The 69,732-nt window shown below is 45.0% G+C and overlaps 1 pseudogene; it reads left to right on the top strand.

Annotated features, from left to right (window-relative positions):
- Positions 1 to 15,438: 15,438 nt before the first annotated feature.
- Positions 15,439 to 22,010, top strand: LOC124672918 (annotated as a pseudogene).
- The last annotated feature ends 47,722 nt before the right edge of the window (positions 22,011 to 69,732 follow it).

The raw sequence follows: 69,732 nt of genomic DNA, 5'->3' as shown, positions 1-69,732 counted from the left end.
AACAACTTCCAAGACACAAAATAAAAACAAAGTACTGTAGGTAAAAACATGGGTTGTCTCCCATAAGCGCTTTTCTTAACGCCTTTCAGCTAGGCGCGTAAAGTGTGTATCAAGTAACATCGAGAGATGAAGCATCAACATCATAATTTGTTCTAATGATGGAATCATAAGGTACCTTCATTCTCTTTCTAGGGAAGTGTTCCATACCTTTCTTGAGAGGAAATTGATATTTTATATTACCTTCCCTCATATCAATAATAGCACCAACGAGTTCAAGAAAAGGTCTTCCCAATATAATTGGACAAGATGCATTGCATTCAATATCCAAGACAACAAAATCAACGGGAACAAGATTATTGTTAACGGTAATGCGAACATTATCAACTTTACCCAAAGGTTTCTTTGTAGAATGATCAGCAAGATTAACATCCAAATAACAATTTTTCAGTGGTGGCAAGTCAAGCATATTATAAATTTTCTTAGGCATAACAGAAATACTTGCGCCAAGATCACATAAAGCATTACAATCAAAATCTTTAACCTTCATCTTAATGATGGGCTCCCAACCATCCTCTAGCTTTTTAGGAATAGAAGCTTCACGCTCTAGTTTCTCTTCTCTAGCTTTTATGAGAGCATTTGTAATATGATGCGTGAAAGCCAAATTTATAGCACTAGCATTAGGACTTTTAGCAAGTTTTTGCAAGAACTTTATAACTTCAGAGATGTGGCAATCATCAAAATTCAAACCATTATAATCTAAAGCAATGGGATCATCATCCCCAATGTTGGAAAAAATTTCAGCAGCCTTTATCACAAGCAGCTTCAGCAGCTTTAGCAAGCTTCGTGCAGTTTTTCGCGCTTTGCATTAGAAGTGGGAACATTGCTAACACCAATTCTTTTATTAGTATGAGTAGGAGGTGCAGCAACATGTGTAGCATTAGCATTACTAGTGGTGGTAATAGTCCAAACTTTAGCTATATTCTTCTCTTTAGCTAGTTTTTCATTTTCTTCTCTATCCCACCTAGCACGCAGCTTCAGCCATTAATCTTATATTCTCATTAATTCTAACTTGAATGGCATTTGCTGTAGTAACAATTTTATTTTCAATGTCCCTATTGGGCATAACCTTCGATTTCAAAAGATCAACATCGGAGGCAAGACTATCAACTCTAGAAACAAGAATATCAATTTTATTGAGCTTTTCCTCAACAGCATTTGTTAAAGGCAGCTTTGTGTACTAATAAATTCTTTAAGCATGGCTTCAAGTCCAGGGGGTGAATTCCTATTATTGTTGTAAGAATTCCCATAAGAATTAGCATAACCATTACCATTATTATAAGGATATGGCCTATAGTTATTACTAGAATTGTTCCGATAAGCATTGTTGTTGAAATTATTATTTTTAATGAAGTTTACATCAACATGTTCTTCTTGTGCAACCAATGAAGCTAATGGAACATTATTAGGATCAACATTAGTCCTATCATTCGCAAGCATAGACATAATAGCATCAATTTTATCACTCAAGGAGGAGGATTCTTCGACAGAATTTACCTTCTTACCTTGTGGGGCTCTTTCCGTGTGCCATTCAGAGTAATTTATCATCATATCATCAAGAAGTTTTGTAGCCGCCCTCAATGTGATGGACATAAAGGTACCTCCAGCAGCTGAATCCAATAAATTCCGCGAAGAAAAATTTAGTCCTGCATAGAAGGTTTGGATGATCATCCAAGTAGTCGATCCATGGGTTGGGCAATTTTTAACCGTAGATTTCATTCTTTCCCAAGCTTGAGCAACATGTTCAGTATCTAATTGTTTAAAATTCATTATGCTACTCCTCAAAGATATAATTTTAGCAGGGGGATAATATCTACCAATAAAAGCATCCTTGCATTTAGTCCATGAATCAATACTATTCTTAGGCAGAGATAGCAACCAATCTTTAGCTCTTCCTCTTAATGAGAAAGGGAACAATTTTAGTTTTATAATGTCACCATCTACATCTTTATATTTTTGCATTTCACATAGTTCAACAAAATTATTAAGATGGGCAGCAGCATCATCGTAACTAACACCGTAAAATTGATCTTTCATGACAAGATTTAGTAAAGCAGGTTTAATTTCAAAGAATTCTGCACGTAGTAGCAGGTGGAGCAATAGGTGTGCATAAGAAATCATTATTATTTGTGGTTGTGAAGTCACACAACTTAGTATTTTCAGCGTTGGCCATTTTAGCAACAGTAAATAAAGCAAACTAGATAAAGTAAATGCAAGTAAACTAATTTTTTTTTGTGTTTTTGATATAGAATGCAAGACAGCAAATAAAGTAAAACTAGCAACTAATTTTTTTGTGTTTTGATTTAGTGCAGCAAACAAAGTAGTAAATAAAATAAAGCAAGACAAAAACAAAGTAAAGAGATTGAGAAGTGGAGACTCCCCTTGCAGCCGTGTCTTGATCTCCCCGACAACGGCGCCGTAAAATATGCTTGATGGCGTGTATTTCACACGTTCGTTGGGCAACCCCAAGAGGAAGGTATGATGAGCACAAGCAGCAAGTTTTCCCTCGTAAAGAAACCAAGGTTTATCGAACCAGGAGGAGCCAAGAAGCACGTTGAAGGTTGATGGCGGCGGGATGTAGTGCGGCGCAACACCGGAGATTCCGGCGCCAACGTGGAACCCGCACAACACAACCAAGCTACTTTGCCCCAACGAAACAGTGAGGTTGTCAATCTCACCGGCTTGCCGTAACAAAGGATTAACCGTATTGTGTGGAAGATGATTGTTTGCGAGAAAACAGTAAAAACAAGTATTGCAGTAGATTGTATTTCAAGAAAGAGAATTGGACCGGGGTCCACAGCTCACTAGAGGTGTCTCTCCCATAAGACGAACAAGCATGTTGGGTGAACAAATTACAGCTTGGGCAATTGACAAATAAAGAGAGCATGACCATGCACATACATATCATGATGAGTATAGTGAGATTTAATTGGGCATTACGACAAAGTACATAGACCGCCATCCAACCGCATCTATGCCTAAAAAGTCCACCTTCGAGTTATCATCCGAACCCCTCCGACATTAAGTTGCAAACAACGGACAATTGCATTAAGTATGGTGCGTAATGTAATCAACAACTACATCCTTAGACATAGCATCAATGTTTTATCCCTAGTGGCAACAAAGACAACACAACCTTAGAACTTTCTCATCACTCGTCCTGTGTGTCAATGCGGCATGAACCCACTATCGAGCATAAGTACTCCCTCTTGGAGTTAAAAGCATCTACTTGGCCAGAGCATCTACTAATAACGGAGAGCATGCAAGATCATAAACAACACATAAGCATAACTTTGATAATCAACATAACAAGTATTCTCTATTCATCGGATCCCAACAAACGCAACATATAGAATTACATATAGATGATCTTGATCATGATAGGCAGCTCACAAGATCCGACAATGATAGCACAATGGGGAGAAGACAACCATCTAGCTACTGCTATGGACCCATAGTCCAGGGGTAGACTACTCACACATCACACCGGAGGCGACCATGGCGGCGTAGAGTCCTCCGGGAGATGATTCCCCTCTCCGGCAGGTGCCGGAGGCGATCTCCAGGATCCCCCGAGATGGGATCGGCGGCGACGGCGTCTCGCAATGTTTTCCGTATCGTGGCTCTCGGTACCGGGGGTTTCGTCACGGAGGCTATTTGTAGGCGGAAGGGCAAGTCAAGAGGCGGCACGGGGGCCCAAACCACGGGCCGGCGCGGCCGGGGGTGGGCCGCGCCGCCCTAGGGTTTGGCCACCCCGTGGCCCCTCTTCGTCTCTCCTTCGGACTTCCGGAAGCTTCGTGAGAAAATAGGCCTCCGGGCTTTTATTTCGTCCAATTCCGAGAATATTTCTTTACTAGGATTTCTGAAACCAAAAACAGCAGTAAAACGAAGAATCGGCACTTCGGCATCTTGTTAATAGGTTAGTTCCGTAAAATGCACGAATATGATATAAAGTGTGCATAAAACATGTAGATAACATCAATAATGTGGCATGGAACACAAGAAATTATCGATACGTTGGAGACGTATCGGTTAGCTACCCATGTGGCTTCGTAGATATCTCTCACGATAAAACCAGCTTCCTCTAGTCGATTTATTTCGAAAGCATGGCTCGCGGTTTGGTTCCGAAAAACGCCGCAAAGGTTGTCCGATTGGTTTCGCTGTTGGATCCAAATTTAGGTGGTGCTCGGCAAGTTCCCCGGGTACTCCCGGCATGTCAGCTGGACACCATGCGAAGATTTTCCAGTTCTCACGGAGGAACTCGACGAGCGCGCTTTCCTATGCGATATCCATGTTGTTTGCAATGGATGTCGTCTTTTTGGATCCGTCGGGTGAATCTGCACCTCCTTAGAATTTTTCTCTCGTGTTGAAAGTTGATTCTTTGTTTGGCCTTCCAACGTCCGGCGCACGTCGTAGTCGGTCATGCTTTTCGACGCCAAGTATTCTCGCTTGCATCCCGAAGGTTTCGATAACCGATGGAAATCCTTGTCGCACTTATCGCCTAAGGCAAAACTCCCTTTGACCGTGATTGGTCCCTTGGGTCCGGGCAATCTCCATAACAGGTATGTATAGTGTGGTACTGCCATAAATCTAGCATATGCTGGTCGTCCCAACAAAGCGTGGTACTCGCGATGGAAAATCCACGACTTCAAACTCCAGTTTCTCGATTCTATAATTTTCTCGGGTTCCAAACTGAACGTCGAGGTTGATCTTCCCCAATGGGTAACTTGGTTTTTCTGGTGTGATGCCGTGGAACCTTGTGTCCGTTGGCTTCAGGTTTGCTAAGGATATGTTCATCTTCCTCAATGTATCCGCATACATAAGGTTTAAGCTGCTGCCACCATCTATGAATACTCGAGAAACGTCAAATCCTGCGATAACTGCCGGCAGAATAAGTGCTGACTGCCCCGGTCGAGGAACTTGCTCGCGGATGATCCGCTATTGTGAAGCCGATATCTTGTCCTCGACCAATTAAGGTACTCAACTGTTGGTGGAGGCATTTTTTCTGCCATAAACACCTGTCGTGAGATTACTTTTTGAGCTCTATTGGATGGCCTTCCCTTCTGAATCATCGACACCGCTCCGTTGGAGTTAGGATCAACATAGGGTGGTGGTGCAGGTGCTGCCGCTATTCTGAGCCGGTGTCGATTGTCCTCTGTAATCGCGGGAGGTGGCGGTAGATGAACTTCGCTCCTAGGCTCCCGAGGGTTTCTCTCGTGCTGCTCGAGCGTGAGCATTTTCTCGCGTATCCGAACATTGCCCGAAAATTTCGACAATCTTTCTGCAGGTGCCCTGACTGTCTTTTCCGTTGCTGTCGAGGAAGAAGTGCATCTGGCACGGTCCGTTCAGCATTTCTTCGGGGGACACAAAAGGTCTTGGAAACCTCGGCCCACTATTTTGCCTGTTGCGGGAGTCGTCCCTATTATCGTTTCGCTGCTCATTGCTTCTCTGATAATCATCTCTGTTGTTTCCTCCTGCGCTGGCTCGGAATCCAGCCGAAATTTGCCCTGGAGCGTCGTAGTTCTGGTACTGTCGAGGAAATCGTCGCCTCGACTGATAATTTCGACCACGGTCCTCCTCCGGCGACCTGTGTCGTTTATTGTGGACAGCGTCTTCTCCGTCTGCCCATCTATTTGCTATCTCCATCAACGCGGATACTGTTTTTGGATTGGTCCTTCCCAAGTCCTCGACAAAATCTCCACGCCTAATTCCTGCGACAAACGCATCTATTGCTCTTTCGTCAGATATATTTTCTGCCGAGTTTTTTATGATGTTCCACCTTTGGATATATTTTCTCATTGACTCATCTGGCTTTTGTCGACATGCCCTCAGCTCTTCTAACGACGCAGGTTTTTTGCACGTGGACCTGAAGTTCTTGACGAATACGTCCTCGAAATTTTCCCAGCTGTCGATGGATCCTGGCGGAAGTTTTTTGATCAAGGATCGTGCGGCTCCACTTAAGTGCACCTGAATACTTTGCATGGCTGTTTCTCTAGTTCCTCCAGTTAGCTTCACCGTCTCGAGGTAATCAATTAGCCGGTCCTCCGGATCTTGCAGGCCGTCGAACTTTTTGAAGTGATCGGGTAACTTGAATCCTGAGGGGACTCGAGTTTTTCGGACTCTTCTCGTGAAGCACGGTAGACCGCACATATCCTCGTCATTAAGCTCCGGGGACTACCGATGATCTCTTCTGCTTTGCCTCGCTCTATCGACCCTTGCTTGTGCTCCTGTATCTCTTGCTCCACTTGGTCCTTCCAGAGCTGCCGCCGTTGCTGCCGCAGGTCGTGGACTATTTTGCCTTGCCGCTCCTTCGGGAGGCGTTGCTACGAACGCTGTCCCCATAGCTCCAACCCCTGCCAACGCCATGTTATATAATGTTTCCCTTGGATCACCTGGGGGTGGCCTGGATGCAAGGATGTAAGCTTGTGTCGCCATATACCCAGCTTCTGGTGTCTTAGGGATAATATTTCCTCTTGTATCTATCGACATAAAAGACATGTCGAGGTTTTGAACCAAGTGCTCTCTTTCTGCCTTCGGGTATGTGTTGTAACCTTGATCTTCCTCCGTTCCGAGCCTCCCTGTGGCTATCTCCCGAAACTCTAGATTGTCCACTTAGATCTGCCCTTCTCCCGCCGGATGCGTAAGCTGCCTCCTTTCTCCTGTTCAACTCAGCCGTATGTTTTTCTATTTCTCGGGCAGTTCGTGCGAGCCTATATTGATAAGCTTGCAGTTCTTGAGCTGTGGCTGTCGTCGTCATTGGCTCCGAACCATCTAGGGCTTTTGCCGCTCTATCCCAAGCTGCCTCGTGGAAGTTGAACTCTGACGCGTGGTGTGGGCCCGACATATTTAGTGCCCATACCTCTCCTTAGATCTGAGGGATCGACAAAAGGATTTCCCAACTCGTCGAAAGCCTCCGATGTTTCCTCTTGATTTTCGATAGCATAAATCTGATGATATTTGGCACTCAGATCTATGTTGGGTTTGGTGACATCATTGTTGAGATTGATGAAGACCTTGCCCAATGTGATGGATTTGTCGATGAAGTCGTAACTGTCGACATCACTTGAGCCATCGCTTATATATGAGTCCGCAGATGACTCAAACGATGTGTCACTGAAGATCTTGGCGAGTTTCTCTTTTGTTCTGATGCTGACGTAACGTGTTGCCGAAGTTTCTTCTTCTGACTCAGTTGACGATGCATAGCTTGAAAAATCAGAATCGACCGCCGACGATCCCGACGAAATCGAAATTTCGACACGATACGATCCTTCCTTCTCGACGCGAAAGTGGAACCTTCCGAACGTCATCTCCAAGGGCTCCGCCAGATACGCATATGCATCCAAACGGGAGGGTGGGTGAGGAACAAAATCAACAAGACCAGCAGCGATCTGTTTACCTCGATCCATAGTGTTGCTCCCGGTTGACGATGTCGAAGATCTTGAACGTGCCATCGAGATCAGATCCTTACGCCTCTAATCCCCACGGACGGCGCCAATTGACAAGGGATTAACTTATCAATGCCTATGGATTGTAGGCTAGGGTTTAGTTAGAAGTAGAGGGCAAGTAGATCTCGAAGGTTTCAGCCGAAAAGTACTCGACGAATATGAAAACTAGGGTTTGCGGACAATGATTCGATGATCTCCTCGTCCCTCGACTCCCCTTTATATAAGAGGTGGAGCCGAGGGTTTCGTTTTGTACAAGTTACGTAGTCCGGGACGGTTTCTAACTCATCCCGCCAGATTTACAAACAACACTTCCTATTACAATTCTACTTTCCTTAAGTATATCTTGGGCTCTCGAACCTTCTTATTCTTCGGGTAGTGGGCCTTCGATAAACCCCGGGTACTATCTTTGGCAGGCCCATTTGGGATGCCTATGTCACTCCGTGCACGTATTCGCTGCGAAGAAACAACACTCTTCATCAGTCGTCCTCCTCGTCGGTGCTGTCGCCGTGGTAGTCCTGGCGGTAGCGCGTCTCGTCGAAGACCTTGACGCTCATGTCCCTGTCGCCAAAGTAGGAGAATAGGAGGACGAAGCCGGCTTCGAGGCTGTGGTGGCACGCGAACTTCTCCCAGCCGATGTGGAGGTACATCTTGCCGCGCGCATCGTAGATCACGTCGACGATCCACCGGTAGTAGCCGCAAGAAGCCTCCCGCAGATGCATCCTGCCCGGGCGGTCGTCGCCGGTGACGTAGGCGGCGAAGGAGTACGGCAGCCTCTGGATGCCGCGTTGGTCGCCCTTGAGGACGAGGACGAACTCGAACAGCACGCCCGCCTCCACGTCCATCTCCGACGATGAAGACGACAGCGTGGCAGGCGACGGCGAGCGTGCCACTCAGCCGCGGCCACGACCACAACCACGACCGCGAGCTCAGCCTCTGCATCTCCCAGCCATGGCGTCGACTCTTGTTGAGATGGTGGCGGCTAGGGTTGGGGAGAGAGGCGCTAGGGTTTGTGTGTGAGAGGGACGATGAGAGGCGGCCCTTTTTATAGGCCAGAGGGAGGCGGGGGAGCGGTGGAGCTCATTAACATCGGCACGCAGAGCTAGGCGCGACGAGACGCGTCGCTGCGCCTCTGCGGGAACTGCACCATCGCTGCGCCTCTGCGGGAACTGCACCGTCGCTGCGAGCCAATAACTTCCGTCACGAGGTAGGCGACGGTTAGGTTAAAATTTATTGTGCCGCTGACGGGTCGGGCCCGCGTCGCTTCGCCTCGCTTTTCGGTGTGTCCGGCGTCCTCGGTGCGTCCCCTATGGGATGGGGACGGGCTCGGGGCGCCGGACACTGTATCGGGGTACGCCGGACAAAATACGGGTGGGGGACGTGGCTGGAAGCGTTTTTTTGTCCGGCGCGCCCCAAATAGCTTTAGGGGACGCTTTGGGGACGCGACTGGAGATGCTCTAACATCTTATATTGAAATAAACAATATAGTAAGACATATTATCATACCTTCTGGAAGAACTCTACAAGCTTTTATATAGTGCAATGATCATGCACTTTGTCACTTAACTAGTTTTCATCACACATTTTTTGAGGTATAAGAAGTGAGGTCTAAACAAATAAGAAAGTGATGATTTAATTGTTCTAGTTGGTCACACAAAATCACTGCTCTCGAAGATGATTCTTTCACATTTTAGATATTGATGTTCAGATAACTCACCGGATTAAAATTTTAAGCTTTTCTCATCTAACAAACTGGATTATGACCCACATATTTACTTCAGCTAGCTAGGTTCGCTTGATGTTGTTATACACACTACGATTATTTTCATATATTTATACATTTCATAATATTATGGAGAGGAGCCTTGACGAATAAAATAACACCATCTTTAATTTTACCAACCTAAAATTCTTTATACACCGCGAAAAGGTGAATTGCGCACATTTTTGGATGTCGTCTAGTTCCATTTAACCAAGAAAATGCTAGTTGCACAACTAATCACACTTTTACGTTGCTGCCACTAACTATCATTCGATTTACTTCGCTACTATGTCAAATTTCATACTTCCGGCCAAAAAAAAAATATCATACATCGCCCAAAATATATGTAGCCAAATAGAGAGAAACTCTTGGTATAATTCTTCTTCCCACGGGTGCTGGGCGACGGGCCTAAAAAATCAGGGATCCGGTATAGTGCCCCAGCTCAATCGCCATGAAAAGCGCTTCCTCCCACATCGAGAGTCCCTCCTACCAATTTTGTCGTGGTCTCCCCCCAACATCGGGTAGAATCTTCTCAAGTGCTTGCTGCTCCAGCAGAATAATTCACCTTGGGCTTCTTCCTCCCCGGGAAAGTTTTGCGACCCTTTTGGTTCGGTTCTCACTGGAATATTCAGTTCTCACAGAAAAATTCAGTTTGTGGACTATGAGGCTATTACTGATTTCACATTCTGGCCACTGAAATGCAGGAACGTGGTACAAAGTAGAGAGACAAGTTTATCAGACAAATGTGTGGATTATTCAAATAAGTATCAGTACAGTATCCTCAATGTAATCTCATACATCCATTCCATGTGCATGCACATTCTCAATGATCAAGACTGAACTGAACGTTTATATACAGTAACGTTATATTTTGTGGTAACGCCCGACGCATGATTCTTATTCTTCCTCTTTCTTGTTCTTTCTCCTGAGCCGTACGGTAGCAACATAGAGAATCACGACGGCATTCGGAGATGTTCTCAATTCACAACCTATGAAAAGCTTACAACCGATCGATCTGTCTCACTTGTTCCAGGCAAAACGTCACTGGCAGGTCCCAAACGACGGCATTGCAAGTCCATCCTAATTTGTAGCCACTTGTGGAACCAGTAATACTGGTACGGGCACGGGGCACATGAGAGCGCCGGTCGTCTGCACCACTCCCGCCACCGGGGTCGGCATCTACTCGATCCTGGATGGCTTTATGACTTGAGTGACCTAGGCCGTAGGCCACCAATCGTGGCATGGCTTGCACCGGCGAGCCGCTAGGGAAACGGCTCACTGTGTTTTTTTGAACAGGAGAGACCCCGAAGGGTCAGGAAGTTTCAGTTAGTCAAAGCGGTCGGTACATTTTTCAAGCAGGCCCTCTAAGAAAAAGAACATGAAAAGCAGGCCTTGAATATTACAACCGGGACCCTGAAAGAAAATACAGAAACGTGATCGAGTCCTCAGTCGCCGCCACCGGTCAGAGACCTCCACCTTCAGGCACCATCGTCGCCGCCGGGGACTTTGCCACTTGGGGCGTCGATGGCGCTGCTTCCTGGAGCAGGGTCGAAGGAAATCCTCACTCAGAGGATAGATAGCCGACGAAGAAGCCGGCTTGGAGTGGCTCAGATCACCGAAGATAGCGTCGGCAAGCCATGCCTGACGCTGGTGAACTCCAACTCGAAGATCTGGAGCAAGAACTCCAGAAGCGCGGAGCGGCCCCCTCGGCCAAAAATAGCGGCGCCGCAGCTCGCCGACGCTTGGTAGCTTCCGCTGCAGAAGCTTCACATCTCCCAGCTGCCCCCAAGCTTTCCAAACTGATGCATCACCCCCACGCCCTCTCCCCTCTCCACCATGGCCGGCCGGAGAAGTGGGAGATGTTGCACAGATCAGAAACAAGATGCAGCCCAGGGCTTTATTGACTCTTGTGGAGGGAAGAGCAGCACCAGCTCGCCATCAGCTCCTTCCTCTGGAGCTTGACGAACTGGGCCAGAATCTCCTCCGGCCGCCATGAGCTGCCCACAAGCCATGGCTACCGAGTCTCCACCGGCACAACACCAAACCGGGACAAAGCCCAAACACTACTACTAGACCTAGATCTACTATATACAAGCCGGCCTCCTCCCTCCCGCCGCCTCCAGCCGGCGGAGCCGCCGGAGAAGAGGGAGGGAGGAGCCGGGAGGTGGCAGAAGACTCTCAAGGTGGGACGGGCGGAGAGAGAGGGGAGAGGGGGGAAATGGCCTTTTACGGCTCACTGTGTCGTGGCGTGCATGGATTCAACAAATGCCTCCTGAGCCGTGGGCTATGGTTGAGTTCTTTGGCTACCTCCAATGTCTCAAGTCCTAGAATAGTGAGGCGTTCTATCATACTTCATTTTTCCTCAAAGAACTACACAAGCTATAAATAGTGTCACAGTCATACACTTTGTCACTTAATTTGGTTTTCATCACACATTTTTTACGGTACTATAGAAGTGAGAGGTAAAAGAAATAAGAAAGTGATGATTTTATTGTTCTAGTCGGGTCACATTAAATAAGTGTTCTCCAAGTATGCCCTTCACTCATATTTACCAGTTGATGCACAGTAATTAACAATTTACTACTTTTTATCTAACAAACTTAAGTGTGACCCTTATATTTCCATTGATGTTGTTAAAACTACCATTATTATTATATATAATCCTTTTATAAACTATAAATTTTATAGTGTTATTTTTTTGAAAGAAATACAATAGGGAAAGCTCCTATAGCGATTTTTTAATTTTAAATAATAAAAATCCAAAGTATGCGTCATTGGAGACTTGAACCTTTGTGGCTGGGTTATACATCCACTCCTCTAGCTCACTTCTTATTTTTGTAGTGTCATTGAGGTGAAACCATGACAAACAAACAACACCATGACGAACATTGATTCAGCTGGGAATGGTAATCGACGCTGCTTTGCCAACATGCAACCATCACATATTTAATCCACCTGCTCCACTAGTGGCATCCCCTTGAACAAGCCTTGGGCTGCTAGTGAATGGAGTGAACGAAAATTTACATGATCATACCGCCTCATATGCCACAGCTAAGAGGTCTCCTTTGCATGCGTAGTAGGCACTGGTTCAACATGGCTTATGTGGAATGTACATCCTATTTCTTGTTTCGTTCACTTTAACTAGCAACTTCCGATGCTGATCCAACGCAATCATGACTCCATCTTCTGCCGAGTATTTGCAACCAATTTCATCCAGTTCGCCAAAACTAATGATGTTACTCTTAATTAGCCTCGGAACGAAATGAACATCCGACAGTAGCACCGAGCCACGTCCACAAATCTCTACTGCTGATCCATCTCCGAAAGTGACTCTGACCTTGATGGCTCGATCAATATCATGTATCCAAGTACCACGATGTCTCACGGTCAGTTGTAAGATTTGGCACCACTTTCTCTACATTGAGAAAAATTGCCCTTCTGGTACTGCATCTTGACAGTGTTAACTCACAAGTTTCCATCGGAAAAAGGGCTGGATCTCCCTCTTCCTTTTCGACAAGATTTATCTTCTCTCGCTTTGGATCCGGGCAATCAGACTGAAAATGACACTTTTCATTATAGTACGTGAAATTTTTCTCCATGGATATATAGAAAAACCCATGTTGCTTATTTGGTCACAGAAATAGTGTTCTCAGATTGGAGAAATGCAGTAGAGGTACACATTGTTTGTATTCTGTCTTCATCTTCCCCTTTTAGAAATCAATGCATGATTTATCATATTCTTTATTGCATATGTTCAGCCCATTCTTTCTAAATCTACTAAAGCTAATGTGTCGCAAGAGAAGAAAGTGCAAGCCATTGGCCAAGAGTTGGCCAAACCTCAGGCTCGCACATTTTTGCAGCAATTCTTACACACAAGAAACTAGTACATGACGATTCACTTCAAAATGTATCTCATATATCCATGTGCATGCACATTCTCAATGATCAAAGACATGAACATTTTTTTTGATAAAGGAGATATATTAATATCGAGAGATACCAATGACATCCATCCTCAGCAACAACGCAATACCCTAATAGTAGTACAAATGCACACAACTAAAAAATAAAAAAATAAAACTAAGAAACAAAAAGCCCCACTACGGTATTCCATCCTAGTAGCAACAATACATCCATTACCAAGACATCACCTGAACTCCATGCTCTTCAAAAGCGACACCTCCACTTGCCCGATCCGAAGATCTTAGGTATCACCCTGAAAATAGTCTCCGCTCTTAAAACAATGGTTTCAACAAGGTCATTGCCAGACACGACCTATTAAGGCCAGACCACCATGAAAGGTAAAGCTTTAAACTTCACATGTGATGCCGTCCCCACGTGCATATTGCTGCTACTAAACCTAGAACACCAAGCAAGTCATTGACTTTTAGTATGGAAACAACGGATACCGATCATGACGGCAGCATCTCAAGAAGCAAGATGAGATTATACAATCACACAACCGGTACCTCGTCAAGACTGGGGGGCGCTCCCGGCGAGTGAATTCAGAACGTTGTAGGCACTTTTGTAGCGCCGGTATATAAACCATTATCCATGCAACCCATCGAAGCTTCATGGCTGATCTATTCGTAGGTCATTTGTTCCATCCCAAACGTCGATGGCACCTCTTGCAGTGAACCATCTGCACCAAGCTTGTGCTCGACCTCTTCGTCTTCGCGTTAGTAGCCACTTACGAAGGAACCATGAAGGATGTTACATGCACATAGCGAGTGCTGCGTGGATGCGTCGACCGTGTCTGCAGCATGTAGTGAGTACATCAACAGACACCGACACACGCACAGATCATCGCCCTATTTTCCACTGTTGAGTGACATAGGGCACCAACTATGGCACTGTCTCGCACCAAAAAACCGCTAGGGAAGCGGTTGACTATGCCATGGCGTGCATGGAGGCCGACGCCTCATGATTCGCAGGCTGTGATTGAAGTGTTTGGCTCTCTCCAATGTCTCAAGTATTAACACCTTAGATTTAACACAATGAGGCATACTATCACACCTCCTAGAAGAACTCTACAAGCTCTTATATGGTGGCGAAGATCATGCACTTTGTCACTTAGTTAGTTATTCATCACACATTTTTGAGGCACTATAAGAAGCGAGATCCAAACAAATAAGAAAGTGATGATTTTATTGTTCTAGTTGGTCACACCAAATCAGTTTTCACAAGTATGATTCTGTCACTACAGATGGCGGTTGGGAACTAGATCTGTGTTGCATTCTTTCATTGACCGGAAGTAAAATATATGTACAAATTATTTGTATGTTCTACAATGACCTCTTGTCGTTATGCGAAGGCTTTTATGGTCGAATGGTGGCCACTCCGAGCTCTCACTTATGTGGCTGATCTTTTGATTCTTGGCTAGCGTCATCCCATCTTCAACCTCTCAACCGGCATTCCAGCGGAATGCTCTTCAAATCCAGCATGTAGCTCTCTGGCGGTTTCGAAGTTGTGTGATCCCCGTCGACAGAGTTGGCAGCCACGACCAGAAGATTCGACGCGAGATCGGTGGCGAAGGACATGATGATTGTATTTCTAATCTTTGTTTTAGGATCATGCGTGTAAAATGAGAGGATTTGGTAGTATCCACACCTCCCTCAGTTAATGCAACATGTCGGACCTTTGCGGCACTTTCCTTGTTAAAAAAGAAAATACACCAGTGATCTTAAATACAGTGTGTTTATATTGTGGAACACATGTCTAGAATTGAAAGACGTGGCGGTAGGACAATTGAAATACGGTAATCGGGGTTTTTAGGAGAAAATGGATTGTGCCCACAACCCATTAGAAAATTGTTTAACTGTGCACTGACAGTGAACTATTCCGATCCGACCGAGATGCATGTATTCAACGATTTATATACATGTCACATGGGATCACGATCGAGATGTCAGATCGATACCGATCGGCTTCAAATTAAGTACTCCTACTTAAACTTCCTGCGAAAAATAATACAGTGCTGTTAATTAGCCACGGAGGCTCAAATTTTAGTCGTCGGGCTCTACGTAGTACTCTAATTAACTACACGAGTTGCACCACTAGCAATGTTCACAGAGCATGCAGATTGAGCTCGGCGTCCTCGTGGGGGACCATGGCGCTAGCAATGCTCGCCATCTCGAGCTTCTTCTTGTTCTCTGCCTATGCTTCCTCTGATGACTTCCTCCTGTGCCTCTCTAGGGCCATACCCGAGCAGCTCATCTTCATCCGGAGCTCGCCGTCGTTCGCATCGGTCCTGGCGTCATCTGTCCGAAACCCGAGGTTCCTCACGCCGGCCATGGTGAGGCCGCTCTGCATCGTCACGGCGATGAACGCATCCCACGTCCAGGCCGCCGTCGTCTGCGGCCGCCGCCACGGCGTGCGCCCAGGCCCGTCGATGGCCATGATCGAAGTGATCGATCGAACCAGGCCCCCGATTTACAGGGGCCCCCAAATTCTTGGAGCCCCGTACTTGTTTCCTATGTTATTTGCTCGTCCGGCCCAAGTCTAGCATGCCACGACCAATTCCCCAAAAGTTCCCGATCGACTCATGTCCCGATTCTTCCGTCCACGATCTTGTTCCGTTCCGCCCAGCCTGGTTCCCGTCGCGCACTCGCGACGACGTGTCCGATCCTTGCCGGTGTGCCCCCTCTCCCCTTTGTCGTTGAAGCCTGCCTTATGTCGATCGGATCGGTCAGATTCATCACACACACCAAGTCCTGAATACCCGTGAGAGGTTCACTCTTTTTTTTTTTGCGAATCTGAGAGGTTCACTCGTCATGGTCTCAAATCCCAAGGAATCACGAGCATTCATCGGTACAAGCCTACTGCCTGCAACTCGTGGACCTACCTAGCAAAGTAGTGTTCATGTTAAATTATTTTGTTAATTTATTAATTTGTGAAACATGTTAAATCATGAGAAAAAAAGTGTATATCTAGACTACGAGGGCCTTTCGTACAGGTCGGCGCGCGCGGAGGAGCCGTTCGCGGTGGTCGATCTCGCAGGCCTCCGCTCCGTTCGTGTCAAGCGGCGAACGGCCACCGCGTGGGTGGACTCCGGCGCAACACTCGGGGAGCTTTATTATGCCATCGCAAAGGTGAGCGGTCGTCTCGTATTCCCGGCGGGCCTGTGCCCGACGGTGGGCGTCGGCGGCCACCTCAGCGGTGGCGGCTTTGGCATGCTCCTGCGCAAGCACGGCCTTGCCACCGACCACGTCATGGACGCCACGCTGGTCGACGCTGTTGGCCCAGACCCGGCAGTATTTTCGCCGATCTAATACCAAACACAGCCCCTGCCGTCGAGTACTTTCCGACGACTGACGACGAAGTGATTTCCGACGAGACGTCACGCACGTACGATAGCCAGTACTTCCCGCCGTGAGGTACGACCCAGCTAGCCAAGCTCCTGCTTGATCGATCTTGTGATCTGCTAGCTAGTACTACTCACGCGCACAACACAAAAGCGATTAGCCACAGGTGCATATCGCACCTTGGTGTTTTTTCTTGTATTGATTCAACTCACGGTGTTGGTTACAGAGTACAAGGTAGGCCTCAGCTTTTATACACGCAGGTAATCAGCTAGTCCTACTTCATGTAGACTTCTAATCCTAACCGGAGACATACGTCCGAACCTACTCGTATATGAATTCTAGTCCTATACGGAGGTTACGTCCACGACTCCGTGCCGGTGTTGATCGTGCTTAATGCTAACAATCACCCCCCTAAGCACGACATGTATTTCACCTTGACCTGGATCCCACATTCGCCAGCTACTTCTCGCAGGCGTCATCTTTGGCATTGATTCTGCCGCTCCTCGTGGAACCCATGTCACCCACTTTACCTTTGTCGGCTTCTCCATGTCTTGACGCCGATCTTCCTTGTCCGCATCTTCCGTCTTCACCGGTTCCTTGATGAACAAACATTGCTTTATGTGCTTCATCTTCACCGGATTATTTACCGTCCGAAGTTCCTTCTTCGGATAGTAGTCTAACACGCGTCGCATGCGTGCTCTCATCGGTCGTAGTCGTCTCGTCTTCAGTGCAGTCGAAGATAGCACGACATACTCTTCTGCGCCCGACGTCGCACTTGTTTCTTCACTTGCGGATCCTCCAAGTCCTAGCTGAGGTTCCACGTGGCTCCCTTGCGACTCACAAATGTGATCTCCCCGAAGTACTTTCTCGTCGAGATTCACACGGACGTACATGCTGCAACTCATAGCAACACTAGCTAGATACTTGCCTGATGGACGATGCAAATCCGGCTGATTCTTTTGTCCATCATGCATCCACGTACGTGGAAACTCACCTGTAGCTAGATCGATTAGTTGTAGACATGCATAATGTGGCTGCTTATTTCTCGCTGGGATGTCAACTTCCATCCCTTCTGGTGCAACCTGAGCTGGGATTGCTCTCTCTTCTGGCCCGGTTAGAGCAGCAACATGGCTGTTCCAATCGTGCCTTTTTTCTGAGCTGGTGAGCCCTCCTTCTTCTGGACCTTCTGATGAAGCTCCTCCTAAGCTACGTACTGGTTTTTCAGGCAACACTTGTGCCCAATCTCCATACGAAGCTTCTTCTTCGCCTTCAGGTAAAGCTCCCGTCACTCCATGCGGCTCTCCTATTGACATGCCACTTCTTTCTGGTCCGTCACCAAGCGCCCCTCCTGGATCTTGGTCTCGTGGTATAGCTCCAGCCCGAGCTGGGATACTGCTCCCTTCAGGTCCGAAAGCCTCGAGGCCGCGCCTAGCACTTGCCCGAGCTGTGCTCCAGTGCAACTCTGCTGCTGGCCATCGGGACGATGTCCTGCTCCCTGGGCTCCCGCGCGGGATGTCTCTCGGCCGCGCCCCTGTCAAGCTCCCAGGCTGAGAGGTGCCAGCTCCTTCTGGCCGAGATGGCCTCCTACTGCTGCCGCTTCCTGGCCAAGCGTTGGACGCGCTCCCGTCCGCGCGTGGACTGGCCGCTGGCCACCAGGCGCCTGAACTTGGCGCGGTCGTAGGAGTCGACGAAGCTTCTGAACCTGTAACGTTTCCTTCCATACAAGTTCCTGTACCTCGATCATCTGCATGCTCAGAATTACTGTTATAGACAACAGTAAAAATCCCTTCTAGCTCCGTGGAGTCCCAGATCCATGACAAGTCTTCCTCGAAGACTACATCACACCCGACAATCACCTTGTTGGTCGAGGGATTGCACAGACGATACGCTTTCGAACCTTCTTCATAACCAGTCATGATCATTGGCGTACTCCGATCCGCCAAGTTTCTTTTATGGCCGGACACCGTCTTGACATGCGCCACACACCCGAAAGTGCGAAGATGATCAACCGAGGGCTTTCGTCCGTACCATGCTTCGTACGGACTCCACCAACCATACTCCTAGTTGGCGTCCTGTTCAGCAAGTAGACAGCCATGTTGACTGCCTCACCCCAGAACTTTCCTGGCAAGCCTTTGCTTTCCATCATGCTCCGTGCCATGGCCACCACTTTATGCTTCAATTCACCACCCCGATCTGTGCGTAGGGACTTTCTCTTCGCCCTTGCTTCGACTCCTCCAGCTTTCTTGATCTTCTCGAATGCTTTTAGACCTTGATCTTTACTCTTCAGCAACACAATCCACATGTATTGGCTGAGATCATCCACCACAAGCATGAAGTACTCATTGCCGGACGGGGTTGCGGGTGAAATTGGACTGCATATATCGCCATTAACGAGCTCCAAAGCTTCACTTGCCTCATCCGTGGTTTCACGTGAAAACGGGGCACTCCGTTGCTTCTCGACGACACCTTCATCGCATAGCTTTTCCACGTGATCCACATACGGTAGACCGTGATCCATCACAATCTCCGTAGCCGTTGATGAAGGAGGTAGCTCCTCCTCGTCCTTCTGCTCGCATACTTCGAGCATCAGCATCATCGGTCCATCATCTCCTTCCTGGGCGATGAGAGCCCTTTCCTTCGGCTTTGGTGGTTTCCGGCAATCAACCTTGAAGTGACCGAGCTTGCCGCAGTTATGACATCTTACTTCTTGATGTCAAACTTCCTCCTCGGTGAAGCATCGTCCTCGTCCTCCCCTACGATGTACTTTTTCGTTGGGCGAGAAGCTTCTTTATCACTTCTGCTGTCATATGCCTTATCGCCTTTCTCTTTGGCGGCCACCGCCTGCCACTGGGCACGGGTAAGCATAACGTGCTCATCCGGTACCACATCACCATAGGTGATCTTCATCCGCTCATCATGAGCCTTGAACCGTCCAACTAGATCATCCATCGTGAGAGTCTTGAGATCAACGCACTGCTCAATCGCCGAAACAACGGACAAGTAACGCGGCGACGCCGCGCGAAGGAAACGCCTTACAATCGAGATCTCCTCGAGTTTCTCGTCGAGCGCGCGAATCCCATTGACCAATGTAGCGACCCTCGAAGCGAAGGCGTCCACCGTCTCATCTTCTCCCATCTCCAGATTCTCATACTTCTTCTGCAAGGTTTGTAGGGCCGCCTCGCGGACGCGCTCGTGACCAAGATTTAGCGTCTTGATCGTCTCCCACGCCTCCTTTGCAGATTTCTTCGAGATCAGGTGCTGCTTCACGTCCATCGGCATCACCGAGCAGATGGCCGTGAGTGCCTGTCGGTCCTTGCGCTACTTCGGCGCGCCCTTCATGAACTCGTCGCCGCCTGGATCGACAGCCTCCCAGATTTCGTTGGACTCGAGCGCCCACATCATCGTGGTCGCCCACACCGTGTAGTTGTCACGGATGTACTGCGGATACTGCGTCGACACCGGCGCCGCGACGCCGGAATACTCGCCCACCTCTTTCGTCATGACCTCCCGTTACTAGGAGATCCTCCACGAGGCTTTGATACCAATTGTTGGCCCAGACCCGGCAGTATTTTCGCCGATCTAATACCAAACACAGCCCCTGCCGTCGAGTACTTTCCGACGACTAACGACGAAGTGATTTCCGATGAGACGTCACGCACGTACGATAGCCAGTACTTCCCGCCGTGAGGTACGACCCAGCTAGCCAAGCTCCTGCTTGATCGATCTTGTGATCTGCTAGCTAGTACTACTCACGCGCACAACACAAAAGCGATTAGCCACAGGTGCATATCGCACCTTGGTATTTTTTCTTGTATTGATTCAACTCACGGTGTTGGTTACAGAGTACAAGGTAGGCCTCAGCTTTTATACACGCAGGTAATCAGCTAGTTCTACTCCATGTACACTTCTAATCCTAACCTGGGCTCCCGCGCGGGATGTCTCTCGGCCGCGCCCCTGTCAAGCTCCCAGGCTGAGAGGTGCCAGCTCCTTCTGGCCGAGATGGCCTCCTACTGCTGCCGCTTCCTGGCCAAGCGTTGGACGCGCTCCCGTCCGCGCGTGGACTGGCCGCTGGCCACCAGGCGCCTGAACTTGGCGCGGTCGTAGGAGTCGACGAAGCTTCTGAACCTGTAACGTTTCCTTCCATACAAGTTCCTGTACCTCGATCATCTGCATGCTCAGAATTACTGTTATAGACAACAGTAAAAATCCCTTCTAGCTCCGTGGAGTCCCAGATCCGTGTTGATCGTGCTTAATGCTAACAGACGCCAAGGGGCGCGCGGATCCTGGACAGGAACGCCATGGGGCGGGACGTCTCTTCTGGGCCATCCGCGGCGGGGGCGTTGGCGGGAGCTTCGGGATCGTGCTGTCGTGGCAGGTGAAGCTCGTGGCCGTGCCGCCCACAGTGACGGTGTTCACAGTTGAAAGGTCCGTCCAGCAGGGCGCCGTCGATATCCTGGCCAAGTGGCAAGAGGTCTCCTCGGCTCTTCCCGACGACCTCACTAGTAGGAAAACCCTTATAGGTGAAGCTTAGTTCTGTGGCGCACCGTTTTGAATGCGCCACAGAAACTTATTTTGTGGCGCACCAGGCACGGTGCGCCACAGAAATAGCTTAATTTTGTGGCGCACGGTTGGGTAGTGCGCCACAGAAACTGTGTGGGGCCCACATCCTACCACCACCATTTATTACTGTAGGTATTTCGTGGCGCACATGTCGTGCTGCGCCACGAAATAACTCTTTCGTGGCGCACCGGGCTTGGTGCGCCACAGAAGTAGTTGATTCTGTGGCGCACCTTCTCCGGTGCGCCACAGAATTAAGGGACTTATATCATCTCGCCCGTGCCTCTCCCCCTCCTGTTCACCTCTCTCCCCTCCCGAGCCCCTCCCCTCTCCCCTCTCCTCCGTGGTCGCCTGGATCCGCCGCCGCCGCCTTCCTCCGTGGTCGCCTGGAGGATTACCCCCCTCTCCCCTCTCCCCTCTCCTCCGTGGTCGCCTGGATCCGCCGCCGCCGCCTTCCTCCGCGTGGTCGCCTGGATCCTCCATGGTCGTCGTCGCCGCCGTCGCCGCCGCCTTCCTCCGCGAGGGGCGCATGCCGCCGCGGTCCTCCCATCCCCGCCACCTGCAGCACAAGCTGCCCCTACGGCGAGGAGGGGCCGCCGCGAGGAGGGGACGCCGTCGCGGCAAGGTGGAGGATCCGCCGCCTCCTCCTCCTCCTCCTCCACCCCAGCTGCCGTCATCTTCAAGCTCGTCCTCCACCCCTGGCATCGGTGCTCTCTCTCCCCTCCCCTCCCATCCCTCTTAATTCCTCTCCCGCGTGAGCACAAGGTGCTCGACGAAATGCTGTTGTTGTGCTGTTGCTGTGCTCGACGAAATGATGTTGCTGTGCTGTTGCTGTGCTTGTAACCCTTGCAGCATGAAGCTCCAGCTGATGTTGTGCTGTTGCTGCTGTGATGTGCTTGTTGTTGGCTCATTGTGCTGATGTTGCTGTTGCTTATGATGTGTTATTGAAGCTTGGATGGAAGCCAACTAGAGTTGGGTACCCTAGCTTTGTTTTGAACTCAACTCAGTAGTGGTTCACTGGTGTGATTGCTTGTGCTGTGCTGTGACCTCATTAGCTCTTGCTACTGCCACTCGGTTGCATCTCATAGTTGGATAATTGGTGAAAATAGAGATATTCACATTAGGGAATCATGTAAATGAATGCCACCGTGGTATCCGATGTCTACGGGAGCTTCTATTCTTGTAGACGGTGTTGGGCCTCCAAGAGCGAGAGGTTTGTAGAACAGCAGCAAGTTTCCCTTAAGTGGATTACCCAAGGTTTATCGATCTCAGGGAGGAAGAGGTCAAAGATATCCCTCTCATGCAACCCTGCAACCACAAAGCAAGAAGTCTCTTGTGTCCCCAACACACCTAAGAGGTGCACTAGTTCGGCGAAGAGATAGTGAAATACAGGTGGTATGAATAAGTAGTAGCAACTGCACCAGAAAAGTGCTTTGCCCAGGACAGTAAACAAGCAGTAGTAACACAACAGTAGTAACGCAGCAGTAGTAACGCAGTAAAACAGTAAACAAGCAGCGATAGCAGTATTTAGGAACAAGGCCTAGGGAATAGACTTTCACTAGTGGACACTCTCAACATTGATCACATAACATAATAGATAAATGCATACTCTACACTCTTTTGTTGGATGATGAACACATTGCGTAGGATTACACGAACTCTCAATGCCGGAGTTAACAAGCTCCACAATAATGCTCATATTTTAGTAACCTTTAGTGTAAGATAGATCAAAAGACTAAACCAAGTACTAGCATAGCATGCACACTGTCACCTTCATGCATATGTAGGAGGAATAGATCACATCAATATTATCATAGCAATAGTTAACTTCGCAATCTACAAGAGATCATGATCATAGCATAAACCAAGTACTAACACGGTGCACACACTCGTCACCTTTGCACACGTGCAGGAGGAATAAAACTACTTTAATAACATTGCTAGAGTAGCACATAGATAAATTGTGATACAAACACATTGCAATCATAAAGAGATATAAATAAGCATCTCACTATGCCATTCAACAGGTGAATAAGTATTCTGTGAAATATGGCCTAAGAGACCCACACGGTGCACACACTCGTCACCTTTACACACGTGGGACAAGGAGTCTCCGGAGATCACATAAGTAAAACTCACTTGACTAGCATAATGACATCTAGATTACAAGCATCATCATATGAATCTCAATCATGTAAGGCAGCTCATGAGATTATTGTATTGAAGCACATAGGAGAGAGATGAACCACATAGTTACCGGTACAGCCCCGAGCCTCGATGGAGAACTACTCCCTCCTCATGGGAGCAGCAGCGGTGATGAAGATGGCGGTGGAGATGGCAGCGGTGTCGATGGAGAAGCCTTCCGGGGCACTTCCCCGCTCCGGCAGGGTGCCGGAACGGAGACTCCTGTCCCCCGGATCTTGGCTTCGCGATGGCGGCGGCTCTGGAAGGTTTCTGTGGTTTTCGTCGAACGCGCCGAGGTTTTTAGGTCAGGGGCTTTATATAGGCGGAGAGGCGGCGCAGGAGGGCTTCTGGGGGGCCCACACCCTAGGCCCCCCCCTTGGCCGCGCCGGGGTGTGGTGTGGTGGCCCTGCCCCCCTTCTCTGGCGGTTCTCGTGTGTTCTGGATGCTTCCGGGTAAAATAGGAACCTGGGCGTTGATTTCGTCCGATTCCGAGAATATTTCGTTACTAGGATTTCGAAACCAAAAACAGCAGAAAACAGGAACGGGCACTTAGGCATCTTGTTAATAGGTTAGTTCCAGAAAATGCACGAATATGACATAAAGTGTGCATATAACATGTAGATAACATCAATAATGTGGCATGGAACACAAGAAATTATCGATACGTTGGAGACGTATCAGCATCCCCAAGCTTAGTTCTGCTCGTCCCGAGCAGGTAAAACGATAACAAAGATAATTTCTGGAGTGACATGCCATCATAATCTTGATCATACTATTTGTAAAGCATATGTAGTGAATGCAGCGATCAAAATAATATGTATGACATGAGTAAACAAGTGAATCATAAAGCAAAGACTTTTCATGAATAGCACTTCAAGACAAGCATCAATAAGTCTTGCATAAGAGTTAACTCATAAAGCAATAATTCAAAGTAAAGGTATTGAAGCAACACAAAAGAAGATTAAGTTTCAGCGGTTGCTTTCAACTTGTAACATGTATATCTCATGGATATTGTCAACATAGAGTAATATAATAAGTGCAATAAGCAAGTATGTAGGAATCAATGCACAGTTCACACAAGTGTTTGCTTCTTGAGGTGGATAGAAATAGGTGAACTGACTCAACATTGAAAGTAAAAGAATGGTCCTCATAGAGGAAAAGCATCGATTGCTATATTTGTGCTAGAGCTTTGATTTTGAAAACATGAAACAATTTTGTCAACGGTAGTAATAAAGCATATGCATCATGTAAATTATATCTTATAAGTTGCAAGCCTCATGCATAGTGTACCAATAGTGCCCGCACCTTGTCCTAATTAGCTTGGACTACCTGGATTATCACCGCAATACATATGCTTTAACCAAGTTTCACAAAGGGGTACCTCTATGCCACCTGTACAAAGGTCTAAGGAGAAAGCTCGCATTTGGATTTCTCGCTTTTGATTATTCTCAACTTAGACATCCATACCGGGACAACATAGACAACGGATAATGGACTCCTCTTTTAATGCTTTAAGCATTTGACAACAATTAATTCTTTTCTCATTAGAGACTTGAGGATATTTGTCCAAAACTGAAACTTCCACCATGAATCATGGCTTTAGTTAGCGGCCCAATGTTCTTCTCTCACAATATGCATGCTCAAACCATTCAACTCGAGTGTAGATCGCCCTTACTTCGGACAAGACGAACATGCATAGCAACTCACATGAAATTCAACAATGAGTTGATGGCGTTCCCCGATAAACATGGTTATCGCACAACAAGCAACTTAATAAGAGATAAAGTGCATAATTACATATTCAATACCACAATAGTTTTTAAGCTATTTGTCCCATGAGCTATATATTGCAAAGGTGAATGATGGAATTTTAAAGGTAGCACTCAAGCAATTTACTTTGGAATGGCGGGAAAATACCATGTAGTATAGGTAGATATGGTGGACACAAATGGCATAGTGATTGGCTCAAGTATTTTGGATGCATGAGAAGTATTCCCTCTCGATACAAGGTTTAGGCTAGCAAGGCTTATTTGAAACAAACACAAGGATGAACCGGTGCAGCAAAACTCACATAAAAGACATATTGAAAACATTATAAGACTCTACACTGTCTTCCTTGTTGTTCAAAACTCAATACTAGAAATTATCTAGACTTTAGAGAGACCAATTATGCAAACCAAATTTTAGCATGCTCTATGTATTCTTCACTAATAGGTGCAAAGTATATGATGCAAGAGCTTAAACATGAGCACAACAATTGCCAAGTATCACATTACCCAAGACATTATAGCAATTACTACATGTATCATTTTCCAATTCCAACCATATAACAATTTAACGAAGAGGAAACTTCGCCATGAATATTATGAGCTAAGAACACATGTGTTCATATGAACCAGCGGAGCGTGTCTCTCTCCCACACAAGCATGATGTAATCCAATTTATTAAAACAAAAACAAAAAACAAAAGCACACAGACGCTCCAAGTAAAGCACATAAGATGTGATGGAATAAAAATATAGTTTCAAGAGAAGGAACCTGATAATTTATCGATGAAGAAGGGGATGCCCAAGGCATCCCCAAGCTTAGACGCTTGAGTCTTCTTGATATATGCAGGGATGAACCATCGGGGCATCCCCAAGCTTAGACTTTTCACTCTTCTTGATCGTAGTATATCATCCTCCTCTCTTGACCCTTGAAAACTTCCTCCACACCAAACTCGAAACAACTCATTAGAGGGTTAGTGGACAATAAAAATTAACATGTTCAGAGGTGACACAATCATTCTTAACACTTCTGGACATTGCATAAAGCTACTGGACATTAATGGATCAAAGAAATTCATCCAACATAGCAAAAGAGGCAATGCGAAATAAAAGGCAGAATCTGTCAAAACAGAACAGTCCGTAAAGATGGATTTTATTAGGCCACCAGACTTGCTCAAATGAAAATGCTCAAATTGAATGAAAGTTGCGTACATATCTGAAGATCACTCACGTAAATTGGCATAATTTTCTGAGTTACCTACAGAGAATTAGACCCAGATTCGTGACAGCAAAGAAATCTGGAACTGCGCAGTAATCCAAATCTAGTACTTACTTTACTATCAAAGACTTTAATTGGCACAACAAAACACAAAACTAAGATAAGGAGAGGTTTCTACAGTAGTAAACAACTTCCAAGACACAAATATAAAACAAAGTACTGTAGCAAAATAACACATGGGTTATCTCCCAAGAAGTTCTTTCTTTTTAGCCATTAAGATGGGCTCAGCAGTTTTAATGATGCACTCGCAAGAAATAGTATTTGAAGCAAAAGAGAGCATCAAGAGGCAAATTCAAAACACATTTAAGTCTAACATGCTTCCTATGCATAGGAATCTTGTAAATAAACAAGTTCATGAAGAGCAAAGTAACAAGCATAGGAAGATAAAACAAGTGTAGCTTCAAAAATTTCAGCACATAGAGAGGCATTTTAGTAACATGAAAATTTCTACAACCATATTTTCCTCTTTCATAATAACTTTCAGTAGCAACATGAGCAAACTCAACAATATAACTATCACATAAAGCATTCTTATCATGAGTCTCATGCATAAAATTATTACTCTCCACATAAGCATAATCAATTTTATTAGTTGTAGTGGGAGCAAATTCAACAAAGTAGCTATCATTATTATTCTCATCAAGTGTAGGAGGCATAGTATAATCACAACAAAATTTACTCTCCATAGTAGGTGGCGCCAAAAGACCACTATTATAATCATCACAAATAGGAGGCAAAGTATCATCAAAGAAAATTTTCTCCTCAATTCTTGGGGGACTAAAAATATCATGAAAACCAGACTTCGCCAAGCTTAGAACTTTCTATATCATTATCAACAATGGTGTTCAAAGCGTTCATACTAATATTACTACCAAGCATGCAAATAAGATTTCATAGGTTTTTTAATTTTCGCATCAAACAATCCATGTTTTAAATCAGGAAATAGAATAAGAAGCTCATTGTTGTCCATTATGCCAAACTAGTGTAAACAAGAAACAAAAAGATGCAATTGCAGGATCTAAAGGAAATAGCTTCGAGCACACACACGACGGCGCCGGAAAAATACTTTACCCGGGACCGTAGTATGAGAGCCTTTTACCTTTCCTCCCCGGCAACGGCGCCGGAAAAGTGCTTGATGTCTACGGGAGCTTCTATTCTTGTAGACAGTGTTGGGCCTCCAAGAGCAGAGGTTTGTAGAACAGCGAGCAAGTTTCCCTTAAGTGGATTACCCAAGGTTTATCGATCTCGGGGAGGAAGAGGTCAAAGATATCCCTCTCATGCAACCCCGCAACCACAAAGCAAGAAGTCTCTTGTGTCCCCAACACACCTAAGAGGTGCACTAGTTCGGCGAAGAGATAGTGAAATACAGGTGGTATGAATAAGTAGTAGCAACTCGCACCGGAAAAGTGCTTTGCCCAGGACGAGTAAACAAGCGGTAGTAACACAACGAGTAGTAACGCAAGAGTAGTAACGCGATAGAAACGAGTAAACAAGCAGCGATAGCGATATTTAGGAACAAGGCCTAGGGAATAGACTTTCACTAGTGGACACTCTCAACATTGATCACATAACAGAATAGATAAATGCATACTCTACACTCTTTTGTTGGATGATGAACACATTGCGTAGGATTACACGAACCCTCAATGCCGGAGTTAACAAGCTCCACAATAATGCTCATATTTTAGTAACCTTTAGTGTAAGATAGATCAAAAGACTAAACCAAGTACTAGCATAGCATGCACACTCGTCACCTTCATGCATATGTAGGAGGAATAGATCACATCAATATTATCATAGCAATAGTTAACTTCGCAATCTACAAGAGATCATGATCATAGCATAAACCAAGTACTAACACGGTGCACACACTGTCACCTTTGCACACGTGCAGGAGGAATAAAACTACTTTAATAACATTGCTAGAGTAGCACATAGATAAATTGTGATACAAACACATTGCAATCATAAAGAGATATAAATAAGCACCTCACTATGCCATTCAACAGTGAATAAGTATTCTCGTGAAATATGGCCTAAGAGACCCACACGGTGCACACACTTCGTCACCTTTACACACGTGGGACAAGGAGTCTCCGGAGATCACATAAGTAAAACTCACTTGACTAGCATAATGACATCTAGATTACAAGCATCATCATATGAATCTCAATCATGTAAGGCAGCTCATGAGATTATTGTATTGAAGCACATAGGAGAGAGATGAACCACATAGCTACCGGTACAGCCCCGAGCCTCGATGGAGAACTACTCCCTCCTCATGGGAGCAGCAGCGGTGATGAAGATGGCGGTGGAGATGGCAGCGGTGTCGATGGAGAAGCCTTCCGGGGGCACTTCCCCGCTCCGGCAGGGTGCCGGAACGAGACTCCTGTCCCCGGATCTTGGCTTCGCGATGGCGGCGGCTCCGGAAGGTTTCGTGGTTTTCGTCGAACGCGCCGAGGTTTTTAGGTCGGGGGCTTTATATAGGTGGAGAGGCGGCGCAGGAGGGCTTCCGGGGGCCCACACCCTAGGGGGCGCCCCCCCTTGGCCGCGCCGGGTGTGGTGTGGTGGCCCCGCCCCCTTCTCCGGCGGTTCTCGTGTGTTCCGGATGCTTCCGGGTAAAATAGGAACCCGGGCGTTGATTTCGTCCGATTCCGAGAATATTTCGTTACTAGGATTTCGAAACCAAAAACAGCAGTAAAACGGAACCGGCACTTCGGCATCTTGTTAATAGGTTAGTTCCAGAAAATGCACGAATATGACATAAAGTGTGCATATAACATGTAGATAACATCAATAATGTGGCATGGAACACAAGAAATTATCGATACGTTGGAGACGTATCAGTATCCTTTGAAGAAAATGGGATCTTTCTGATGGTTTAAAATACTAGGTGATGCTAGGTTATTAAGTTGGCTGTCAAGGTTGGTTTTATCTGGTTAACTTGGATAGGCTATGTGTTCTTGCTTACTTATGCATATCCATCTCTACTGGATTGACTAGCTCAGGCTTGGCCTCTCTCTTGCCAGCATCACTTGGTTACTACCAAGTGATGAATAATCCCTTATGGTACCCCAACTTTGTTTTGAACTCAACTGAGTAATGATATATTTCTTTTTCTTGTTGGCTTTGATGAAAATAGAGATATACACAGTAGGGGATCATGTAAATGAATGCCACTGTGTTATCCTTTGAAGAAAATGGGAAGTTTCGATGGTTTAAAAGACTAGGTGATGCTAGGTTATTAAGTTGGTCTGTCAAGGTTGGTTTTATCTCGGTTAACTTGGATAGGCTATGTGTTCTTGCTTACTTATGCATATCCATCTTTACTCGGATTGACTAGCTCAGTGCTTGGCCTCTCTCTTGCTAGCATCACTTGGTTACTACCAAGTGATGAGTAATACCTTATGGTACCCCGAGCTTTGTTTTGAACTCAACTGAGTAATGATAAATTTTTATTTCTTGTTGGCTTTGATGAAATTAGAGATATCCACTGTAGGGGATCATGTAAATGAATGCCACTGTGGTATCCTTTGAAGAAAAAGGACTGTTTCTGATGGTTTTAAAATGCTAGGTGGTGCTAGGTGATTCAGTTAGTCGTCAAGGTTGGTTTTATCTGGTTAACTTGGATAGGCTATGTGTTCTTGCTTACTTATGCATATCCATCTTTACTGGATTGACTAGCTCAGGCTTGGCCTCTCTCTTGCTAGCATCACTTGGTTACTACCAAGTGATGAGTAATACCTTATGGTACCCCAGCTTTGTTTTGAACTCAACTGAGTAATGATAAATTTTTATTTCTTGTTGGCTTTGATGAAATTAGAGATATCCACTGTAGGGGATCATGTAAATGAATGCCACTGTGGTATCCTTTGAAGAAAAAGGACTGTTTCTGATGGTTTTAAAATGCTAGGTGGTGCTAGGTGATTCAGTTGGTTGTCAAGGTTGGTTTTATCTCGGTTAACTTGGATAGGCTATGTGTTCTTGCTTACTTATGCATATCCATCTCTACTGGATTGACTAGCTCAGGCTTGGCCTCTCTCTTGCCAACATCACTTGGTTACTACCAAGTGATGAATAATCCCTTTGGAGCATCTGCTCCATGCATGCTATGTGTGTTTGAGCATCTTGACTTATGTCACCATGGTTGCTGGTTTGGTGGTGTTTTTGTACTTGTCGATGATTAGATGGTTGGTTGATCACTCGTACACTCCGGGGTGTCGCTAGTGAGCCTGGTGTGACGGCACAAATATCAATCTCTTGTGCATCCTACCTGGCCTCACTAACGTCATCCCGGGATGTTCATATTTGTTTCGACCAACAAAGTATGAGGCATTCCATTTAGTTCATACTAGCTACTTCTTAATTGCATTGGCCTTTCTTCCATTTTAGTGCCGATGATTAGAATGTTTGGTCACCTATACGCCGCAATATACTTTGTAGACGAGGCCCCCTTTCCCCGGCCGCCGTTCCGTGAACGAGTCCTTGATGAGACAACAACGCCGACATGCCTCTCCGGCGCAGCACCACTTTTCTTCTCTCGCCGTCCAGTACGTGAACGAGTCCTTAATGCCAAGACGGTGCCAGCCTCCCTAGCATCATGCCGACCCCTGTTGTCGCGCTTCAGGCCGTGTCGATCACGCGCCCTGCACTCTTCGCCTTCTTGCCCGATGAACGAATAGACTAATCGTTGGAATAAGGAAGCCGATGACGGCCGATCGCAATTTAATCTTGCGACCGGCTGTCATCGGTTTCCTTATTCTAACGATCAGCCTATTGGTTCACCGGGCAAGAAGGCGAACAAGGCAGGCGCGGGACACACGGCTTGAAGCGCGGCAACACGGCCCGAGCATAATGCTGGGCAGGCCGGCACGGTCTTTGCATCAAGGACTCGTTCACCTGGACAGCGAGGGACCGGCGTGGTTCTGCGCCGGAGATGCAGATCGGCGTTGTTGTGTCGTCAAGCACCCGTTGACGGAACGCCGACCGGGGAAAGGGGGCCCTTCGCAAAGTATTTGTGTTGACCAACAATGTATGAGGCACATATTCTATTTTGTCATTCCATTTGCTTTGAGATTTTCAAAATGCCGATGATTAAAATGTTTGGTCACCGTACACTCGGGGGTGGCGTAAGTGAGCCTGGTAAGATAGCACAAATATCAATCTCTTGTGCATCTTACCTGGCCTCGCTTACACCATCCCTAAATGTTAATATTTGTGTTGACCAACAATGTATGAGGCACTTATTCCATTTTGTCATTCCATTTGCTTTGAGATTTTCAAAATGCCGATGATTAAAATGCTTGGTCACCGTACACTCGGGGCGGTGTTAGTGAGCCTCGTGTGATTGCACAAATATCAATCTCTTGTGCATCCTACCTGGCTCGCTAACTCCGTCCCGGAATGTTAATATTTGTTTCGACCAACAAAGTATGAGGCCCTTGTCATTCCATTTGCTTTGGTATTTTCAAAATGCCGATGATTAAAATGTTGGTCACCGTACACTTGGGGGTGGCGTAAGTGAGCCCGGTAAGATAGCACAAATATCAATCTCTTGTGCATCGGACTTGGTCTCACTTACGCCATCCCCGAATGTTAATATTTGTGTTGACCAACAATGTATGAGGCACTTATTCCATTTTGTCATTCCATTTGCTTTGACATTTTCAAAATGCCGATGATTAAAATGTTTGGTCACCGTACACTCGGGGGGGGGGGGGGGGCGTAAGTGATCCTGGTAAGATAGCACAAATATCAATCTCTTGTGCATCGGACTTGGTCTCACTTACACCGTCCCTGAATGTTAATATTTGTGTTGACCAACAATGTATGAGGCATTTATTCCATTTCTCTTGTGCATCGGACTTGTTGGTCTCACTTTCTTCCATTTTCATCATAGTAGGAACTGGATGAAGGACCCCGATGCAAGCGAGCCTGGTGGGTAGAGATGACGGAGCAAATGAGGAACCGGATGAAGACTACTTTGTATCTCAAAATTGTGAATTTTGTATGAATTAAGAGTTGTATGCAAAACATTTGACACTTGCCACTATATATGTATCTCGATCGGGCTCTAAGTAATGTGATGATGATGTCTATGTTATATCTCGTGCAATGTACATGATATTTATATTATATCTGAATGTTGCTGTATATAACCCGTGTATCCGTGTATCCGTATTGCTGTCTATAAACCGCATGTGTATAGCGAGCAGCACAAAATCGTGTATAATACAAGCAAATTCTGTGGCGCACTAAAAACCAATTCCGTGGCGCACGCTTTTCCGTGGCGCACCTAAGAACAAGTGCGCCACGGAAACCTTAATTCTGTGGCGCATGGGCAGGTGCGCCACAGAAACCTTATTTTTGTGGCGACGTTTCTGTGGCGCACCTCCCATGCGCCACAGAATCCATTTTTCGTACGCCACTGATGAGGCTTTTCCTACTAGTGCCTGCTTGTGAGGGCGGTCGTTCATGGACAGGTAGTCAGCTTCCAGTCCCTCTACCTGGGCACCTGTGACGCGCTCCTGCCGGTGATGCGCAGCCGCTTCCGGGTGCTCGGCGTGAACCGGACGCACTGCAACGAGATGACGTGGCTACAATCTGTAGCGGTGTAGCCTACATCTACCTCGGCGCTCACGCCACCGTGGAAGACATCCTGAACCGGACCGCTGCCGAGGACGCGGTCTTCACCAATGCCACCTCCGACTACGTCTGACAAGCCATCGCAAGGGAAGTGTGGGCGGAAATCTTCACCGGCTGGCTGGCGAAGCCAGACGCGGGGCTTATGACGGTGCAGTTTCCGTAGCGACGCAACGACGGTGCAGTTCCCGCAGCGACGCACATGCTCCAGAAGCTGTCACCGTTACACAAACAACAACTTGTATTACCAGATGGTTAAAGGTCACAATATAGAGTACATCTGACTTGAGATACAAGGATAATAAATCTTGACAAATACAAACTCCTAGAGACTAGACCAATAATAATACTTGTTAACACTGCCTCCTCAAATGCAAAGTGTATGCAATAGCATTGTATTTAAAGAAAGACGAAACTAAAAAATAATAATTTAGAATCCGCACCTTAAGAGTGTCCTCGATGCATGGAGAGTCTTTAAAACCCGTTTAGTCAAGCCACAATCAATCAAATAAGAGCTAAATAGAAACCAAGAGACAGTCAAAAGATCATAGCACAATAAGCCAACAACAATAGAAGCTCAACGGCAAAAGAAAGTCAATAGATCAATAAAAATGCAACAAATGGCGCATCACAGAAGTACAAACATCGCATAAAAGAGGAGATGAGTTGTCAAAATATGGCACATCAAGAGAATCAAGCATTGTGCAAAAAATCATAACTAAAGGAAAATCGTTGGTAAAACAAGAAAATTTAACGACAACAAGAGTTGCAACATGTAGAAAGACCTAACCGGGCTCTCATATCATGTTAGAAAACCATCAACTTGTGTTACCAGGTGGCCAAGGGACATATTCTATAGTACATCTGACTTTAGGTACAAAGATAGTAAATCATACAAACTCCTAGAGACCTAGACCAATAGACCTTAAGTGTCAAGTCATGTTCAGGGCAGAGATCTGCATAGTCCTCACTAGCCTTATCATCGACTTGCCACGGTGCTAGACAATGCCCCACCCTATGCGAGTCCACCATGTCAAGCCTGTTACCGAGACCCGCTGGCCACGTGGCCGTCACCTGCCGTCATTTACACGGTAGATGCAGTACCGCTCCACTCTAGTCTCCTCCATCCAGCAACTACTCCAATAAAAAGATACCACAATGAATGAGAGGTTTGATCCAGGAGACCTAGATCTAGTGTTTCTCTGGAGCAACACGAGAGGTTAGACAATGGCTACAATGACAGTGCCTTTAGCAGGGTACAACATAAAGACGCCTCCGTCATTCGTCGAAGCTCGGTTTTCACCGGAAGTGATACATGCATTTTGTATCATCATAGTAGCAGCATATAGGACTAGTTTATATTGCTATTTGCATTGATCTTTCATTATTTTAACTTATTTAGATGATTAATGGGACTTTCCTACAAAGTCCCTTGTTTTCATATTCAATATTTGGGAGGCAGAAAACCTGCTTTTTCGTATTTTGATACTTTAGGGACATTTAGGACCTCAATTAGTTCGGGAGAAAATACCACGGAAGTTTTTCATCAAAACTAAGACTCTGAGCACTTTGGACCTACGAGGGGGGCCACGAGGCCGAGATAGACCATGTGGCACGGCCTGATACCACATAGGACCATTTGGCCCTCGTGCCACATAGGACCATTTGGCCCTCGTGCTAGCTTCCCTCCACCTCTCTCTTTATATGGGAAGCTCAGTATCACGAGAAAATCTACGCCATATTTTTCTGATAATTTTCTGAGGTGGTGGCAGAGGCAAAAGTCTTCTTCCACCCCGAGAGAGGGCAGATCATGCAGCCCCGCAACCGCCGCCAAGGGGAAATCACCGCCATCATCGTTACCAACTCCTCCTGTTGGCATAGGGGGCAGTGTCTACAATACCATCTTCACCAACACCACCATCAACACCATCTCCATTTGGAGATCATCTTTACCCTCCTCATAGTTTGTGGTAGATTGAACTCTGAAATATTGTTTAAGTGTTGTGTGCATGCTTGTGCTTGGTGAATTGTCATTATTTTATAGTGAAGTTATACTTTTAGATTATGTTTTCATTCATATGGCATTGATCCATGATATGTTTCACCATTGTGAGCAGTTTCCCATGTTCCTGAGAGCATAGGATGAATTGGCTATGATTTTTGTATAGTATGCAAGAGTATTTGATCAAGTTTTAATCTATTTTGGTGGTTCTATGATGATAATATGCAAACATCGGCTGCATGTTACTTGAACTATATGGGATCATAGGGCTGCACCTTAGAGTAATGAAGACAGTAGGGAGGAACGGAACGACAGAAACCGCGTCCTGAGACTTTGAGTTGCATTACAGGGTTTTTGATCGGGAACATTAGAACTTTAAGCAATGGTTGGACTTTTATGTCTTAATGAATCCTTTGTTTGCACATATAAATGGCCTTAGGATCTATCATTAGGGATGTTTTTTTTGAAGATGTACTAAACCGGTTTTGACTGTCATATGACAACACATTGTTTGTATTATGTCTTCCTCTTCTCCGTTTGGAAATTAATGCATGATTATGAGATTGTTTATTGCATACGTTTAATCCATTCTTTCTAAATATACCAAGCTAATGTGTCGCACGTGTGAAAAAAGTGCAGTTCGTTGTCCAAAAGTTGTCGAGCGGGTTGTCACATTTTTGCAGCAATTCTTACATACAAGACACAAGTACACAGCGGTTCACTTAAAATGTATCTCATACATCCATGTGCATGCACATTCTCAGTGATCAACAGTTCAAGACTGTAGCGAGTACTTATACATATTGTCGTTTAATTTTGTAGTATAGCCCGGCCTATGTCGAAAATGCGCGCTTATGAATTGCGGCGCGGCCGAAATCCCAGCCGTTCACACCCATAGGGATACTCATTTGTGGGGTTCGCCAGCTCACCCACTCATTGCAAAAGATTCTCTTCTTGAAATACACTACTAATTCTAAAATGAGTATAACTTTCACTTAGTAAATGTAAATGAGATTTTGTTTGCATATTTGACTTCCTCCCGACGAACTCTTCAATATGAGTCTAATATTTAAACTTTTAAAGTGGATTTCGTGAACTGTATCTATAGAGTCCTCTATTGTTTGCGCATGTAGTCGGTATGCAATGTTCGTCTAGTCCTGTGAAAAGTACTACTGGATTTATAAAGTCCTTTTCAATTTTTCATATGGTACATGCAGTAATGTCAAAAGTACTATTGTTTTTACACACATGACAGCTGTAGATTCCTTTTTCACGTGGGGTCATGTTGGACCGAATCTCGAGGAACACAACTATAAACAACGGCTATGATATCAACCGCGCCCATTTCATAAGCATAATCTGCGGGTAGGGCCTATGCTGCCTATTCTTCCTCCTTGTTCTTATCATCCAGAGTAATATGGAAGGAACGGAGGCCGGCCACGATGCCGTAGCACCTTGTTCTTATACAATCACACAACTGGTACCTCCCAAATCTCAATTGTCAGTCAGCTCTTTCGCATGGGCACGCGCTTCCGGGGCTCAAATTCAGGACCCTACAGTCACTTTCGTAGAGATGGCAAGAATTAAAGGTTCACGGCTGATCAATTTGTATGTCACGTGTTTCGATCCAAGAATCGATGGCAGCTCCTGTAGTGAACGGCGTTGGTAGTGTCACTGTCACCGTCTGCTCCAAGCTTCGGCTCGTCCTCCTTGTCATCGCCGCCGTAGCCCCTTCCGAAGGAACTATGAAGGATGGTACACACAAGTAGCGAGTGCCGCGAGCATGCGTCGACTGTGTCTGCAGCACGTAGCTAGTACAGCACCAGGCACCGACATGCTCACATACCATCCCCCATTGTTCCATTGTTGAGAGACGTAGGCCACCAAATATGGCACTGTCTTGCACCAAACAGCCTCTCAGGAATCGGATGGCAATGCCATGGCGTGCATGGAGGCCGACGCCTCATGATTCGCAGGCTGTGACTGAAATGTTTGGCTATCTCCAATGTCTCAAGTACTAACATCATATATTTAAACAATATTGAGACATCCTACCATACCTCCTGGAAGAAGTCTACAAGCTTTTATATAGTGCGATAATCATGCACTTTATCACTTAGTTAGTTATTCATCACACATTTTTGATGCACTAGCTAGCTATAAGAAGTGAGATCCAAACAAATAATAAAGTGATGATATTATTGTTCAATTTGGTCTCACCAAATCACAGTTCCCGAAGTACGGTTCTGTGACATTTTAAGATTTTCTCATCAAATAAACTGGATTACATATGACCCACATATATAATTCTCTAGCAAGATTCGCTTGCGTACACAAGATGTTAGGAAGATACTTGGCTAGGGGATTAACCAATAGCCGAGGAGTACCGATGTCTCTATAATATTGTCTACCATAAAAATATACGTTTACAAATGTATTGAGTTCGAATCCTTGGGTTTTAGGAAAACTTTATATGGAAATAAATGGGACATATGGATCAACTTGCTTCATCGCCTAATATTGGTTCAGCTAACCGATAATGTTGATACTTTCAAGTGGAATCTGAACACCTTTGAGCTATTCACTGTTAAGTCAATGTACCTAAATTTAGTTAATGGTCCCACAATCTATCTTAGAAATATATTTAAAAGATGAAGGTACCACTGAAGATCAAGATCTTTATGTGGTTCCTTCGTAGAAAGGCTATTCTCACAGAGGAAAACTTGATTGGACGTAATTGGCATGGATGCACTAAATGTTGTCTTTGTGATTAAGATGAAACAATATAACATCTCTTATCTTTTGTCCATTTGCTAACAAATTATGCATAATTGTTTATATGAATTTCAATATTCCACCTCCTGCTAATATTACATATTTGTATTGGAATTGGTTAAATGGGGTAGCTAAAAAAGATAAAGGACACAATCAAGTTTGTGTGTGTGATTTATTTTGGGCTATATGAAAAGTTTGCAATTATTTTATCTTTAAAAAGAAAGTTTCTCTTCATGTTTTCAGGTTATATATTTAGCTACGCATTGGATCCATATGTTGTCCTTTCTCCAGCCGGTGGAGGAATGCCAAACCATAAATTTTTGGTGAAACCGTTTAGCGATGGTAGAACGGAATTTCTATAGTCGGCACGGCTAACATGATGAGCGACAATTGACATGATAGGGTGTTGACGTCAGAAACCCCCTGGCGGGCAGAGACGGGCAACACGGTAGAGCCGGGAACAACTAGGGCTGCGGCTGGCCCCAGTCCCTCAGAGCGACGGCACGCAAAGCCTCCTGGTCGCACGCGCCGATGCCAACTGCAAGGGCGTGCCACCTGACCTATACCTGGTCAGGAAGGTGTGGATGATGCCTCGCTTAGTTTCCTGCAGGGCACACACGTAAACGTTAAATACGAGCCTCGATCGGCTCTCAGGTTATCCTGTAAATCGGCTCAAAGAGCCGATCCACCCATGATTCGGACGAGGTGTCCGAATATATGGTGGTCCTGCTTGATCAAGATAAAGCTGATTAGATCTACGACGATTTAGGGTTTTCACCGCATAATCGGATCATCCTACTCACGATTGGGCCTCGCGCTCGCGCACGGTGACCGTAAGCCGATCCTAGACAGGGCCTAAAAACCAACACGAGGTTGATCCCGGAACATCCTTTCTAGGGCTAGCAAACGCCACCCTACACGCCGCTGGATCCTCCAACCCTTTGTAAGGCCTAACTATTGCGGATATTAAACTAATCCTTGATGAAACAAGGAGCAACCGTAACGGATCAGATCTACTAAACTATGATCAAGCGGGGTGCCGCCCCTACACCTAAGATAGGTGTAAGGGCGGCTAGACGTGCAAGGGTTGCATAACGAAAGCATGTAATTCGAAGAACTATGCTAACCCTAACACATCTAAGATAACTACGTTGCTCGCCATCAAAAAGGCTTCGATGCGAGCAACGCATGAACAACGTAGGCAGGCTTGTGCTGCCTAGATCGCTAGATGCGATCTAGGCAGCATGGTGCTTACCGGTAGAAACCCTCGAGACGAAGGAGTTGGCGATGCGCCGAGATTTGTTTGTGGTTGAACGTTGGTTGTTGTTTATTCCATAAACCCTAGATACATATTTATAGTCCAGGGGACTTTCTAATGTGGGCGTGCACCAAACCGTGTACGGGTAAAACTCTAACTTTTAATCTAGATACAATCTACTGTAATTAAAGATACACGGGCAATCTAGCCCAAATTCTCCGTGCAAGGCCGCTTCAGAGATCTTCCATGTGTAATCTTCCAAGCCCATCTTGATCGCGGTCCACCTCCTGATTTAGCCAAAATCTGGTGATAACACATGCCCCCCTGGTTTTGGTAATGATAATTTCAAAACCACTCGTGTTTTCCTTCGAAGGGTCATGTCGTGGCAGAGCAGAACCGTCGCAGTATGTTTCATCATTACGACTTGCCTTCCCAACTTCTCTGCACGATTTGACAGTTTTGGCACCATGTCCTCGAAAACTGTTCGAAAATTAAATCTCCATCTCCTTTGTTTAACTGCACCGAACAGTTCTCCTCTTTGTCCTCTTCACATTAGCACTCCCAAAAGCCCTTCTGCGCACCATGTCTTCCTCTTCCTCCACCTCATCGGAACTTTCCCTCGGGTCCTCCTCCTCCCGTGAGACGCCGCCGGACATTCGCGCACCAGAAGAATGGGACCTGGAAGACCACGCCTCCTCCATCTAGTCCGAGGAAGACAAATCCTTGACCAGTGGGGAGAGCGACCTCCGCTTCCTCGCCGACGGGGAATCGGAGGAGGAGAGCGATGACGATCGCTTCTCCTGGGATGACTTCACCTCCTCCGAGGAGGCGAAGGAGGAGGAGGAGGAGGAGGAGGACGAAGACAGCTCCTCCGACGAGCCGCCGGCCAAACGCCGCCGCCTCTGGCCCGGGAACCTCAGCGACGTCGACAGCGACGACGACGACGCTGACGAGGAGGACGAGGACAACGAGGGTCCCGTCGGCGGCCGCTGGAGCAGCGATGACGAGCCGGTAGGGAGTAGCGCCGACAGTGGCGATGACGGCGACGACGACGACGAGGGCAGCGACGGCCCCTAGATAGGATCTTAGCATAGGGCCAGCAGTAGTAGACGGGGCAATGTATCCCCTAGTACTTCCTTTTGAGAGCAATCAGCTCTTCTATGTAAGAAATCTGGTTTATCAACGAAGAAATTCCCCAATTTGATTTTGCCGATTCCCTTTATGATAATTTAGCCGATTATCCTTCGTACTGATTCTGCCGATTGTCAATCTGGTCAATGCCCAATAAACCGATGGCATCGCATCGGTCTCTCACGATAAATTTCGAGATAGATCCATCCGGACCCAAACTCCCGGTCAAACCAGGCCAAGCCATAATCGCGCAAACCCTAGGCCTTTCAGACATTCTTCTGCCGCATCCTTCCCTTCCAGATCCTCTTTGCCTTCAGAGGAGCCCTAGGACTGTCGCTGGATCAATTCAAACGCCGAAGCTGCCACTTCGGCAGGACAAGCATCGCTTGCCCACAAATTCCCTCGCGATGGTATGCAGTGACGTTTTATAATCCTGCTTTGTTTTCTTTCAGAACCATCGCTCAAAATTAAACTGAAATGCAGAGCCAACCGATTTTAGCAAAATCGGCTTTCTCATAGCAAAAGACCTCTCATGGCAAGCTGCCCCCCGAGCCTCAGCCGGGGTGGAAACAGTGATGAGGACCCGTAATTCAGGCAAACAGGCCTGGGCTTGACCATGTCTGAGAGTGCTATCGTGCGGGGCCAACCAATAGATCACCTATTACCCGTTGACAGTCAATACAGTCGATCCAGCAGGCTAGTAATTTGGTGTTGAGTAGGTGTCCTCAACATAGTCCTGGGCTTGTCGCTGAATCGTCTTTGCATACTGAAACTGATAATTTTGCAACATCAGCACCAATCTTCAGACAAGTTGTGATGCAGAGTTAGCCGATTCCAACGAAATCGGCTCCCCAGAGCAGAGAACCTTCAAGGTGAACTGCCCCCCCGAGCCTCAGTCGGGGCGAGAATAGCAGTGAGCCGACCACGTCGGTCATCCTCGGTTTCCAACTTGTAATGCAGCATCAACCGATTCCAACAAAAATCGGTTCTTCAGAGCGAAGAAATTTCAGGGCGAGCCCCCCCCCCCCGAGCTTCTTCGGTTCAATCCTTGCGCCTTGCCGATCGGATCGGCTCATCATCTTTAGCGAGGCTGAGACAACTCCCGGTGGGGATGTCTTTGAATCTCCGATGCCCACCAAAACTCTGGACGTAACACCCCCTGGAAGTGACAGCTACCAAGTCACCACCTTGGTCAAAACGTTACAACCGATTGCTACGGCCTGGTCTTCGGAGAGATATGCTCCCTTCGTTAGGCTCATCCCCCGCTGCTAACGCCGCCGATCTTGAAGGGAGGACCCACTCCCTGCTCCATTGATCCTTAAGTCGATGTCTGCACATCGGCTATGCCCGAAATTTTTTGAATTTTCGGCCGATTTGTGTATCGGCCCCCATACTCCAATACCCATCATCGAAGGATGAGACGCTTCCACTGCATATCCTCGTGTTTTATCCACCTGGGTGCCCCCGGAGCCGATTCTGTCAAGAGAATTGATGGTATCGGCTCTGTTGGATAACATGTTGAACCCAGGCAGAATGGATGGTGAGGATAATTTTGGCCGATTGTTGGAATCGGCCTCCCGTTGCTTTCTCGGTGAAGGTTTTGTGATGTCCCTTCACAAATCTTTTGGGGCCGATCACAAGGATCGGTCTCGCCACGTTTATCCATCGACATTTGCTTTTGTTACACGGTCGAGGCCGGTGGATAAAACCAGCCTAACCCCGTTCTTTGTCACGTCGATGCGCTCACAGTCGTCCAAATTGATACCTGAGAGCGGCTCTTGGCCTGATGTCTCCCAAATGTCCATGCCGGCTGTTGAAACCTCGGCTGAATCATCTGCATGGACGACTTCTACTTCATCTCCATCCCACTGTATCGGGCATTGTTGCATCGTGGATGGAATGCAACAGATTGGCGTGGATCCAATCTCTCCCTAGTAGGACAGCGTAGGTACTCTTGCTTGTCGACGATAAAGAACGTCGTAGGGACAGTTTTTCTTCCTACGGTCGGATCCACATTCGAACACCTTGCGCGTCAGATGCTTGGCCGTTGAAATCGCTCAGTGTTACGTTGGTCTTGATCAGATCCGAGCTGGAGCGTCCCAACCGACGTAGCATGGAGTATGGCATAATGTTGACTGCCGCTCCGGTGTCCACCAACATCTTGTTGACAGGCTGCCCATTGATGTAGCCTCGCAAGTACAGGGCCTTCAGATGCCTGTAACTTCTTTCTTTTGGCCTCTCAAAGATGACCGGCCGTGGGCCGCAGTCTAATTGCGCCACAGGGGCTTCATATAATCTTGGAGCGCTAAACTCCGTTGGAAGAATGAAGACCATGTTTGTGCCAGCCGATGTATCATCATCGGCTTTCCTCTGCTTGGGGCGCCACTCTTTTCTTTGTGGCCGACCTTCTTCGTCCAGGGTTCGCCGAATTTTGGCGGCCAGATCAGGCCGTGCCTTCCTTAGCGTTTGTAGGTACAATCTTTCAGCTTCTTCCAACCCACGCAGACGCTGAACCCTTCGCTTTTGGGAACGGCTGAGCCCATCAGGGCACCACCTGGGCCGATGATATTTATCTTCTTCATCATCGTCCTCTAATTCCTCGAGATCTTCCACCCGAGCGGACTCAGCGTGCTTGTTCCGAGGCGGGAGAGGCCCTAGACGCCTGAACACGGACATGTTAGAGGCATCCTTCTTCCTTTGCTTGCATTCTGGGCAGTTCTCGATTGTTGGCAATCGGCTCATTCCTGAGTCCCAGCAATGTTTGAAGAATGGACAGTCCCAGTGCCTATCCATGTCATCCTGCCCCCTTGACCTTCCTTCAGCACGACGATTGTACCCGTCGTTGCCTCTATCATGTTGACGGTACCTCCTGACCTCTGCCCCAGACCGACAATTCCTTTCATCATCTACGTCGTAGTGCCGACGTCGGTCGTACTGCTGCTCATATTTGTTGAGGAGGTGCTCGGAGAGTGGACGTTGATACCGCACGCTTCTTATTCCCTCCCTGTCGAGTACCGCCTGTCATCATCTTGGGGCCGGTCGCGTGGATCGGCCTCCTCTTCATCCTTGCCACGGGAGTGGCTGCTTCTGCTTCATCTTTGCCATGGCGGCTTGCAAGCCCTGCCATGTTGACACCAAAGGAGAACTTTGGCTGGCCTATGGAGTGGCTGAGATCCACCATGTTGACGCCAGGCGACGGACTTGAGTCTCTACCGAGCTTGATATCGTGCGGCCGGGTCTTCTCAGAGGAGCCGATGAGTTCGGCTTCGAGGGTTGCCTTGATCTCGTCATGTTTCCTTTTGAGCTCCTCGGGCAGATCCTCGTACTTCAGCGACCTGGTGCGTTCTTCTGACGGGGCGGACAGATCCACTCCATCGAGTGCGCCTTCAGGTGTGAAACCCTTTCACCGGACGCCATGGGAGCGGGTTCGGTGGAAAGAGCCGATGAGTTCGGCTTCGAGGACCGCCTTGATTTCGTCATGCTTCTTCTTGAGCTCATCAGGCAGATCCTCGTACTTGACCGGAGTGCCTTCCGCCATCTCGGATGCAGACGGCGACGTGGTGGATGTCGAAGGTTGTCCCACCGGGCGTGCCAGAATGTGTTGACGTCAGAAACCCCCTGGCGGGCAGAGACGGGCAACACGGTAGAGCCGGGAACAACTAGGGCTGCGGCTGGCCCCAGTCCCTCAGAGCGACGGCCCGCAAAGCCTCCTGGTCGCACGCGCCGATGCCAACTGCAAGGGCGTGCCACCGACCTATACCTGGTCGGGAAGGTGTGGATGATGCCTCGCTTAGTTTCCTGCAGGGCACACACGTAAACGTTAAATACGAGCCTCGATCGGCTCTCAGGTTATCCTGTGAATCGGCTCAAAGAGCCGATCCACCCATGATTCGGACGAGGTGTCCGAATATATGGTGGTCCTGCTTGATCAAGATAAAGCTGATTAGATCTACGACGATTTAGGGTTTTCACCGCATAATCGGATCATCCTACTCACGATTGGGCCTCGCGCTCGCGCACGGTGACCGTAAGCCGATCCTAGACAGGGCCTAAAAACCAACACGAGGTTGATCCCCGGAACATCCTTTCTAGGGCTAGCAAACGCCACCCTACACGCCGCTGGATCCTCCAACCCTTTGTAAGGCCTAACTATTGCGGATATTAAACTAATCCTTGATGAAACAAGGAGCAACCGTAACGGATCAGATCTACTAAACTATGATCAAGCGGGGTGCCGCCCCTACACCTAAGATAGGTGTAAGGGCGGCTAGACGTGCAAGGGTTGCATAACGAAAGCATGTAATTCGAAGAACTATGCTAACCCTAACACATCTAAGATAACTACGTTGCTCGCCATCAAAAAGGCTTCAGTACGAGCAACGCATGAACAACGTAGGCAGGCTTGTGCTGCCTAGATCGCAAGATGCGATCTAGGCAGCATGGTGCTTACCGGTAGAAACCCTCGAGACGAAGGAGTTGGCGATGCGCCGAGATTTGTTTGTGGTTGAACGTTGGTTGTTGTTTATTCCATAAACCCTAGATACATATTTATAGTCCAGGGGACTTTCTAATGTGGGCATGCACCAAACCGTGTACGGGTAAAACTCTAACTTTTAATCTAGATACAATCTACTGTAATTAAAGATACACGGGCAACCTAGCCCAAATTCTCCGTGCAAGGCCGCTTCAGAGATCTTCCATGTGTAATCTTCCAAGCCCATCTTGATCGCGGCCCACCTCCCGATTTAGCCAAAATCTGGTGATAACATAGGGCCAAGTCCCTACATGCTTCTAGTGGTTTTTCGATGTGTTATTCGGGTGGAGACACCATATATGTGATCTATGAAACTGTAATCCTTTTATAATAAGATCTTGAATAAAGTAGTAAAATGCGTATGTATCGATTGATTCAGAGGTTAGGCTTTCCGTCTTCGAAAAAGAAAACAACTGGCAACTTGTTGCACCAATTGCCAATCAGCTCTCTGGCATGGACACTTTTGGGGATCAAATTCAGGACGCTACATGCACTTTTGTAGAGTTCGCACATATACCATTGTCCTTGCAAGGCGGAGCTTCCATTACTGACCATGATAAAATTTGTGAAATCTTTCAGTAGATAGTCCATTATCATGTTGCGCTATTGGAAAAGTAGCACTAAATTGTGAAGGTGACACCAACGGTTTGCTGTTCTACTTCGCCCACAACCCACCGAAGGTTCAGGGCTGATCGATTGTGTAGGTTATGGATCCCATTCCAAGAATCGATGTCAGCTCTTGTAGTGAGCCGCGTTGGCAGTGTCGCCATCTACGCCAAGGGTTTGCCCATCCTCCTTTTCATCTCTATAGCAGCCGCTTACGAAGGAACGATGAAGCATGGTACACGCACATAGCGAGTACCGCGTGGATGCGTTGACTGTGTCTGCAGAAGTAGGTAGTGAGTGCCACACCAAACACCGACATGTGCACATATTCACTTTCGATCTTTCCATTATTGAGTGACGTAGGCCACCAACTATGGCATGTCTTGCACCAAAAGGCCGCTCGGCAAGTGGGGTGATCGTCCCATGGCATGCATGGAGGCCAACGCCTCATCATCCTCAGTCTGTGATTGAATTATTTGGCTATCTCCAATGTCTCAAGTACTAACATCTTATATTTAAACGATTTTGAGGCATCCTATCATACCTCCTGGAAGAACACTATAAGCTCTTATATAGTGTGACGATCATGCACTTTATCACGTGATTAGTTATTCATCACACAAGTTTGAGGCACCATAAGAAGTGAGATCCTAACAAATAAGAAAGTGATGATTTTATTGTTCTAGTTGGTCACACCAAATCAATGTTCCGGAAGTATGATTCTTTCACATTTGAGATATTGATGTTTAGATAACAGTAACACAGATTAAAATTTTACGCTTTTCTCATCTAACAAACTGGATTATGACCCACATATTTACTTCACAAGCAAGATTCACTTGATGTTGTTATACGCACTACGATTATTTTCATATATTTATATATTTCATAATACCATGCTGAAGAAACCTTGACGAATGAAACAACACCATCTTTACTTTTACCAACCTAAAATTATTTATACACCGCGAAAAGGTTAATTGCACATATTTTTGGATGTCTTCTATTTCCATTTAACCAAGAAAATGCTAGTTGCATGACTAATCACACTTATACATCGCTGCTACTAACTATCATTCAATTTACTTTGCTACTATGTCAACTTTCATACTTCCCGCAAAAAAGAAACTTTCATGCGTCGCCAAAAATATATGTAGTCAAATACAGAAAAACTCATGGTATAATTCTTTTGCTAGGTTTATCACGTTGTTTGTATGATTTTTCTTGTGGGATAAATGAAGACCAAAAGCACCAACCTTCGTGGATGACGATCCAAAAGCATGGAACTTCATTCGTTCTTTTCCCTCTTTTATTTAAACTAAATCGTCACAAATGATGACAGCCAGGGGTGCTGGGCGACGGGCCCAAAAATCAGGGATCTGGTATAGTGCCCCAACTCAATCGCCATGAAAAGCGCTTCCTCCCACATCGAGAGTCCCTCCTACCAATACTTTCGTGGTCTCCCCCCCCCCCCCCCCCCAACATCGCGCAGAATATTCTCAAGTGCTCGCTGCTCCATTAGACTAATTTACCTCGGGCTTCTTCCTCCCCGGGAAACCTTTACGACCCTTTTGGTTGTTCTCACCGGAAAATTCAGTTCTCACAGAAAAAAATCAGTTTGTGGACTATGAGGCTTCTGTAATTGATTTCACATACCTGCCACTGGAAATGCAGGAACGTGGTACAAAGTAGCGAGACAAGTTTATCAGACAAATGTGTGGGTTATTCAAATAAGTATCAGTACAGTATCCTCAATGTAATCTCATACATCCATTCCTCGTGCATGCACATTCTCAATGATCAAGACTGAACTGAACGTTTATATACAAATAACGTTATATTTTCTGGTAACGCCCAACGCATGATTCTTACTCTTCCTCTTTCTCCTGAGCCGTACGGTAGCAACAAAGATAATCACGACGGCATTCGGAGATGTTCTCAATTCACAACCTATGAAAAGCTTACAACCGATCGATCTGTCTCACTTGTTCCAGGCAAAACGTGAGTGGCAGGTCCCAAACAACGGCATTGCAAGTCCATCCTAATTTGTAGCCACTTGTGGAACCAGTAATACTGGTACGTGCACGGGGCACATGAGAGCGCCGGTCGTCTGCACCACTCCCGCCACCGGGGTCAGCATCTACTCGTTCGTGGATGACTTTATGGGTTGAGTGACCTAGGCCGTAGGCCACCAATAGTGGCATGGCTTGCACCGGCGAGCCACTAGGGAAACGGCTCACTGTGCCGTGGCGTGCATGGAGGCAACAAATGCCTCCTGAGCCGTGGGCTATGGTTGAGTTCTTTGGCAACCTCCAATGTCTCAAGTCCTAGAATAGTGAGGCGTTCTATCATACTTCTTTTTTCCTCAAAGAACTACACATGCAAGCTATAAATAGTGTCACAGTCATACACTTTGTCACTTAATTAGGTTTTCATCACACATTTTTTTTACGGTACTATAGAAGTGAGATGTAAAACAAATAAGAAAGTGATGATTTTGTTGTTCTAGTCGGATCACATCAAATAAGTGTTCTCCAAGTATGCCCTTCACTCATATTTCCCGGTTAATGGACAGTAATTAACAATTTAATACTTTTTATCTAACAAACTTAAGTGTGACCCTTATATTTCCATTGATGTTGTTAAAACTACCATCATTATTTTTATATATAATCTTTTTGTAAACTATAAATTTTATAGTGCCATTTTTTGAAAGAAATACAATAGGGAAAGCTCCTATAGCGTTTTTTTTTTACTTTTAAATAATAAAAACCCAAAGTATGCGTCATTGAAGACTTGAACCTTTGTGACTGGGTTGTACATCCACTCCCCTAGCTCACCTCTTATTTTTATAGTGTCATTAAGGTGAAACCATGACAAACAAACAACACCATGACGAACATTGATTCAGCTGGGAATGGTAATCGACGCTGCTTTGCGAACATGCAACCATCACATGTTTGATCCACCTGCGCCAGTAGTGGCATCCCCTTGAACAAGCCTTGGCTGCTAGTGAACGGAGTGAACGAAAATTTACATGTTCATACCTCATATGCCAAAGCTAAGAGGTCTCCTTTGCGTGCGTAGTAGGCACTGCTTCAACATGGCTTATGTTCAGAATGTACATCCTATTTCTTGTTTTGTTCACTTTAACTAGCAACTTCAGATGCTGATCCAGCACAGTCATGACTCCATCTTCTGCCGAGTATTTGCAACAGATTACATCCAGTTTGCCAAAACTAAGAGCATCTTCACCGGCAGCCCCGATAGCGGCCCCGATAGCGTTTTGGGGGCCGGTAGGTAAAATGGGTTCGTACCGGTGCGCTCGAAAAGGCGTCGGCAGGTTTTCGAGCCCAATAGAATCGCCGGGATCCCCGTGCCGGCCCCTTAGCATAGGACGTGAATCGGGCACGCCGGCACCTCGCGGCACAATGGTTTTCACGGGTGGGGGCGTCTTGTCAGCGACAGGACGCGACGGTTTGCATCGGTCGCGACGCGGGAAAGTTGGTCATCGATGTTTAATGGAAACCGAGGCGGAGACGAGGGCAGCGACTGGCCACGTGCCGTCCAATCGCCTATGCTGCCGTAAATGCAGATAGTTGGCACCACTATTTAGTACGTACGCCGTCCACCGCCGCAGTGCTGTCCTCTCGTCTCCACCACCACCGCCGCGCCAGTCTCTCCTCTCTACCTCAAAAATGTCGCACCGTCATGATGACGTACTCTATGCTTGGCCTCAACGGCCGCGCGCTTCCTGCGGTGCCTCCACCACCATCGCAGCCGGAGCCGGAGCCGCAGCCCGACGCGGACTACAGCTCCGACGATGCCGTGGACCCACGGTTCACGGTGTGGCACGATGCCTACGTTGCAGATGCGGAAGTTGAGGCGGCGCAGTGGGGCGAGCAGCCACAGGCCCCCGCCGACCCGGAGCAGGCGGCGATCCTGGCGTCGTTGAACGCGCAGCGCTTCCGGAGGTTGAATGAGGAGCAGCGGGAGTTCGTCAACAACGCGAACCTCGAGCACGCCCTCGAGATCTCGCGCCAGTGAGCGGCCACGGAGGAGGCGGGACGCCTCCTCATGGAGGTGGAGCGGCAGAAGCTCATCGAGCTCAACACTCATCGCCACTACGAGACGTTCGCCCGCGAGCAAGCGAGGCGCGTCGAGAACGAGGCTTCTCGGCAAAGGCTGGCAGCGTGGGGACAGCGCCGTCAACAAGCTCCTGCGACGCTGGCCGCCATGCTCCACCGCCAGATGCGCGAAGCAAGGGACGAGAGGCGGGCAGGGATGTAGGCGACAAAGACGAAGAACAAAAACGAGGCAGGCCCATCCAACCGATGGCCAGTAGATTAGGATTAAGTTTACGTTTAAATTTCGAGTTACTTTTGTATAAATTTCGTATTAATTTCGTATAAATTTCGGTTTTAAATGTCATTCCAACAGTCAAATTCTATCAGGACTGGCGTATGAGGGCGCCGGTGTGGAAGCATCATCCCCAAATAGAGGATGCTCTGCCGGTGACCCCATACGACAGTACCGGCGTTCCTGCCGACGACTATGTGGGGCGCGCCGGTGAAGATGCTCTAATGAGTTACTCTTAATTAGCCTCGGACTGGAATGAACATCCTACAGCAGTCGGTGCTCTCCGGTGTGGCTTTGACATAGCACTGAGCCACGCCCACAAATCTCTACTGCTGATCCATCTCCAAAACGGACTCTGACCTTGATAGCTCGATCAATCTCATGTATCCAAGTACCATGATGTCTCGGGGTCATTTGTAAGATTTGGCACCACTTTCTCTACATTGAGAAAAAATTGCCCCTTCTGGTGCTGCATCTTGACAGTGTTAACTCACAAGTTTCCATCGGAAAAAAGGCGGGCTCTCCCTGTTCCTTTCCGGCAAGATTTATCTTCTCTCGCTTTGGATCCGGGCAATCAGACTGAAAATGACCCTTTTCATTATAGTACGTGAAAATTTTCTCCATGGATATATATAAAAAATCCATGTTGCTTATTTGGTCACAGAAATAATGTTCTGGGACTCGAGAAATGTAGTAGAGGTACACACGGAGTAATGTTTTGGCACATGGGAACATATGCTCTCTTTATTTTGAAATGCATGTTAGACACATTTTAAAATGACAACAAATTTGAAACAAAAATTTCGCACGTACATCTTCATGTGCTACGCGCTCACACAGTGGTTTCATGAAAAAATGAATTGTCGTGTGACGTGTGTAAAAAAGACAAAGTTCGGTGGTAAAACAAAGACTTGTCACAAGATAAATTTTATCTTTTTCACGTAGACTACAAAAATATTATTTTTTCGTGAAACTTGACGAACACACGTATATTACGGAGAGTACATGTTAATTTTTTTGTCAAAATTTTTTAACACTTGAAAATATGATTTTATGGTAGAGGGATCATACGCACCCGGGAGCCGAATTGAGTTTCCAAGGTACACATTGTTTGTATTCTGTCTTCATCTTCCCCTTTTAGAAATCAATGCATGATTTATCATAGTCTTTATTGCATATGTGCAGCCCATTCTTTCTAAATCTACCAAAGCTAAGGTGTCGCAAGAGAAGAAAGTGCAAGCCGTTGCCCAAGAGTTGGCCAAACCTCGGGCTCGCACATATTTGCAGCAATTCTTACACACAAGAAACTAGTTACATGACGATTCACTTCAAAATGTATCTCATACATCCATGTACATGAACATTCTCGATGATCAAACACCGCAGTGAACACTTTTTTCAATAAAGAAAATATATTAATATCAAGAGATATCAATGACATCCAGCCTCTGCAACAACGCAATATACTAATGGTAGTACAGATGCGCACAGCCAAAAAATAAAAAAATAAAACTAAGAAACAAAAAGCCCCGCTACGGTATTTCATCCCTAGTAGCAACAATACATCCACTAGCAAGACAAAACCTGAACTCCATGATCTCCAAAAGCGACACCTCCACTGCCCAATCCGAATATCTTAGGTTTCACCCTCAAGATAGTCTCTGCTCTCAAAACAATGCTTTCAACAAGGTAATTGCCAGACACAACCAATTAAGACTAGACCTTGGATTTTCACTCTGAAAGGTAAGACTTTGAACTTCACATGTGTGCTGCCGTCTCCACTTGCATACTGCTGCTGCTAAATCCAGAACACCAAGCAAGTGCAGATTTACATTGTCTTTTAGTATGGAAGCAACGGAGAGAGATCGTGACGACAACATCTCAAGAAGCATGATGAGATTATACAATCACACAACTGGTACTTCGTCAGGCATGGGGGGCTGGGGGCGCGCTCCCGTTAATTGAATTCAGAACGCTACATGCACTTTTGTAGCGCCGGTATATAAACCATTATCCATGCAACCCATCGAAGGTTCACGGCTGATCTATTCGTAGGTCATTTGTTCCATCGCAAACGTCGATGGCAGCTCCTGCAGTGAACCATCTGCACCAAGCTTGGCTCGACCTCTTTGTCATCGCGTTAGTAGCCACTTCCGAAGGAACCATGAAGGATGTTACATGCACATAGCGAGTGCTGCATGAATGCGTCGACCGTGTCTGCACCAGACACCGACACACGCACATATCATCGCCCTATTTTCCACTGTTGAGTGACAGACGACGCCAACTATGGCACTGTCTTGAACCAAAAAGCCGCTAGGGAAGCGGCTGACTGTGCCATGGCGTGCATGGAGACCGACACCTCATGATTCGCAGGCTGTGATTGAAGTGTTTGGCTCTCTCCAATGTCTCGAGTATTAAAATCTTAGATTTAACGCAATGAGGCATACTATCACGCCTCCTGGAAGAACTCTACAAGCTCTTATATGGTGGTGAAGATCATGCACTTTGTCATTTAGTTAGTTATTCATCACACATTTTTGAGGCACTATAATAAGTGAGATCCAAACAAATAAGAAAGTGATGATTGTATTGTTCTAGTTGGTCTCACACCAAATCAGTTTTCACAAGTATGATTCTGTCACTATAGATGGCGGTTGGGAACTGGTAGATCTGTGTTGCAATCTTTCATTGACCGGCAGCAAAATATATGTACATATTATTTGTATAGGATCCTTGACGGTGCTCCAACGGCCTCCTGTTGTTATGCGACAAACGACAGGCTTTTATGGTCGAATGGTGGCCACTCCGAGCTCTCACTTATGTGGCTGATCTTTTGTTTCTTGGCTAGCGCCATCCCATCTTCAACCTCTCAACCGGCAATCCAACGGAATGCTCTTCAACTCCAGCATGTAGCTCTTTGGCAGTTTCGTAGTTGTGTGATCCCCGTCGACAGATTTGGCAGCCACGACCAGAAGATTCGACGCGAGATCGGTGGTGAAGGACATGATTGTGTTTCTAATCTTTGTTTTAGGATCATGAGTGTAAACTGTGAGGACTTGGTAGTATCCTCATCTCTCTTAATTAATCTAACACGTCGGACCTTTGCGTCCCTTCCCTTGTTAAAAAAGAAAATACAGCAGTGATCTTAAATATAGCGTGCTTTATATTGTGGAACACATGTCTAGGATTGAAAGACGTGGCGGTAGGATAATGTTCTTGATACAACATCGGCTGAGGTAGCCGAAAAAGGGGAAAACAAACAAAAAGACCACTGGCACTCTAAAGCCCCAAGGAAGGGTTCAGTACAACGTCAGGCACCCCTTAGAAGTTTACAATGCAACCAGTCGCTCTCCACGAAGGTCCTCGACGATCAGCTCAAACACCGTGTCCAGCTCGCTGAGCATTTGTTGGAAAATACGAGCATTGTGTTCCTTCCGTAGCCTCCAATGTACCAAAATGGTAATCGTGTCGAAGTCTTTCCGCAGATTTTTTGGCGCTCCCTTTCTAGCTTAAATCGCACACCTTCGATCCACCTTAAGTGGCGACAAAGGGGCACGTTCAGAATTAACGGTAGCAACATATATAGCTTGACGATACACAGGGGCGGAGCCAGGATTTGACTATAGGGGGGGGGGGGCGGCAGGATCACGACCATGGAATGATATGGAGAAAAAAATCCGACAGGGGATATATTTTTTGATATAGCAGCAGTAAAAATTGACAATGTGACAAATCGTTTTCAGGGTGTCTTTTTCTTCATTTCTGAAGCAATTTTTTTTCCGAAAAACTAAATTGTACTTCTAATTTTTCACTTGCTTTTGCCTTTCAGTAGTGTAAAAATTGGTATATAAATACTATTCAATCTAACCAGAAAGAAACTACTAGTAGCATGTATAAATTGAATTGTAACATTAATTAATCCACTGCATACCTTACATACCTTACGTATAAACATACAGAATCACATATTGCATATGGGTCGTGCTGCAGCGCCGGATCAGCTAGCGCCAGGCTGTGTCCTGCTCGGTCTAATCTCCTCCTGGCGTTGCGGTGTGTGGAGGCGGTGAGCCGCCGGCGGGGGAGGCGGCGGCGCGCAGCGCCCTAGCAGGTAACAACGGGACGTACACTTCAGATCTATCTACTAATTCCCATGGAGCGAGAGGATTGCATAGCGGCTTTCGATGTAGGAAAATAAGGCCACGATAAGGACATGGGCTATGGGCTTCGTTCGTTGCACTACATCTGAATAATCTAAACGTGGGCTGCTTAATCATGTGCTTTTCTCCAGGGATTAATCGCATGTATACGTACATTCACCGAAAACTCTAGAAAAAGGCCGACCTCTGCGAAGGGAAGAGACTTTCTCCGCGCGCGACACGTGGTTGAACGTGGGGCGCGGAATTTGCCGGTGGACTTTCTCCGCGCTCGACACGTGTTGCTTTCTGGTGATTTTGCGAACCGTCCACTTCTCGTAACGGGTCCGCTTCTCACTTAACGGGTTTACAGGGACCCGTTTCGCGTCTGCCTTTATCTCCGTTTTTTTCCCTTATTCTTCTTCTGTCGTCTAGGCTGGTCGTGGGTTCTGGTTCCTTCGGCTGGTCGTCTCGTCGGCGGCGCTGCTATTTTCCCTTCTCCTCCGTTGCTGTCGAGAACCTCTCGCAACTCATCGTCGGCGGACGTTTTCCTGCTCCGGTGGTAAGCGGCTGTCGCGTTTTTACTGCCTGCTTAGGGTTTCTAAGATCTTGGTTTTCCCTTTGATTCGATTAGATCGAATCAGTATTTTCCCTTTGTATTTCCGGGCTGTGAGTTTTCCGGGGAATTAATGGGAGGGAGGTAGCACTTTCAAATGGAAAATATGCGGAAGGCGGATGCGGATGCGTTTTCTCTCGATAAAGTCGTTCTTTTTTCATCGATTTCTTCCGCCTCTTCTTGGTTATACACTTTACGAGTAACACTAGTTAGGGTTTGCCTTTGTCGGAGTAGCCGTATAATTCCACATTTCGTGGTTACATGCATCTGGATGAGCCGCTGAGTTTCACTATTTAGGGTTTCTTGGTCTTTTTTCTTGTCGATTTACCCGCTCTGGATGAGCCGCTGAGTTTCCCGTGTCGTGTTGACATGCAGATTCGACGACTCTGGTGGTTCTTGTGGTTTCTATCTGTGTATTTTGTTGTATTGTTTGGTCTAGTTTTATCACACATCGTACCTGAACTATTTCTAGGGTTTGTCCAGTGGTTGTTCATAAGATGGTTTTGTACTTCTGTATGTCCACCCGTTTCTGTCTGGTACTTGCTGTACTTTGTGTCTTGTACTTGTTCGTGTTTGTCCTTGGTACTCGTGTGACAATTTGTTCTGTACTTGCGTAGCTTAGTCTATCGTACTTGTGCACGTATATCTCTTGTACTTGTGCACGTATATCTCTTGTACTTGTGCACGTATATCTCTTGTACTTGTGCACGTATATCTCTTGTACTTGTGCACCTATATCTCTTGTACTTGTGCACCTATATCTCTTGTACTTGTGCACGTATATCTCTTGTACTTGTGCACGTATATCTCTTGTACTTGTGCACGTATATCTCTTGTACTTGTGCACCTATATCTCTTGTACTTGTGCACGTATATCTCTTGTACTTGTGCACGTATATCTCTTGTACTTGTGCACCTATATCTCTTGTACTTGTGCACGTATATCTCTTGTACTTGTGCACCTATTTGTTGTAGAGTTTAGCGGCAGCAAAGGTGCTGCTCTGTTACACGTCTTCGCCAGTGCATGCTTGTAAATTATGTTGTTTTCTTTTGGTTTGTTTGGTTGTCGATGTATTTGCGCCAAAGGCGCGTATCGTTTTAGATGTGTAGTTTCGAAAGTGATAAGCTGCACACATTGTAGCTGAACTAATTTTAGTGTTCTCCATTGCTTGTTCAGGTTGGAGAAGATGGCAGATCCAGGTTTTCACTCTCGTGCGGATATTCACGACCATCTTCGTGAAGCAGTCGATCGTCACATCTCAGATATGTTTCCTGGTGAAATTCATAATGATGTAAGGTTTTTTATTATGTCTTTTGATATTTAAATATTGTGTTATTGTAAATTGCATTCTTAATTGTGTTTTTTATTTGCAGTTACGTTCTAAGCTGAAAGAAATGTGGAAGACTTTCTTCACTTCGTCGATGATAAGAAAGGGACATGTTCTTGTTGATCAGATGCGTGATATGGTTTCTCTTTTGTCAATTGAGTTGAAGAAGCAGCCATGTGCTTGCAAGAGAAAGGAGCCTGAAACTGGAAATGTTGTTGGAGGTAGTTCTGTGGGACAGAAGGATGATGGCAATGCAGACACCGATTCTGATTATTGTATTGAGGATTGTTGTCTTGAGGGTTCGGGGCCATGTACATGCAAGGGAAAGGAGCCTAAAACTGAAAATGTTGTTGGAGGTAGTTCTGTGGCTCAGGAGTATGATTCCTATGCAGACGGCGATTCTGATGATTGTCTTGAGCTTAAGGAGCTATCTGGGGAAGAGGAAGTCCTTGTAACTGCTTTGCATAGAATGTTGTTTGCTGATGTACTTGAGGCTCCTATGAATTACATTGAAGGGTAACTGTTGGAATTCAATTTTCCATCTATTTTTCATCTATTTTTGTATATACGGATGTTTATTCTTGTTGTTTTTAACAATTGCAGTGCCGAGAAAATACTTGAAGTTGGTGGTAAGTCTGTCAGCTGGCATAGTTTCTACCTTGCTATGAAGGGTGGTGGGTTCATGGATCCTTATGTTATGGATGTTTTTCTTAAGTGCGTTGATGATGGTCTTGATTTCTTATTTATTCCAAGCTCTTTGGCGGTACGTCATGTGTATATGTTTTAGATTTATTTATTTTTTAACTAAATGTTTTTAGCATTTAGTTTTTTAAACATCTTCTTGTTGTTTTTTCCAGCATATTCTTGATGTGGATGAGGCGGACCCTATTCATCTAGTTTGCAAGTTTTGCTTGAACATGATCTGAAGTACTATAGTTTGAATAGGGAAGAGGCATGTTTTTCATGTTTTGTTTGGCGATTATATTTTTTCTACTACAAGTATCGTGGATGCTTTCTTATTTCTCGTGGGATTGTTTATTTTCAAACAGGTCTACATTACTTGTTGCGATTACAGCCATTGGTGGGTTATCTTTGTCGACTTCCATTTCAGGAAATTTAGAGTGTCTAGCTCACTGAAGTTGACAGAATCCCAGATGGCTTCTACTGAAAGAATTGTATGGTTTTATTTTTTATTCTTTTAGTGCAAATCATTCAAGAAACTTTACAGTCATCTTCATGGTGTCGAGGGATTAAATATCTCATCTTTCAAGATAAAAGTTTGCGGCACCCCTTCTTGTTCAGAGTAATCATCTTTTCTTAATGTGATCTATGATTTTATTTTGTTTACTGTGTTTGGATTTAGTTTTTTCTTTCTTTTTGACCATTAGGACAAGCGCGGCGTGATTTGTGGTATCTATGCAATGAGGTTTATTTGGATATTCAAGGCTAATTTTTACCCAGATGTATTCAAGGTAGGTAATGTGTTGTGTACATACTTTTATTCAATGGTATTTAAGTCAGGTTTTTAGTACTTGTTCACTGTATAATAGTACATGCCAATTGTTCTTTTTAGTACTTGTACATCTTTTTGTTTGGTAGTTGTGAACTTTTTCATTCTGGGCTTGTGCATTCTGAATTTTTGTGCATTTTTTTCGTTTAAGATGATTAACCATTGTGTTGTTTCGTGTTTTTCAGGCTGACATCGAAAGTTTTCGACAGTTCTTCACCGGAATGATGCTCACTTATGATTCTCCTGAATATTTGGCAAGTTTCGTACGTGAACGGATCGAAGAATTCAAAAGTAAGTACTGGTTTGTAATTGTTAATCTTATTTCTCCAGTGAAGTCAATGGAGCTAACTTGATTGTACTAAATAAGTAGATAACAACATTACATATTCATTCCATTGTCTGTATCATATATTCTAAAAATTCCTGTGGCTTCCTCCTTGAGTGATTCCTACTTTTGTTGCTCTCCTTTTGATATCCTTTGTTCATCGTCGACGTCTGCAAATAAATATATTTTAAATTTATGTTAATTTGTAGGAAAAAACAGATTATTTGCATCAGTAGGTTTTCATCACTGACAAAGAAACTTCATGGGCACACTTACCTTGTTAATGTGTTTTTTGTACCAAATACTAGATATTCCATGTCGCATCTTATTCTTCCGTTGTGGTAGTACATACGCGTAAGTGTTTCCTGGTTGTGTTGTTCTCTCTTGTTGTGTTACTATCGTTATTTGTGTGTCACGTTGCTTGATTGATTCTGTGTCTGTATTGCTTGTATATCTTTCCTGTGATGCTGCTTTGTTTACTGCTGCTTCTTTGCTTGTCTTCTGTACTGTCTTGCTCTGCTGCAATTTTTGCTTTCAGTTCTCCACATCATGTTTTGTTGTGACCTGATTTCTTGCAGTATCCGCATTTTATTTGTCTAGTTTTCTGTCTTTTTTTCTGAACCTGGCATCATTCTGTCCCCTCTTTTTGTTCCTCTTCTGTCGGACATTGGTGGGTCACGCAATGTTTCGTTGCTACTGTTTCTTCGTCGTGAAGTTTTTTAGCTCCTTCATCTTCTCTTATTGCTGCCGGCACTTTTGTTTCCATATCACGCATACACTTGAATCATGACATTGTATGCTTTGTCATTTGGGCACGCTTTGTTGCAAAGTTCTGCCATATGGCTCATCACACCGGCAAACTTTAGTGTTTCGTCTCCGCAAGAAGCATCTGCGACATTTCCTAATGTTGCGAGTTCCATGTCTATGTCTTTTCTCCATCTTTTAATCACAAAACTCTCACGGCAAATCATTGATCTCGATGTGAACCATTGCTTTTATTACATGGCAGCAATGTATACCATCCCTCTGCATCTTTTTGCAGGAACACATGAAGTTTATTTTTTCATCGTCAAATGTGACGTCAAACAACTCCCTTTTGAATTCCATGTGGTTGTAGAATTTCACTATTCTTTTCAGCCGCAGGTGGCGACCAGGTTCAAGTGATCCATCTACCTTGAATGCCGTGTTGTTTGTGATCTCAATGCGGAACTTCTCGAATATGTCATTTGTGAATTGTTCAAGAGCTTGCTTCTCAAACGGATGTCTTGTTACTAATTTTGCTGTTTTCAGTGTTGATGTGAGCTTCTTCTTGTCCAGGGCAGATAAGCACTTGTCTTGTATGACCTCATATTGTTCAAGGAACATTGTTATCGTGTCACGTGTGCTGGCTATAGCATTTCCACATGTTATTTGTGCTCTCGCTCCTTCCTCGTGCTTGATGAGAATGGGTAAAATTTATCCATGAAGTATCTTTGGTACCCACTGTGTCTTATCTCGAATAACTTGCTTAGGTGTTCTTCTCCGCTAGCATTGTAATCCTCTATCACTTTATTCCATCCCATTTCGAACTCAGCTGGTGTGAATGCGTTCTTTGCAATGTACATTAGCATTTCAGACAGATCTGTGTTTTTGCAAAGAAGGTGCTCTCTTTCTGGCTCATCTTGGTCACGATGTGGTAGTAGCAGTTCCTGTGTGTTGTGGACTTTAGAACTGTTTTTATTGCTTTCTTCATTGCCTTGTCTGGTCTCGTTATTATTGTCTTTGGTTCTTTTCCACCCATGGCCTGAACAAATGTTTCCAGTACCCATATAAATGTATCCGTTGTTTGATCCTTTAGCAGAGCAACGGCAAACAGTACTGTGGAGCCGTGATTTTTCACCCCAACTATAGGAACAAATGGTAAGCCATACTTATTTGTGCTGAAAGTTGTGTCGAAAGATATGTAGTCACCGAACAACTTCTAGTTCATTACGCACATTGCGTCCATCCAAAACAGGCTCCGAACTCTTTTTTGTTGTCTATTTCCATGGCATGATAGAAGCCAGTGCTTGTTTTCGGAGTGTCTTGAAGCGTTCCGAGCACTACGGATGTCATGGTCCTTCTCTATTTGTTGTTGTTGACTCTTTATGTTGCTTAGATCAACGACATCGAAGGGTATTCCACGGAATTTCCCTCGATCGACCGGAAGATTAACATCACCTTCCTTGGTGGCGGACGTCCCATCCGTAGTAGATGAATTAATCTCTGTCGAGATCAGTCATCCTTTTGTGACAGTGTGCAAACCTAATGAGATAGTCTGTTGGTTCCAGCGGGTGGTTGTGTTCTAAGTGAACCTTCTTGATGTACCAGTATCCATCAAATTCTCTTACAATTATCTGTGCTTTACAGCCAGTCTTCAGTAGTATGTTTGTTCTCCCGTGCGACGATGGTTCGGCATCTGTGTTTGTGCATCCTTCCTTGTTACATGCAAACGTTTGCATGTAAATTTCTCCATTTTTTTCTGATCTCTTGCTGCTGAACTTCTTCACTGCAAATCCTTCCTTTCTTGCATACATAGCGTATCTATAGAATGCATCGTCTCTTGTTTTGAAACGGGCACCTTCCTTTGGTATAGCTGCACTGATAATCTCTTCAACTGTTGGGTAGTCATCTGTGTTGAACATCTTGTCCATTTCCTCTTCCATCTTTGTTGGAGGATGTGGATTTATTTCTGGATCATCATCCTTCAGTTCTTCTTTTGTTTCTTGTTTGGTAGCTTGTTCCTCCGAGGGCGAGTTTGATTCTCCTGTGCTGTGTTTCTACGATGATGAATAAGCTTCTTTCTGATTTGTTTCCTTTGAGGCACTTGTTTCTTCGTCTGTACTTCCCATTTCTCTGTATTTCTGAATTCATAACATTCATATTGTGCATCAGTTTTTGTAAGATGGTGTTCCAGATGTTTAGATATTTTAATGTTTATTTCCACATATAACAAAGTGTGTACTGTTTTTGAAATCAAAAGTACGTACCTGCTGATCGATGATTTTGTTTCCCGATGTTTCTGTACATGTGTATGCTTCATATGTTTCCTGTAAATTAAAGGTATACAAATTTTTTTTAATGCATTATTTTAAATGTAATTTGTAATTATAAATACATACATGTAGTTACTACCTTTGCATTGCTTGTTGTGCTATCACTGGAGTTGGTGTTGGCTGTGGCAAACTTCATTTCCTGCAAATAAGTAAACCAAGTAAACTTTGTGTTAGATTCCTCGTTTACTGATGTTTCTCCATAATGCATAATCATCATTTATCTTGTATAAATTCTTGAATTGTACCTTGATAATTTTTTACGGTATTGGTTGCTTGTGTGTTTTCTGTCATTACGTTTGTCTGGTATACCATAGGCTGTCTGCTTGGTCTTGTATGTTGTTTCATTCTTGCCACGGTTCTTTGTAGACCTCCTGTAAATTGGATATAAATTATTTTTGTCAGGCTATTTTTTAATCACAGATACTTTTCTAGTCATTGCGAGAATTGTTGATTAACTGTAATCTACATGCCTTCTTGATGTCTTCTTTGTTTTGTTGAGATTGTTGTTGGGAGGTGTCGTGCTTGTCTACTAGCTTGATCTGTGTGTGGTTGTTGTCGTTGTTGTCGTCGGACATATCATCGTCCTCGATTTCTTTGAATAAACCACTGAGAAATGGATAAATAATTGTCGGTATTTATCCTAAAAATGTTTTTGATTTTGTACTTTGCTTGTGTAAGATTTGTTACTTACCTCATAACTTGATGATTTTCTTTGCATGTATTTTTCTCTGGTGCATGTTTGAGCTGCTCTGGCTGCTTGTTCTTGACACATAATTATGCTTTCTTGTTTCTTCGTGATGCTTTTGTCTCAAATTGGTGCCATTGGCATCCTGTAAGAAGATTGACGAGTCAATAATATTACCATCTCAGAAAATAATCAATTTTAAGTATATTTGTTAAATTGATTCAATAAAATCTAATAGTGAATTTTTGGTGCCATGTCTAGTAATTAATTTTACCAACCTTCGTTGTGAACTTTTGCGAATGATTTGATTTGATGTTGCTTGGAAGCAGGGAAGGATGCTCTCTTGAACAAGCGTAGGAGGGCGCATACTGATTGATTTTCTCAGAGGTTAGCAATTTTTTTTCCTTCGTCTCTCTATCCAATTCCATTGTCGAGCTGGCTCTGGAAGCTTCTTCCTTCTTTACTTCTATTAGAGATCGTTTAAGGTGAGCACACTGCACTCTGTACTGTGACTCAGCTTGTTTAAGTTTATTTTGTTGCATTTTCTCCCTTTTATTCCTCCACGTGTGTATTCTTGCCTGAAAAAAAATTGAATATAAATTATTTTGTACATGCATGTCAAAAACAAAAGAAATATAGTTTATGTTGTGTACATTTTAAATAAAGATATATGATAACATTACAAAATAAACCACAATAAAGTTATATTATAGGCATAGTACTAGTACTTGTGTACTGTCGACATGAGGAAGTCTGTTATTGCACTGGAACTGTTTCTAATGCTTCTTAATACTATGGGTTAGTACTCTTTGAACAACATAGGCATCCTAATACTGTTGCTTTTGTTTGACGACATGGAAATTGTTTTTCCTTGCAAATGTTACTAGTACTTCTTGATATGAATAGTTAGTTTTCCTGATCATTGTAGGCACGAGACTGGTAGTTCTGTACTTGCTACACTCGTTAGTCTGTTTTCTCCATGCAGTGTTACTAGTATTTGTTAGTATGGTGATTTAGTACTTCCAGACACCACAAAGTTTAGCACTATATCATAACGGGGAGGTGCTTGTAAGTAGAGTAGATTTCGGTAAGTTTTACCATTTTTGCAACTTTTGCCATACGTTACTGCGGTTAGTGGTATCTTGACTCCAGGAGGCAGCTTGTTCAACCACAATATTGGTTGTTCTTCATCCTTGTTCTTTTGTGCCCATGTTTCATCCATCTTCTCTGATGTCTCTCTTTTTCTTCTCCGACTCTGCCTACGAGTATGAAGTGTTGAAGTCCATGAGTATGAAGAGCAAGCGTGGAAGGTTGAGAAGTTAGACTGCTACTTTTGAAAAGTATTCAGAAGCAAATGTGCAAGTTTGAATTTACGATTACTTTTGATGAGTACCCAGTGTTTGAACTTATTTAGTGCCACCTGTTTGAGTGGTTAGTCTGTGACTCTTTAGATTCCAGAACCAATGAAAAAGAAACCCGGTGAATTTTACCTATGTGGATATTCCTATCGGATGTATCGTGCACGTTGCCTAATTCTCTCATCCCTTGTTTGTTCCTTTGCGTTGATGTTGTCCTGCACGTTCGAATTTTGAATCGTTGGAAAAAAAAGTTAGATGGAAAATTGCGATTGACCGAAATACATGTTAGTCGTGGATGGGGTTCCAGATGTCGAACGAGAAAAATCGGGGTACGGTATACAACGTTTCAAATCTTCGAATCTGGAATTTAGATGTTTACCTTGAGTTCGTGGTCGTTCGTCTTCCTTCGTCTTCCTTGGTGGCTCCGTCGTTCCTCTCGTCCGGATCTTGATTTGAATTTTGAATCTGTTGATGAGAGAGAAGGGATGGAAAGCGTGATCCTGTTGTCCACCGAAGTGGAGGATTTGTTAAGATATCTATCTCCGATATATTTCTTCACCGTATTTGTGGGCCAGCACATGTCATTAAAATGGGAGTTGATGTTTCGGTATGACATGTGGGTCCTCGTTTTTCGATGATTCCTTTCTGCGTGGATGACATGTGGGACTCGTGGATGGGATGATTGGTTCTATTTCTCTTTCCCAATTTTTCTTACGTAGGCGTTCCCGTAATTTTTGCCGTCATTCATTGATCCCGTGAGCCATCTTCTTCCTCCCTCTTGGCCTCTTCGTACGTTTGCGCCCCCATCTCGGATCTGTTTTTCGAAACCTCTCGTCCGGAATGCTTCCTAACCCTATTTATCGTTTGATTTCTTTCTTCGATTGTTGAATGTAGGCGGCGGGTTCTCAATAAAGAGCCCCGTGGATTTTTCGGCTGGTTTTGTGAGTTCTCGTTGTTTTCTCGTAGCTGCGTTGTTCAATGGATGACGAAGCTGCTTGTACCTCGTGATGGTGAAGATGAGGTCACCCCTCGATTATCGATACCGCGATCTTTTTCCGTTGATGAGTGCTTGAGATGGTGACTCGGGAATTCATGGTGCGTGACCAGCTTGAGCGAGGATAGGATCGGGATGGAGAAGAAAGTATCGCTAATACTGAAAAAATAGAGCTGCACAGATTGAGAAAATCTTGGTTAGTTTAGATTGTTTGTTATTCCTAAATATGTTTGTTCATGCTTGTGGTTTATTTTCATGTCATGATCATGTGTTTATGTGTTATTGTTTTCTGTTTTCCAGTTCGGATCTATGCCTAATGGTTCATCAGAATTTAGTACAAAACTTAGCCTTCCAAAGTTCATTTCTGTTTGCAAGTCCCTTAGCCCCAAACAAAGGGGTTATGTTGCTGATATAGGTCAAGAATCTCTCCTTGATATTCGTCTTGAAGAGATACCAAGGGCTTTTGTTGCTTGGATTGTCAGCAACTATGTTGCTTCAAAAAGGATGTTTGTGTTCAAGAATGGCTTTGACTTTGCTTTCAATGCCTTTGTGTGTCCATAAGGTATTAGGCACACCAATTGGAGGACGGCGCATCCCTATCAAGTGCAGTGAGCAATTCAGGGATGTTGTTAGGAATCGTTCATGCTGTGAAGGCAGAACCCCAACTATAAATGAGCTAATGAATATGCTGTCTTCTGACTTGGAAGAGGAAGATTTCAAGATATATTGGATGATGTTCTGTATTACTGCATTTCTATGTCCAATGACGTATGAGTGTGTCAGTCTTGACTACCTTTCAGCACTTGAGGGTCCTTCTGAGGAAATCCGCACGTATGACTGGTCTACAACAGTGTTTCAGAAACTTTCAGTTTCCATGAAAACGTTCGTTGATTGTGGTCTACGAGGTGCCCTGCTGTGGTTGTTTGGTAGTTCCTGCGGTTAGTAACTTCTTTAGTTTCTCAACAGTCTGCTGTTGTCATGTTATTGATTAATTCTATACGAGTACCTGATTTTTTTTTGCTTTGTTGTTCTTTGTAGATGACTTACTTAGAATATCTTGATATAAAAGTCAAAGAGCTTGCTAGTGTTGTTCCAAGAATTAGCGTATGGGATTCGATTCTGATTAGTGAATTTGAAAAACTTGACTTGGTTTTGCGGAGGATGGAACCTATGGCGAAATACCGGTTAGTGTATTTTATTATCGATGATGAGCAATACATGTTTTAAAATTTTATGTTTATGTGTTGTCCGAAGCTGTGTTTTTATTTTTCTTTGTGTGTGTTATAATTAGGCTGAAGGATGTGAGGCGTACTCCGTTTCATCAGAGTGGGTCTTCCACTTTCTGTATTGGAGATCTGCATCCCGGTCTCGAGACGTTTCTTTGCTCCTTTGTGAAGCCTGCGATGCGTCCGTTGGTACGTTTATTGTGATGTTCTGTTTTAATTGACATCTGTAGTGTAATGTTTTATATTTTGAAGTAATTGTCTGCAATTACTAATTTTTTGTTTTGTTTTGTTTTTGATTTTGCAACGAGGCTATCGATGACCTGAAAGAAATTCAGCAGGGCTTGTACTTTGAAATATTTTACTGCAATTCAGCCAATCATCAACAATAAGATTGCCAATGTTTTGCGGCTTGCGAGCCACTATAATGAACGAAGATTTTGCGCATACGAAGATAAACAGGGTGGTTCTTGTTCAAGGCCATGGTTCAGTAATATGGCGGAGTATGCAGGTATACTCAATGATTTTGATCATATATACCGCTCGAATGGAACGCGTGATATCCATGCCTGCCGTTAGAACTGAATCAAATCAAGAAGTCTCCGTATTGAATGACCAAACATACAGCTTGCCAGAAAGCCAGAACAGGAATAAGGGTATTGCTACTAATGCTGAGATGTGCGATGACATGTGGCGTGAGCAAATCATGCCGATTAGTCAGAATGTTTATAAACAGATTAGGTTGCTTCAACAGCTCATTCCCATTAATTGCAAATACACGCCAAATGCATTGTATAAGGAGTATCTCTTGAATCTCGAAGCGTATCTTGATAGCGTTGTGGAGGATCTTCCATCAATACTCCCATCACGAAGGAGCTTTGGATTTGCTTGTCCAGGAAAGGAGTTGTTTGCAAGCTGTTGTGGACTTTTGAATAGTCCTCTTGCTTATGAAACTTGCAATTGCTCGGTTGCCTTAGATCTTGAGTAAGAGCGCGGTTGGTGAGAGGTTAAACATGCCCTCGTGACCCCCACGAAGGTGCTTGACAATGTTAAACAAGTTGATGCAGAGCTGTAGGAAATGAAGTTGTCCTTTGTTTTCCTGAGTCCACTAGCAAGGGAGTGGCTCGAGTTAGCGTGTTCTTCGAGGTGCTACTACGAAAACCTGCAAGGCCGACTCTTTGGCTTGTGTTAACGCTGATAGAGTAGATTGCAAAGATGGCTCATCCGGTAATTCTAACGATCCAACAGTTTAAGTTAAACAAATTGGCAAGAAGCTGGCAGTTGAAACTCAATCTTATTGCACTACGGGTGCGAGAACCTCCAATTAATCCCCATTTGCTTTTGCCGATGAGCGTGCTAAGGTTTCCACTTCTAATAAATCCAGCTGCGGGTCTTGAAGATTCTCTTCTACCCCCGTCTTCGAAGAGAAATTCATCGGAGTCTCACGGTTTCCGGCATGAATCGTATCTGCGAAGAAACAAAAGATGTCTGTCTTGGAGGAGGGTAGCTCAAAGATGGCAAGTGGAGCAGACCAAACTAGTTATATTGTTCCATGTGACCCGTTGGATGAACCTTACTGCACAGGGAAGAAATAGAAAGGATTGAGAGGGCGAAAACGCTTGCAATGAAGAAATTTTCATATTCATCACCCTCGAGATGTCTTGATGGATGAACATTTGTGTGCTGTTGGAAGTGTTTGTATGCCATCCGGTACTCAACACCGGTATCTAGACGGAGTCCACTGGTATCTCGCAGCCATCACAACTGTATTGTCATCTGGTTATCGGGGCATTCTCCAGTGATCAAAATGGAAGAACATTCCATGGAGGGCGAAGGACTGTTAATTTCATGAGACCCTCACTGCCTCCCAAGCTATTATTTCTAACATTGATGGTTTGCACCTGTCAAATCATTCTTCTTCTGCAATGATAAACACACACGGAAGGACAATATACGTAATGCTAGTTTTAACAACTTTGGGTTTGCTGGTTATAGACATGAGAGATATATTCCCTTATGAAGCGTCTTCTCTTCAGAGCTCTTACAACACTGGTCATAACAACTCTTACAACACGCTTGGGCAGCAAAATTTTCAGAGCTCTCAAAGTGCAGGAAGGTATAATAGTAGCCAACATGACGATGAAGATGTGGGTGGGAACTCTGGTTATGTGGTTACTCCCTTTCCGGAATTCATGATTCGGTCCCCACGTGTTTGTGCTACGCCGCAGCATCAACGGAGGAATTATGGTGAACAGCAGGTACGATTTAACACGAGTCTGTCACAAGGCACATATAATAGAGGATCAACAGCAGGGCTTTCACAAAGTCAACCTTTGCATCATGGAAATCATCGCCCCTTCCTCTCAATTAGAGGTCGACGCAGGCTGAGATTGATATGATGGAGTGGGTGCGAAAGTATTTACCAGCGCAATTTGGAAGAAGGTATCCTACTATTTTATGCCATCTGGTTTTCCATTTTATTTAATCATTTTAAATAATCTTTTTGCTATGTTGTGATTTTGTTTTCGTTGTGCAGCCCAAGAATTGTTGAGACAAGGGGAAGATGGGCCACTCCACAGAAATTTTGGGTTGTCAATGCAACTTGGTGGTTATGTTCATGACTACGTTATGAATGTATTTGCTGCCAACTGTAATGGAAGAGCGAGTATGACAACGGTGTCTTATTTAATCAACGACGTCCCCGAGTGCCTAAAGTACATAATGTATAGTGAGAGTGTAGTAAGTTTTTACTCTTTTTTTTATTTATTAAATATGGATATTTTCTACTTTTTTATGGATAAGTTGTTTTGGCGAATGGTAAAATGTGTTTTTTTTCTCTCTCTACTCTGCTAGAGGGCATTCGAGGAGTGGGTGCTCGTCCGGACATACGCTGAAGAATTACATTATGGAGCCCTGATTTACCACATAGGATATATCACTTTGATGTTGTGAGTATTTTGTTTTTATGATATTTGTATCTTGAATATATACATTGTCTAGTATGCCACAAGTTTTCCTTTGATGTTTCACTAATTGAATTTGGTTTCAACTGCTATTTCAACTCTTGTGCAACTGTTTGATTTTTTGTATTTTAAAAATTAAATTTGTCCTTTTAATTTTATTTTTTTAGGTATTTTAAAAATTTGGTTGTTTTTCAGGTAATTCTTCCTGTTAGAGATAATCACTTTTGGATTGTGGTTGTCAGCTAATTTCAAGCCCGCACTGCGGTTTGAGACATATTGTCCTTATTATGATACTCTTTGTAGCGAAAATATTGCAATGGACTGTTGATTGATAACTTCAAGAAGGCTTATCTGACAGCATATTACTCGAGCGTTATGATATTTATAACTTTCAGGTGATGCCTGCCCAGAATTGTTTACGACAACATCAATGAGTAAGTAAAATTTTAAGAGATTGTATTTATCAGTGTGTTTCTAGTGTCTTTGTTTTGTTCTGTGGTAATCCGTATAGTTTTATTTTCTTGATCTTACTCAAAACTGTTTTTAGGAACGACTCTGGACCTCAAGCTATGAAAGTAATTCTTCAACATTGCGGTGGTTTCCAGCATAAGATAAGAGAAGTAAGTCTTTGTCTATATTTTTCTTTGCATATGTAATTGTTGGTCTGCATATAATTTTCATTTGTTAATTGCGAGAATGATGTTATCAAGCTGCGTGAGCAGGCTGGCGTTCTATATGCTAACTTTCCAAGGTAATGCAAAGAAAATGCCTGCGTCATTGATATAATGAGAAAGCATGCAAGACGGTGAATGTTGCTCGATAAGGAGATACAAACCATTTCGGAAAGAAACATGTTTCTCTTGTTTGTATTCGGCCGAGTATCATTGATTCTCAGACGTTATGGTTCTATTTATATTTTAGTTTGTGCTTTTACTATTTGTAAGTGAACCCAAGAATCTCCTGTTTGTCTTGTCACCTTGTGTTGAACATCTGTGGTTTCCTTTTTCGGCATATATTTTTGTACGTACTTGTACTCTTATGTCTTACGTACTTGATATTTGCTTCTGATGTACTTACCTCTTTATTGTATTTGTGAGACACTTACTATTCCTTGCTATGTTTCCCTCAAGTTATGTAGATGTTATTTTCCGTATTCGAATTGTACTTTGTTGTTTGTTTGTTGCTGTAGTTAATACTTGTGTTTGCGTTTATATTCAAGCTTATATTTTAGGTTTGTATTTGTACTCTTGTATATTATGTACCTAGGACTTTTGTGTTGTTGTACTTACGCACTGTACCTTCATGCACCCATCACCGCTGTCTTGTACACACCTTACACACATTGTACCTTCCATCAGAATCTAGAATTTGCGGAGACAAATATAAAGAAACAGTCATGTTTTGCTCTTCTTTGCCTAAAGCTGTACTCGTGCACCTTTCACCGATGTACTCCACCCTGCTGGCACATGTTCATTCCCGGAGAACCATAAAACATGCGGGAGAACATAGGGAAACCGCCTCTGATAGCTCTCACTCTTGCCCCAACGAAGGCCGCAGCCTTGTAGAACCATTCACCTCTCTGTACTCGGCACACCTTACACCTGTACTTTCTTGAGATAACCCGAAATTTGCGGACAAATATAGAAAAAACAGATCATGTGTTCACTGTTCTTTACAGCTAACACGTTACTCGTGCGCCCTTCACCGGCTGTAATTGACCTAACTTGGCACATGTCCATTCGCAAGTGACAAAACATCATCCTCGAAAACACTAGGGAAACAATCTTGTACCCCTCTTCCCTACCTTGAAGAGTCTGTACTCGTGCACCAATCACTGCTGTACTCGATACACCTTACACCTGTACC

Source organism: Lolium rigidum, chromosome 7, assembly GCF_022539505.1.
Source record: "Lolium rigidum isolate FL_2022 chromosome 7, APGP_CSIRO_Lrig_0.1, whole genome shotgun sequence".
NCBI classification, from domain to species: Eukaryota; Viridiplantae; Streptophyta; class Magnoliopsida; order Poales; family Poaceae; genus Lolium; species Lolium rigidum.
Note: the sequence above shows the minus strand (reverse complement) of the source record. Positions and strands in the feature narration are given on the sequence as shown.